Genomic DNA, 72089 nt, shown 5'->3' on the forward strand with positions numbered 1-72089 from the left:
GCATTTAACAAAACAAGATGCTCTTACATGGAGTTCACAGGATCTATAAGGAACAATCTCCTGACATGAGCAACTGCTGTGCAATCTGATTATATAAACTTCCCTTTTTGCATAAATCCAGTCTGTCCTAGCTCAAAATAAAATGAGCTGTACTCTGGGCATCTCTGTGGTTCTGATTAAACTACATGGTGGGGGGACAGCAGTGAGTAGCTTGCCACCTGCCTTTTGCAGTTGTAAAGGTCAGTCCCATGGGCAGCAGAAATAACCACTTACACATAACAGTGCTGGGCTGCCTGAACACCTCCCTGTCAAACAGCAGATTAAATACATTCATTTCATCAGCTGAACTTCAACAAGAAAAACATTAAACAACAAATAACTCCACGGGTTCCTTCTCTATCATGGCATACCCACCTTTTTAATGGTTACACCAAAATTCAGGTACAGAGATAGTATTTATAAACAGCATCTTGCCTCAAACATGAAGCTGTTGGCAACCACTGTACTTTGCCTCCAGCCTCCTGTGGAGTCAGGGAGGGAGCACACACTTCAGGGGACCCTACTGTGGTGTGTCATTTCGTGTCATCCATCCCCACTGAGCAACCACTGCTGCATGAGGAGGGGCAGGAATGGCATATTTGACAAGGTATTTTTCCACAAAGCCAGAGAAACTGGCACTGCCTCGTGTTTTGGTATGCTCTTTGCTCTCCCCCCAAAAGGGAACACTGGCAAGGTTTTGTATTCTGCACACCACCTCCTGTGATTCATGTAGCAGCAGAGGGAGACAGAAGGGGAATCAATATTGCTAGCTCGGAGCCAAAACTACTGAGGGCTTACTTTGTTCTCAACAAAACTCTGTAAAAGGCAGTATGCCAACATCTGAAGTTCTGGCCACCCTGCCTGTATTTAGAGAGATTAGTTTTATTTTAGGAACAGTTCTCACAAATCTGTGCATAATCACATAAACACAATGCCAATCAGACCTGCCAGAAGTACAGCTGGACATCAACATCCTTTCAAAAGGATCCTGCACTGCCCATCTGAAAGTGTCTTCTCTTCCCATCTGCCCTTCAGTTCAACCCACCCTTCTTCCAGTAAGGTTTTAGTGGTGAGCAAATTAATATTGCCCTCCATGTAGTTATTCAGAATATTAACCACACTTATTTTTTCAGTGGTATCTTCCTACAAACTCACGATAGCAATGATACCTATTTTTTTCTTTTTATGAAACTAGTTTCTTCTATTACTCCTTAGCAAAACATTAAGATGGTTGGCATTGAATTATTTAAGATCTCCCACAAGTATATTTAGCACTCTTGCAACTAGCGGGGAGAAAAAGGCCTCTATAAACCACTCCAAGGTCACCTTGGTTGGACTGCAGTATACAAAATACAAAGGTGGCTAAAAATCACCAGCAGCACCAGCAGACCTTCAGAAACAGCTAGAACTGCTCTGCCTTCCAAGGCATGACAAACAAAGCTTCCCTCTTTTCCCTAAGTTTTCTGTCTTTCCTTCGCTGACTTCTCACCTTTGAAAGTGCGTTTTCAAAACTGATGATGAGGGTTGAGCTGCATTCTGAACAAAAAGGGAATTTAACTGAGTGACTTTGTACTTTCCAAGTTTTCCTATAACACGAGACACTGGCAGCACATGGAACTCGGAGAGCTGATGGCAAGACCACAGCAGGGATGGGCTGATTCACCCCATGTGGACAGCTTTTAATCACACTGTGATGCTGCAATGCTTGTTTGAGGACCAGTTCCTCACAGGACAGACCTGACACTGGATCTTATTTGGGTGTTGGGTTTAGATCAGTGTGTCTGGTACAACAACTGCTGACTGTGTAGCCACAAAGACACCTCCACCAGCTCTGTCGAGGATCTCTGACTCCAGCACAATGAGCTGCAATAAAGTACACGTTGTGCAAATGAGTAATCTCTACCACACCAATGCTGTACACACTACTGAAGAGACAAGTTGCTGAATTTTCTGAGCTCTAACTACAATGCCAAGAAATACTTGTGGTGACAAAGCTTTCTTGTCACAGACATTCTTCTACGGTGGTTGTACGATTGCACCTTTTGTCCAAATGCTGAATTTCTTTAAGTGTGGGTGAGAGTATACATTTTTAAAAATACAGACAATTCTTAAAATAATACATCATCAGGTCACTATGTTACTGATCTTCATTTTTAGTGGAGTTTAAAATTCCCCCAATGAGAGGCAAAAGTCCATCCAGTATTTTCCTTTACTCTTGAATATTCACATTTGCACATACAACATGATACTCATTTGCAAGAGCCTGGATTCCCATTGTGTCCTCAGGTCCCATTCCACTTTTAAAATAGGCAACGGTACAAATACTGAAAGATGCAGTACCACATCCCTCCTGACAAAAATGCAAATGATTGTATGGCAACCAGCCACAGGTTACTGAGGGTCATCTCCCGAGAAATTGCTTTTGTCTGACCCTTGGGTGGTGGAAAAGCTCCTGCAAGAAAAGAGAAAACACATTTAACACTTGCACAGGAACGACAGCCTTAGTGCACAATTCTTCACCACCACTGCTTGTCCCAGCAATGGTGCCCACACACGATTAATTGGGTACTGCTCTATGCTCTAATGCTGTCAAATTTACAAAAGATTCCCCAGAAGCTTTCAAGAAAATAAAAAAAACCCAAATCAAAACACAACCCCTTATCTTAATTAATAAGAACAATTTAAATTTCCTTATAAACTTAAAGCATAACCCTGAAAGCATTCCTTAGAAGCTGCTATCACTATACTCAACCTTTGCAGAGAGATCCAACTGTCAACTAAGTTTTGTGTCATTTTGGAAGTTTTATTAGTATTTCCATGACCAAACTAAATGGATTCAATATTAAACTCTACAGCTGTTTGGTGGTGATACTGTGTACTGTGAAGAAGCAATACACATACATTCTTGAGGTTCCTCTTGAAAATGTAAATACACACTTCCTTTAAAGAACAGCTTCCACATATTGTTTGAACACTGAATCATACTGACTAAGGAAACGTCATAATTTGCCATGGAGTTTTCCAGAAATTCTTTACAGAAATCCTTGCTTAGATGGGAAAGACTAGAAGAGATTCATCTGACAATAAAATTTGATTTTTCCATGCTTTGACTTTGATGCCTGAACACATCAGAGCTTTATGATTATAGGCAAACTCTTTACATATATTTATATCAGCATATTAAATCATCTGTGTTACACTGTACTGAGACGCACAATGACTTGAAGACATGAAGCATTTTTGTTGCTGTTAATCCTGAACAGGGAACATAAAACCCTGAATATACCAGAGAAGACTATGTACTTGCTGCAGCATTATGGAATCTCAGCTTCTCTCAGAAGAACATGAAATTAATGATTCAAAGACTAAAGATGCAGCATGTCAATTTTTAATCTTAGTAACCACACAATTTGGGCAATTAGATACCATCAACAACTTATCTCTGTGCAATCACTGGAGGAACTGCAATCAAGAATTTGAGACAAAGCTTTTCTTCCTGCATGAATGCTCTTAATTAAAAAAAAAAAAAAAAACAAACAAAAAAACAAACCACCCTTGATGAGCCCCATCCACCTATCCCTGATAGGTATATTTTACATTTGGGCAGATCTGCCACATCATTATTCCCCAGTAACTCACAGCTAAGCTTCTATCTGTCCACTCTATGCTGGATTTGCTCTTCCATGGCCCATTTGTTTTTCTGTACCAACAGTGACCTCTGGTTTAAATACCTCTCCTTTTTCCCTGGTAGGTACAGAGAGCTGTCTCTTCCCCCCTCTCCCAAGCCATCTTTGACCCTTCCCTCTCCCAGCTGAGACAAGCCAAGTACTTTTAGCTCTCCTTCACAGAAGCAACTCCACCTTCCCCTTAATCTTAGCTCTGATTATCTGTCCCTCTTCCCAGTTCAATTCATATTCCTTGACAGGGATGATGGACCTGTACACAAGACTTCCAGATGATGACAACAACAAAGAGTGCTTCCAAAGCATTCGGGATGTCATTCCTTACTTTTTTTTGTCACCTCACACCATTTGGCTTCTGAGCACAGGGAATGAGGAGCATGATGACTTCAGTACACCATCACTCATTTCCAACTGCTCCTACATTATGGTTGGGGTTTTTTCCTTAATTGGTCCCCGAGTGTTTTTGTCCTGCTAAACGTAATCTCACTTGTGTTACTGTGGGCTTCAAGGTTATCTTGTTGAAGAGCTCAGAGAAACCAGCAACTTGCCAATACAAGTTTTCCACTACCTGCCTAAAACAGGAGCCTGTTACCTACAGCTATTAACTTGAAATAGTTTGAATTTTATAAATGAAGTGTATAAAACACACATGGTAAAAAAATAGTTTCATGTCAAATTTTAGGCATACTTTTCTTTTGGTTTGATTTTCATAGGTCTAATATTACAGGTTTTCCCCAAGTGATTTAAGTTCTTGACACTTAAGAATTACATCAAAATGGACAAAGATGCTCTGGACTTTGTTTCTTTCTCTTCCCAAATAAAAATAAGCCAAGAAAATGTATTCTTACCACCTACACTGTCAAACTTTTGAAGTTTCATGAAGCATTAAATGTTACTCTAGCTTTATGAAGTAAGCTTTATTGAGCTTACTTATTAAGAGAGAGAGGTTCCTAAGCAGTGTGTATTGTAAAATAAGATAATGATGATGATAACAATAGTGATGATTAATAATAACAGAAACAGCCCTAAGTCTTATAACCACACCCACTTGTGACAATGTACCCGGTGAGTAAAAAGCTGGCTCTTGAGCAGCCTCAGGGATTCCCCTCACAGTCAACCTCAGAACCTTTCCAAGGGGTTTCCAAAAACTGTAGCAGCACTTTTTCAGTACGCTAACAAAAGCAATGCAAACAAGTTCTCAAAAAGTGTAAATGGCAGTAACTTTAAATTATGTTAATTTATGCCTAATAAGGTCCTATGTCAAAGCATTTACATTTAAAATATGTCTTTATTAATTCATACTGATTGCACTGGCAAATTATAACCAATTATCCTATTTTGGAAGTGCATTTTAATGAATAAATCTGATTATATTAATTATACTCTCAGAAATTCCGGACTAGTTAGATTTTCTGGGTATGCCTTATTTCAATAGCATAAAATAAGGGCACCAAATCAGGAATTCTTTATAATCTATTTGCTACACTTGTATTTTTAAATATGATCTCCAAGTTATTTGTCTAATAGAAGTCCAATATATGCATTCGGATGTGATTTATATAGCAGAATCTGAACTTTGCCATCAGTGATGGCTGAATGACAGTAACATTTCATAAAACAAAATACAATTCTGGGTTGTTGAAGAATTCTATAAATCTCTTTAAGCACTTGGATTGATAAATTAAGCACTCAAAACTAGATTGCAGCAGCCTTTGCAATAAATCATCTCTCAGAAGAAGCACCTTCATTTAACACAGTCACCCAGGAACACTGAAGTCAGCTGATTTGAGACACTGAAAACTTCCCACCAACAGCTGTGGTGCACAGGGCTGCAGATCAGGGCTCCAGAGACTGTGTGCCATGTAATCCTCACAGGTCCTTCCAATAACGGATCTTTCATGAAATCCCCTAGCAGCATGTTGCACAGCTGAACTGAGTGTTACTGTTTTCACAGCTTCCAAACACTGCCCTAATACTAATGTCACCCAGGTAATTTACCTTTCCTAGATAATTCTTTAATCATACCTTTTGCCACATAATTGTATCTCCTGTACCTGTGTGAAGAATGCTTACACATTCTTAAACCATTCTGAGATCCTTGTAAGGAAAGGATCCTTAGCAAAGCACAGTTCTCTTTGCCAGGTATCATCCTACCTGTTTCATAGAAATGTGTCAAGAGGTCCTCCTTTTCAATGAACCGTTGATACAGCCAGTTTGTGAGAGCTTCAGGCTCTGCAGGTACATCTTTCACTGGAAAAATCCTATCCAAGAAACAAACACAAATTGAGCCTAGTGAATGAATTCTGCATGTGGAGAACAAAACTCTTCTGTCACAGCCCACCACAAAACAGAGAGAACAAGACTTCTGTATAAATCTAACTGCATGATTTGCACTCTCTCCAACTCACAGATCACAGAGGCATTAAGCATACAAGACTGGGAAACTCTAGGCTGCCATCCAGAACCACACAGAAGACACTGGCATCAGTCTCCATCAAATGCTGTACTACAGCTTTTGGTAAAAGCTACTGAGGTGCTGGCTTGGTTTTTTTTTTTAATAGAATAACACCACACTATATTACTATCCCTAAAAAGAATACAAACCAAGGAGGAATGAAAGAAATAAAAGGCAAAAAGAAAGTTCATTCACAGCTTTGAAGAAACAATTCAGCAGGCAGAAGCCACATAATGACATCACTAAGCACCAATAGCTCTTCCACATCCCAGAAAACAAGCCCTCTGTGCTTTTCAAAGGATGCTGGCAGCTTTGTCTGAAATTTCCAAGGCATGTTTTACACTGAAAACTGACCCGATACTCAAATATTGCTGCCCTATTTTAAAAACACCAGTGGAAAAATTGCTAGTGTTTTGGTACTTCTACGCTGAATATTGCTTAGAAAAATGCTTAGAAAAACAGACACCCCAGGCAGAATTCACTGTGGTACACACACTCTGAAACTCCCAAATAACCCACCATACCTCACTGGATTATTTTCAAAATAGAATTTCCAGCCTTAGAGTAACTGTGAAACCTCCTCAGCAGACCCTCAGTGCCTTTTGATACATACAAGAACTTACACATCCACTGTGTTGTACTGTGCAGAAGAGATTTGTGTATCAGGCTAACCTGAAAAATTCACACCCAGAAATGCAAGGCCTTTACTGCAGGTTTCTCCTTCCAGGTGAGCTCCCACTTAGCCCCTCATTTACCATGCTTCTAATTTCATGAGAGGATTTTCATTTCATTTTCAATACAGTCCTAATTGATCATACTGCAGAAAATTGGAACCAACACCAGAATCATCTGGGCAGTCTCTGGACAGACATGGGAATGTCAGAAGAAGAAAATAAGGCACTTCTGAAGAATGCTTTTGTTGCTGTTACAGTTTTCAACATCTTTGCAAAGCTTTGTTATTTGTCATTTGTTCTTCCTCCTTTCAGACTGATGCATGAAAAAATAAGCTGTAAGTGGCAGAGTCAAGCAGCAAAGCATTGCTCTAAGGAGTGAATTACACATCACAGTGCTTTGGCATACAGAGACAACTTCAATACAAGGAGATGAGCAACTTTATTTACAAGCTATGGTATCAACATGAACTCAGCTATCTCTGTAGCCTTTGGAGTAATTCCACCTACATCTTCTTGGCACTGTGGAGTTCTCCATGCTCCAGTAAAGCCAGTCTTGGTAACCAGATTAGCAACTGCTATCTCAGATAAAACAGAGTTTGAAGGAAAGTCTTTGGCCAAAGACAAATGTTATGAAATGGTGCTTCAGTAAGCAGCTTAAGTTTCCAGCCTGAATACTACGAATAAAGACAAACAATAAAGAACCCTTTTATCTTGAAGCTCAGATGCTGTACAGCAGGTTAAAATTAAACCATGTAGCAGCAAATAAAAAACACACCCACAGAGCAAGGACCATTTTGTTGAGGGTAGAACACTAAGACAGACTTACTCCGTGTCCCCAAATGCAACTGAGCTGCCAAGCACTATTTTTACTCTCTTCTACCTATCTGCTGTGAAGAGATAAAAGGCTCAGCAACTGAATATTGCATTTCACAGAGTATTTTTGAAGGACAGATGCTTGCTTACGCAGGTTTTAAGAGGGTTCACAACTAAGAGAACGTGTGTTGCCTCAGGACAGAAGCATAGGGTGACCTGGCTTCACATGCAGTCTCCATTGTAGACTGTAAGATATTCTTCACCTCTGCCTTCACTTCTCCCTGACCTAATGGGTAACATTAGCTCTGTTTTGTCAAGAACATTCCTCCTAGTCTGAAAATACCACAGGATCTCGCAAGATACCCGTCAGAAACAATTCTTGAGCTGGCACTTTAATGGAGCAGTGAAGTAGCACAGGTGATACTGGCACTGAGAGAGACTAATGGAACCACTGCACACCACTTCTCTGCTTGAGTCCATCCAGGCTCTTGTGTGGATCAATAATACTGCCAGTATGCTTGAATCTGCATATAAACTCTGCTGCTTACACGTCTGAGAAGCAGTCACTGCTATAACCAGTTTGAACAAATATTAACAGACTGAAAAACAACTAGTTTCCCAGTGACACAGCACTGGCTGCCGCAACATAGCAATGGTAAGTGCTAGTGTATTTAGAAGCATTTTCAAATGTATTTTTAGATTATCCAGAGTTATTTTTATCAGCAGAACATTCTTACTAATGACTGATCTAAATTAGAGATTAAATATTTTTAAAAAAAGCCTCAAACTCTGGAAAGAAGCCCTTTCTGTACTTGATAAGGCAAAGCTAAACCCCCCTATATTTAAACTAAACATACTGCTAATGCCATGGTTCTCTGCCCATCAGATGGCTCAGCTGGCATCTGTGTTTTAAAATAACACTCTCTTGAAGGAGACTGGGCTCAGGACGGTGAGTGAGCAAGTCTGCTGTTACAAAGCTCCCCACACAGGCGATCCAAAACAGCAGCAGAGAGCCATTGCTCCAATGGGAGCAGGATCATCTCCAACCACTGGATGGTGGCATCTGCCAGGCCCAGTGTTAAAAGATGCAGAAAACAATTCCTTATTTTCAGTGAGATATGTAAACAGGTGTCCATGTGGTCAGGCATGAGCATCACCTTGGCTCTACCCCACCTCTGGGTATGCAGGATCAGGAATGCCTTTAGAGGCAAACAGTTTGCTCATCTCCTCAGGAAAATAAAACACCCTCACACAGAACTGTTAAGGCAAGGAATAAGGTCAACATGTAATATCTGAAGTTCGCGGAGTCTCTGGGGCACTTGAATCTTTCTATCTTTTGGGCAAAACTAACCTCACATGGCATTCAAATAAGAGCATCTTTGTTCCTGGTGTGACAAACAAGGAATTTAATAGGACTGGATAAGAACTTGGCCAGAAAATTCAAGCAGCATGGAAATGTCTTTTTTTTGCCTCTCATCACAGGAACAGCTGATTTTCTGTTCCCGGGAAAAGTGGGGAAGGGGCTAAAAGCAGTGGCAGCAGAGGCTTCATCCTGGGAAGTGAACACAGTTCAGTGGGAATCTGGGAAGAATCCTTTTCCAGTAATGAAGCATTACCCTCTAGCTGGAGGTGCCTACTGGCAGCTGCGAGGTGACAACAGCTGCAGGACACTCCGGGTACCTGACTGAGGGACGGTGACTTCTTAAATCACTACACAGATTTGTGTCTATGTCCCAGTTCAGAGTATATTAAAATAAATGACAGTCTAGGAAAGAAGAAAGAATTTTAAAAAACAGGATATGTAACTGCCAAACACATGCTGGAATATGTGAGAATTGTGGAGAATAAGCCACAGGTACCGTTTCTCAGAAGACACCAAAGGATTTTCAGAAACACGGTGTATTTAGAAACATCTCTTTTAAGTGGTCCTCACTGGAGAAACAACATCTGATTAATTAAATTCTGAAGTTCACTTTAAGTACTAAATGCCTTTTATCACCTGTCCTACCCCGAACTGAAGTTCTGTATTAGTCGCTACTCCATATAAGTCATGATAATTATTTACTGCTTCAATGGCTCTAAGTAAATCCAGGCCAGTGGAGGCTGTTGGTAGATGTCAGGCATGACCAAAAATAAGTTACTTGCGTAAAAAAAATGCATTAAAATACACTGCCAAATGGGATGCCCTTCTGCAAAATTCATTCAGCAACCACAATGCATTTCATCTTATTTATAGCTCAGAGCCTGGCGTATTTCAATAAATCTGTATCAATGCAGACACAAAAATAGAACTTCCTCAGCAACTGAAAGCTTGTTTCAGCAGCAGCACAGCATGAAGCTGGTACTGGTACGGAGAAGAGAGGTGACAGAGCTGGAAGCAGCCTGTGTGGCACTTCATGCACGGCCACCCCTGCGTCAGCACTGACTCGGGCTGGCTCTGACGTCAGGGCTGCTGCACCACTGTCACTATCACACAGCCCAGCATTCAAGGGCATCACCCTGTGAGCAAACTAAGGCAAAAAAACAGCCTCACACCATTCCTGACCGAGGGGATGCTAAGCACCAAGCCAGTTTCATAGTCAGGGTGTTTTGTGTTTACATGTCTCAGGTCTTGCCAGCAGAACTGCAGCACCCAAGAAATAACTGCTGAAGAAACTTGGTGATCAGCTAAGAAATACCAAGCCAACCAGACTAAATAAGTGCCTGGTCTAAAAGAAAAAGAAATAAACCCCAAACTCGACTCATGGCACAGAAACGGTAGGAGCTGAGAACAGCAGCCAGTCCATGGCCTTGCGACATGGACACAAAACCACCCAGCTTATTTCTGCTGAGTGGAATTGTAGTGAGTTTGGATTTACAGTCAACACATACCACGCAATGACCCAAGCATAAACCCAAACCATTTGAGAAGAGCAAACCAACCTTTCCAACAGACTCATCACAAGGCAGGTCTTACAGTGACGCGTCTCATCTGACATGCCTTGCACCAGATGGATTGACGTCTCCCACAAAAATCCCAGTGCCATTTGGCCTGGAGGAAGTTCAGTACTTCCATATTTTCTTTGAGTGTTATATTTCAGAGAGCCAACTGAGTTTTGCAGCACTTTCCAGTAAGTTCTGAGACAAGCCAGTCAGGGCCAAAACGTATGCAACAGATGGGTAAAATTCCCACACCTTGTGGTTTTAGATTCAAACTTGGTAATTATTCTTTTTTCTAGGGAAGTTTCTTTTGACATTCTGAGAAAAAATAGGCCATAGGTTAGCCTAATTATGAACTTCTGAAAATTGTGTCATTTGTACTAAAAATTGAAGTTTGAAAAGCAAGGTTCAACTCAATATCAAAACTGAGCTTTCAAAATTTCTGTATCAAATCAAGCTTTCTCTACCATTTCCACCAGCTAGAAAAGCACCTAAAATGATAACATAAGGCTACTTGCTGTGGTCTCTTCCATTGCTCCCTGAGCAGGATGAAAAAGAAATAATCCTGCAGTGAAGGCCTAGCCTATGAGAAAAGGAAATCACCAGATTTGGAAGTTGTAATGCAGAAAGAGACAGGTGGTGATCAAGGGGCACAGCAGAAGGGACTGACTGAGCCACCAGAACAAAAGCAGCTCTGCAGTCTCTTCTGCTCCAGTTTGAGTGGCACAGAAAATGTTCCTTTTCCCCCACTACTGTCATACATCAATACCTCACTCTGGACTACTCTAAAAGGGAATAAGCATGTTTAAATACCAGTTCTTCTTTCATACAGCACAGATGGCACCTGGACAAAACCATTCTTTGCTTTCTCCAAAGGGGTACTTTTCCCTCCCTATTAACTCACTTAAAAGAAACGGCTCTCTTCACAGTTATTTAAAAATTACTCTTAAAATTTATTTCAACTGTTATCTACCAAGACATTCCAAATTACAAAAAAATGAGCAAGATTTTTTTGCACTAAATGCAGGAAAAGTGTATACCAATGCAAACCAACGCAGACAGACTTGCTGTACATTTCAAGAGAATTTCAGAGGACATCCATGTGCCAACCTGCACACACCTCACAGTGTAGGTGCCATGTGCCTCAAGAACCACCAGGACTGGAAGTCAGGCTGAGCTCCAGCCAAACCCAACTCACTCTGGTCTCATTTCAGAGCCATCACACCCTGTGCTCAGCCAGGGAGAGTTGCTGCGTGACTTTCCATTTGGAACACACTTCAACTGCTTTTATAGGGTCAGCCATGACAAATAGAGGCTATTAACATCCATAAAGTAGTCAAATAGAGAAGCTTGCCCCTGTCTAAACCAGTGACTTAGACCCTCTGGAAGAAAATAACAAACTTACACCCAAAATAAATTATTTTAATTATTTTTCTTAGAATTTTAGCACTATGAGAACTTAAAACATTGAAGTTCAATGTAAAAAAGGTTACATCGTATTTATGCTTGTGATCAAAAATAGCTCTGAATATACATTTAGAAACGGGAAATTAACTCAACTTACATTACCTTACTGTTGTGTTTAACGAAAGAAATTTTGGAAATACTTTTCAGAAGAATTCTAAATACATTCAACTTGCAATTACTCCAGCTATCTGAGAGAATACTAAGGTGACCTGAATAAAGCACAATAGATATAATGCTATCTTATATAAGTCAGGGTGCAAGTATGTTCACCTTCAGGGAAACTTGGAAGGAAGCTTTCTATAAAAAGTAAGGACAGATTTAAACACGGCTGTGGAAAGGAGCTCCAGCGAGCAGCCTGTACTCTGCATCACACAACACTGACACAGCAGTGATGATGGAGAAGGTCATTCCCACTTAAACTGCCACCCAGGGGATCCACAAAAGCTTTCTGTACAAGTCTAAAAGCTGTCCAAATTATCAAGAGGGAGTAAGACAAAATAATGTGATTTGGGGATAAAATGCAACAACTTATTTAGTATAGGGAAAGTGTTAAAATACTTCTGGAGATTTCAGACTTGCAAATCACTGGAAACTAAAAGCAAAATGCAACTTCTCTCTCCATCAGTTTAGGTCTTGAGACAAAGAACTGCTGAGGAGAAAAGTTGTAATGGTCTCCCATCCTAGCTGTCAATGAGAGCTGCAACTTTTTCCAGCTGCTTGTTCCAGTTGCTTTGCTCATCTACTTATTCATTGAGTGAAAAAGCTGGCATTTCTTTGTCAGAAAGTTAAATATAGTATTTTATTAGGAAATCGGCTTATTTAACAACAGTGATTTTAAATTAGTTGTCATTACCAAAAAACAAAATTTTAAAAAATTCAAGTTGGGTTTACCTTAACATTAAAGTGAAAAAGATGACCTAGCCTTCAGATATGTTCCCCATAGCTCTATTCAACCACAGGACATTAGTCCAAAACTTAAATGTCTGCCCTAAGATACACAACAGCCACTGAACTTTTTAAAAAGAGATGTATTGTGTTTAAACAGTATGACTTGCCCACCTGTGTGAGACACAAAAAAACCCCACTCCCACTGCTACTGATTTCCCCTATCCTGAAATGACATAACTGATTTGTGAATACTTGAGGTCAGTAAGAGGAGCAGGTTCATTTCCTACCTGTAATGTACATGTGTCACTGTTGGTTGTCGGTAGCCAAGAATCCAGGTTTGGATGTCTATAGGTTCAGCTTTGGGATATGCAATGGTTGTATCTATCACCCACTGGAGGCCTTTGGATTTGCTCTCTAGGAACAAAAAGAAAATTCCATGTCACTTAGATGAGGGTTGTTCAATTTTTATATTACTTCATGAGGGTATGAGGCACAAATAAGACCATCAAAACTCAAATCCAGATTTCATTACAGAGCACAGAAATACTCCTACAAACTTCAGCTAGACCTAGACTTTATTTCATGGTAATTTCTGTTGTTCTTAGGTACTGTGGTACACAGAATAGAAAAAGTTCACTCACCAGGTTTGAGTACAGTCACAGGGTACCTTGGCCCCAAGGTCAGGTGCTTCCCCCCATTCACCAAAAGGAAAAATCCCCAAATAAACATCCAAGCTCCTTGGTCTGCACTTCAAGCACATTTACACCTGAGCCTTTCTAAAAGATCACTGATGGAGCAATAGCCATGCAGATCTCTCAAACATTCTCAAAAATGTGAGTTGCAGGATGAAGAGAAAAAATTCCACTTTCAAGGTGTACCCAGAATAAGAAAGCAAGAAACAGAAGCTGGTCAGTTTTCACAGTGGGGAAGATACTGCACCCACAAGGTTCCAGGAGAGGCTGACACTAGTACATGTTCATATGCTGCTCAGCTCGCTTAGAAACTGAAAAAAAGGATCAGAGGAGGTGAAAATATTTGCTATTGAGTCAAGAGAGTCAAATCTGTGGGTCCCTTCCAACCCAGAATATTCCGTGACTCTGTATAAAATCTGAATATAGATTACAACCAACAGCAGTCCAGCTCATTAATCAACCTAGCCATGACCCCTCTCTGGCATGTCTTCAATTCACAGGTTTGCAGCAGATCTGTAGAGCAAACCAAGAAGGAAGGGCACATTGCCAAGATGGCACTTTGAGTTTAGCCTGTCAATTTTCTCTCTGTTCTGGAGCTGCCTTGTGTCTGAGGCTGTGTTATGCCCAGGCCAGCAGAGCAATGCTCACTCACTGCTTGAGACACCAGTACAACATGCTCATACCACATCAGGCAGTATCTTTAAGGATTTAAAAAGATGACTATCATAAACAGCCACCCCTGTGCAAGAGCATGTAAGAAGTGCTAGCTTCTAGTAGAAAGTACAACACTCTTCAAGCCTGCAGCTGAGAAAGCTACAAAAGAAATGTAACAGAGGTTCACAGGAACACTGTCAGCACCAAGAACATGTACAGGGATTGACTGTTCACCATCCTTCCCAATACAAGAGCAGACACTCAAAATTCAGCCAAGAGGAAAAATCTTCACAGCAAACAGAAAAATGGTTCTTTGTGTGGGGGGGTGAGGGGGGTGGGAACTATGGGGAATCTCTTGCTAAAGGATGTCAAGAGCTGGGATCAAGAGGAAACTGAGAAAGTACACGGAGGATTAATGAACCAGGCAGAAATCCCCACCTGGCTTGGGAGACCCACAGACAGGAAACTGTCAGAAGCTTGGAGAGTATGTGGGAGAAGTATGATGCTTGTTTGCTGTGTTTACACTCTTCCTCTGTAATCCACCTGGAGTCATGGACAAGATGTTGGGCTAAACAGATGTGTGGCCACTCTTAATTAATTCTACGAAAGATCTACCACACACCTGAAGAAATCTGCAGCCCTCAGTCTGAGCAGCACCCTGAAAGCCAGTTACTGACTCCAACTAGAATGTACATGCAAGGACTGGCCTGCGAGTTTCTACCTGCATTTAATCCCATTTAATTTCCATTTAATTTAATTTAGTGTGAAAAGAAAATTACAGCAATGCTATCACATGTAGCTATCAATTATTGTAACAAGTAGACAGTGTTTTCTTGGTGTCTGCTCATCAGTGGAGCTGTACTGCTTCATTACAAATCCACTTCTCAACTGGGCTAGAAAGCATTTTCTAAAATTCAGATTATGAGTTTTTAGCAGCATGAAACATGCTGTTCCAAAACTCAACCCAGGGCAAGCTGCATAGGTCAAGCTGAAACATTCAGTGTTACCTTCTGGAAATACAATATTTTAAACCCCTGACAGACATGTGAAATGAGAACTGGAGGCTGCAGGCTTGCCAGCATCATGACAGAGCGCTCGTCAAGTCTCTCTTAAGAAAAGCATCATGACAGAGTGCTTCATTTTAAAAGTAGCAATGAATCAGAGAAGAGCCAATATGAAATTAATATTAAATCAACAGAAATATTAATTTAGAAATAGATTTGGAAACAAAGTCATTCAAGTTATTATTTTCCCAGATGCAAAGCAAGAATGGAAAAAGACAAGTAAATTGCCAAAATTAAATTGCCTAAGTGAGTAAGCAACAAAGATCATTAATTGCAATTAAAAAGTGCCAGATGAATATGGGCACATTTTCTCATTATTTACAGTAAAGTGTTTCAAAATAATTTATTCAATATTTAGCTGTATTTAAAGCTGTTCTTTCAGCGGATAATGGTTTGCACTTCATTAAGGGAAGACTCCGGCAGTTCTCTGCTGTGCTGATTTCCTACCTTTTGCTTTTGTGGAGAGAGCTGCTGCAGCACTGGATTCCTCAATCCAGCTCCAAACTCACCTTCAACCCTTTTCAGGGCAGGGTGGGGAAAAAAACAAACAGCCCACCAGAAACCCCAGGCCAGGGAAAAAAATTCTGACAATAACATCACCCTCTACAGACCTCCTTTTAGAGCAAGCAGGTGTTAGTGCAGCTACCTCCACGTGCTTTCAAATCACAGTATTTGTACATGCTCTGGTTTAAAATAGGCCTTACATAATCATCCAAGATATCTGACTGCCAAAAAAACCTACACCACCAAGGATTTAGGAAAATTAATTTTGAAATACATCTTGCTTTTTTTTTTTTTTGGGGGGGGGGGGTGGTTTATACTGTGTTGCAACCTGCTCCGAAGCAAATTTATTTTAAAGCCAGGGAGCTCTGACAGATACTGAAACTGGAAAACAAACTGACAACTGCACAAAACACAAAGGAGTGGTACCTAAATATCTCCAAGGATGCTGCTTTCAGGTGCAAGCAGACCTTTGACAAACAATAAACCCTATTCTTTTTTAAATGGAGCACATTAACAGGAGCTCAAACCAAAGACTGCTGCATTAGTTACAACATGATGTGAACCTCAGGTCTGGAATTTGTACCCCAGAAATCAGGGAGCTGCATATACCTGTGCTCAAGAACTCCTCTCGCCCAGCTTGGCTTGGCCAGCCTTCTGACAGCCAAACTCTTCAACTTTCTACCTACCATTAAAAGACACTCTTATGTTTCATTTCTAGTACTTGCTGAAAGACTGAGCAGCCTGACTGTCAGAGACTTCAGCAGAAGAAGCTGCTGCAGAGGCTGATGTCTTCAAGCACTGTTTTTTTTTCTGCTTGCCACTTCCAGCACAGGTGGAAGATCAGGATTTCTCGAACTGCTTGAAAATGTCAACAAGTCTTTGATGATTCTTTTTAAACAGCACATAAACCTTCTGAATATGCCCACAGGCACCTGCCCTGCACAACAGCACCCAAACCACAGAGCAGTGATGTACCTTAGTGTGAATGGTACATATTTGCCTTTTGAGTGCTAAGACAAAACTGAACGAACACATGGAACAGCAGCTTTCTGGCCTAGAAAAAGAAAAAAAATAAAAAATAAAATTTCAACAGCTTCCAAACTGTTTGTTGTTTGGGGTTTTGGGCTTTTTTCCAAATCATCAGCAGAGGCAAATCTTCACAACTATTTTCTTCACTGTGAACTCAGTGATATTAAGTTGCTTCCTATTTACTTAAGAAACTCATCATCATCATTACTCATCATCAGAGTCTTCAAGGCACTCAAGCTGTTATTCTCTGAAGTCCTTTCCCACAAAATACTTGCCTGTCTAAAATCAGACTTATGGGGGGTTCAGAGCTTCTCTTCATTCCCTCTCTTTGCCATCTCTGGGGTTGCTGTTTCCTGGGATCAACTCATGCTAAACACCAGATCAGACCATGTACAGAACTCCTCAAACCCACCAGCAGACTGTCAGTGTTTGCCACTGAGAAAAAGAACAAATCAAACCACTGAGGGGGAAAAAAAAAACAAAACAACAAAACAAATAGATTTCAGCAGGAAAGCTTGCCTGCAGCTGAGCTCTGGATGGTGTCACACTGCCAGACTGGATTCAGAGTGGGAAAGAATGCACCAGCCAGGTGTGGAGCTGAGGGCTACAGCTTGCACTTGAAAAACAAAGTATTTGCTAGTGTTCACCAGTATTCAGGTGTGGTTTCCTGAACAGAATGCAGCCGAAGAGGCTGTTGGCTCTCCCTGCACAGCAATCTGTTCTTGTAACTTCTCCCTTGCTCTCTACTTTTCCTTGCATGATCAACTGGATCACTGATCCCAGAATTAACTTTTTTCTCCAAAGATTAACTCTGAGACTGAACATCTTACTCATCATTCCAAAATCTCAATGCAACAAACCACCTGGAACAAATCAAGAAGCCTTTTTTCCGAGGGGGAAAAAAAAAATAACCATCAAAAGCTTTCTCACATGTTATTCAAGTCTTCTTCCTCATGTAACAGTAAATCAAAAAGTTTGATTTAAGAAAAAAAAAAATCAATTATGAAGTTCAATGTACAACCCTGCAGAAGTGAAAATTTAATTTCCCTGAGAAACAACACCAGAACTGAATGCACTCTGCTGCATTTGAAAACAGTAAGGTAAGATTTCAGTATGGCTCTAAGCTCACAACAACCTCTTACCAGACAAAAACACTGCTGCATGGTAAAATAAAATAAAATTTAAAAAAACACACTAGAGTAAGTTTGAGCAAAAATAAGCTCTGGAATGTGCATCTTTGAAGAACAATAGCTCCAAACTCCTTTGAATTGTCATGTTTTGGCAAACACACACTTGGGTCACTACAGGGCAAGGGTGACAATGGCTATTCATCACATATTTTTATACTGCCCGTATTTCTATTCTGCATTAAAACCTTCTTCTGGAATGCAGGTGCTGGCAGCAGTGCTGGCCCATGTGTCCCATCTGGAGGCTTTCATCAGACACTAGAAGTACCTTACACGCTCTTCTCAGGGACAGACACCACTTAGCTACAATCTCTGCATTATTTAACTTCAACAGTGGTCTTGCTATCAAATGATTGTACTACCTTTCCTATGTTTTTCCATCCTTCTATTAATTTAGGAATACATTTACATTATTTGGTTAAATAAAACAAGAGTTTCAAAAGGCAGCCAAAGCAACAAGCATTTCATTAGCATTAATTTAGTATTTACTGGCAGTAAGTTAAACTTCACTTCGATGAAAGCTGGTACTTGGGTTTTTAAATACGACAGGAAACTGTTAAAGAGGAAAAAATTAAGACTATAGAGGCTGCTTATCCTGGAAAAGCCACCAATAAAGAACTGATCAGTTTAATACAAGAATGATCAAACAGTATTAATTGGCTACCTCAGGAACATTTGTTCTTCTCATCACTTTACAGAGGGAGAATCAGCTACTAAACTGTGGGAAGTTATTTACTACTATAAAAAAATAAATTGAAAAGGGGATTGGATATTAAGAATACTAACTAATATCGTAACTAAGACTAATGAATTTTTGGGTTGGTTGCTGAACCTTGCACTTTTCAACATAAACCCACCTCTACCAAAGGGATGCCATAAATCAGATTAGAGATCTATAGCAGGACAGATGATGCAGCATTGAGCTACAATCAGCCCAATTCTTGGAACTACCACTTGAAGGCTTCAGTGACATGTGACATACAAAAGCCAGCTGGGCCCAGGAGCTGGGGCATGACACAATCAAACAACTGTATCTGACTAGTTTTGTGTCTAACTGTGAGAACAGTATATTAAGGACAAATCATCTTTTATATAGCTGCCTTTGTCATCTTTTCTTCTTTCACCCAGTTTTACACATCACTCTGGCTAAGAAAGTAGAATGGTATCAAATTTACAATGGTATAAAAGCTACAAAGATAATTTAAAATGAATTAAGTACTAATAAAATTACAGCAGTCAAGAACAGAACGGTGTACCATGACTCAACATTAAAATAACTACCCAGGAAACTCAACAGGACATAATTTTTGATGAGAAGAACTCTTGATCTATAAACCAATTTAACTAAAATCATGTGGGAGAGGAAGGTGAATTCCCATGAGTATCAATAAAGTTTGGTGGAAACAAAAAGACAGGGAAAATAATAAATAAGGGAGCAGAAAGCTTATTATAGTAAGCTAAATAATTTGGCAAGCCAGGACTCCAGGAACATTGCTAAGGCAGTATAGAGCACAAGAAGTGCTGCAGATGAAAAATGTGTCCAGCAAACTGTGAAGTTCAAGTGTGATGTTTCTGATAAAGAAACCACTTCCCAAGCAAAGGAGAAGAGCTGTAATACAACTCTTTAGGTTTAAGGTTTATAGGCAGCCTCTATGCAAGCCACTGGCAAAACATTTACTTTATGTACTACACCTGGCTCTAGCACCCACCTGCTGAACAGGAGGGAAGCTTGATTTCCCTGACACGGGTTTTTCATGTGATTAAAAAAGGGAAAAGATAGAAGAGATTAAAAGTAAAGATATCCACTAACTTTGTAACATAACCACAGCAATTCATACAACTACATTTCATTCAACTGAACAAACATTTTCTGACATGGCAAGAGACCAGTAAAAGCATTTAGAAAGCAACAGATTAGATGAAGAATATTTTATACAAGGCACAAATCAAGAACTAATATTCATACATCTCTGAAAGGGAAGTTTTACAATGCTAGAAACAGTTTTATGGGCTTTAAAGAAGAGAGGACATAAAATACCTCAGTATCACTATGTATCAAATATTACTTTTTCCCAGCATGTAAAATTTGCTTTCACTTTTCCATCCTTTTTAGTACATTTTCAAGTCCATTACTATGAAAGAGTGACAGCTAAATTCACACATTTCATTCCTATTTTTGCCCAATTATCTTTCCTTGAGTAGGATGGACAACATAGTTTCATTTTATTTCTGACAGAATTCCTTTATTTTTAGTACCCAGCTAGGTCAACTACTACCAAATGTTCATTTCTCTAGAGTCTGAATGATGCCATTCAAAGAGGAAAAAAAAAAAAGGAAGCCAGGTTTGATGTTCAGCTAGGCTGATAGCAATCTAAGAATAGGAAAACACAAAATTGGTATTTGATGAGCATTTTTGGTCTCCCTCCAGAACCAGACAACTTAAAATAAATTTGGGGAACTTCTTACTTTCCATACCTTTTTAAGACAGCAAGAAATAGAACAGGAACAGGCCAAACTTTTCTCCTCAAAATACCCCAACTTCTTAACAAGGGTATTCAGTTTCTTTCTTTTAAACCTAAAATGTTTTATGACAAGAGCTTTCTTCAGCCTTTCTTTTCTGAATGTAGCCTGACAGAAAACACTCTTATGCATTCCACAGCTTATTCAGCTCATTTTAAATCCTACCTTCACTTCTGCAAGAAGTGAATAATTTCAATTTATTTCCTATGTTGACAAAAATAACTTCAAAACTAAAAATCTGGAAGCAATTTCTGTACAAGGGTTCTTGTTAACCCTGAGATTTTAACTTCAGACAGAAAATAATCCAAAGTCCTCTGCATATGTGGCTTCATTAGTAAGGACCTTTGTTTCAAATTGCTAAATGATTATCAAAATTTGGCTGTGGAAAGACCAGCACCACCCATCAATAAGAAATTACCACAACCTCCCAACCCATTGTTTCTATAATAAGTAACAGAAATCCACAAGGAAGAAAGATCTAACCCTGCTTTTGAACATGCCAAGAAGTTAATTTTAAAAGCTGAGACTAAAGCACCATGTCCCATAACTACAGACATTTATATCCCAGCTACACCTTCCCCTATAGCCCAGGCAGGAATATTCTTATTCTCTTGTAACTCTTCTGACACGACAGCCAAAATAATCCTTCAAATCTAGTGATCAGTGACAGTTAACTCCAGCAACAATGGGGACAGGCAACACAAAGATCTGTACAGAACAGAAGAACTTGAATGCAGTGCAAAATAGTCCAAGAAGAGGAATAAAGTGTACAGCAGTGGATTCAAAGAAACTTTCAAAGCCTGGAATAAAAATATGAATATAGCTAGAAATACTTTTACAGTAGTTCCATGCTGTCACAAACCAGTGCAAACCATCAATATTGCTGAAAGGAGTAGATCACCTTCCTGTTCACCCTCGGTGCCTATTCCAGTACCTGCTTCTCCTACCATGTGAGCCAAGCCAAGCACTCAGGCAGCCATACCACAGACTAAATAAAATTAAAACTAAGGTGGGTTTTTTCTCTCTCAACATCAAAAATAAAGTTAGCAGAACTAGAACTAATTATGAAAACATTTATATAAAATACATTGCAAATGTACTCGACATTTGAAGAGACCAATTCTACACAATGTTTCTCTTAACTCAAATCTTTGACGTTTCATTTGCTTTGTACCCATATAGTGAAGTGAGCTTTACCTTTTCTCACAGCATCTCCACCTGATGGAGTTCCATTCTCTTGTGGCGCTACAAGCGTTTTCAGAATTACTTGTGTTGCACCAATTCTTGGCAGGGTGACATGTTTAAGAAATGGCAAATTGTTTTTCTTGGCAAATGCCTGGCTTGTTTCTCTTCTTTTCCTAAGAAAGCCACCCTCTGGAAATAAAACAATCCATTTCCGATTGCGGCTCCTGTAATATTTTTCTAGATGATCTCTGAGTAACACGAGCTGCTGGTCACGGTGTGTTCTCCCCTGTAAGGATAAAACACTATCTAAATATAACAATTCCTTAAAAGAGGTAATATCAGACATCATTATTATCTTTCTAAGGTTTCTCTCTTTTCAGAGATAAAAATAAGCCCCTGAGACAATAAAAAGCAATGTTTTCCTTGGAGTGCCTACTGGAGGCTGACAGACCAGGCTTCAGCTGGTTAACCCAGACCTCACTCAGACCTGCACTGCTCCAATGGCTCACCCATTTCTCCTCTTTCATGTATTAGGACAACTTCTTCACTTAAAAACAATAAGATTTGCCCTTAATTACTGCAGAAATATCTTTGGGAACAATCTTTCCTCTTCCCATCTCTGCATGCACCAAGCTACCCAAATTTTCAGAGGAATCTCTTCACATTAATTAGCATTTTTGAGTGCTCCAGAAGTGACTTAGTCAAATCACTCAAAAGACACTGGAGGGTAAATTTAAAGCTCTCCTCAGCAGAGGTGATTTTAATTCTCTGAAATGTCTACAAAAATGCCACAGACATTGCACTGTTTGGTAGTTAGTTGGGTTTTTTTGGTCAGAAGAAGGAAAAGAGAAAGAATGGGGCTGAATGAAAGACTATTTTACTAAAGATGAGTTTTGTGAAAGTGCTCCTCCTACATCTAAGTCTCACCATTGCAATTACTCCTGACTTACCACATGAAAGGGAAAGCTCTACCTGCTCATATCAATGCAATTATAAAGCAAGATAAAAGTCCTCAGTTTTAAGCCAGTCCTTTCTTATCAGACCACAGGACTCCAGGATAGCATAGCAGTTAAGAAAAGAGCAGCGAACAATAACCATCCAAATATTACTAAAGCCTTTCTAGAGGTAGGCAAAGGACCATTACTCACTCACATGAAGTATTTTGCCACACTCAAAGGCTAACAGCCTTGATATATTTTATTTTCAACTGGCTTATCTTTAGACTCACAATGACATAGTTGTATCTGTGATGTCTATGTCAGCCGCTTGACAAAAATGAGGAAAAGTCTTAATTTTTGCAGCTCAGGGATGATTTGGTTTTGTTACTGGAATTGCAACCCCACATTCAGAAATCATAACAAACAAGGTGACAGCCCTTGCCTACCTCAAAATGTGCCTATTGCAAATTCTACCTATTGAAAGAGATTTATATTTTACAAAGCATTCCTTCCATCCATCCTTGCACAATACACAGCTGTGTGCCTCTAGAGACCTTTGTTTTATGTAATTTTGCCTGATGTTTTCTAACTGTGAGAAATCTCACTTCAGCTGTGTACTGCTGCGATTAGGCATTTCTTTATTTCATTCTGAGTGAATTAACTTCTTTTCTTCAGTGTGAAAAGTCATTGATTCCCTCTGTCTCTCCACACATTTTATGTGCAGACAAAGGAACAGGGAGGAATGTATGATGAATATTGCAGTTCATGTAACTGGCAACAGGTTGGTGCTTTTCACTGGCCTCCTGAGTTTCTACTTTGAGTGTGCAGTTTAATCAACAGCCACCAAACAACAAAAAACCCTACCCAAACTGTACGAAATAATCTGAGGGTCTCACTCATTAATATTTGAGATGCTGAGCTCAACAGACATTCTTTCCTGCTGCTTAAATAATAATTAACCTTCAAGAATCAATTAATTACTATTTATACAGGTCCATCACCACTTTGAATTGATCCACTACTATGGCACCATCAAAAGGGACGGTGCCGCCGTTCCTAATTCGAAATTTTGCCATGAGAACAGTGACCCAACCAGACAGACTCTCTGCATGGCTTCAAGGTCACTAAGGAAAGCTGAGAGGTGTGCTCAGAAACAGAGATAAAAAGGACTGGCCATGTATTTTGCTGGTATGTCTCTCTCATAACAGGCTCCCTTCACAACTGGATTCCGTAATCATTTGTGTCTATGCAAATAATAAAAGTAGCTTGGAAAATAAAGTAGCTTCAGAACAAAGACCTTCCCAAACATACACTTTACACCATAATTATTTCATTGTGCAAACCAAAGAGTAAATCCCGTAACACCACAATGTTCCAAATATAAGGATAAATCAAAGCACTGTTATGTGTTTCCATTTACCTGTCTTATAAAGAAGTCTCCATGGATTAGAGACACAATGCCAAAATTTGTATACTTAAAAATATGATCCATCAGCCACATCATCTGACGGACAACCTGAAAAGTAAAAAGAAATTTTTTAAATGAGTAAATTTTCAAGTGCAGAGAATTATGAATTATGTATATACTGGTCACAATCTTGTCACTCTTATGACAGCAATAAAACTAGCAAATAAATAGAATAAGGTCCTTTATGCCCAAAATATAAAGCAGCACAGGTGTTATGCTTCTCCCTTGACAGTAGGATTAAATAGCTGCCTTTTTGTTATGTAATATACAGTTCTACAATATTAGCCATGGCAGAGCAGCCACATGTATCCCTCAGAATTTAACCAAATCCTGCTGCCTGTCCCAGTCAAGCAGCACAGTGGGAAGGCAAAAACAGAGGTTGAGCCCATTGAGTCACTTGACCATCACTTCTTACAAGACAGTGAAGGCAGCTACTTTACCTGTTCAGTCCTTTGGGATTTAAAACAGGAGAATTACTCCCAACAAAGTAAACAACAGAAGGAAAAAGCTTCCTTTCTCCCAAGGTCTTTTTCCTCTATCTCTCCTATGTGTAGTTTTCAAGAGGGGTAGGAAGTGGTTCTCCAAAACTGGAAAATCCTGTGTCTCTTACATGCTCCCAAACCCTAATTCTAGGCTGCCTTTTCTCTTCCCTGTGTTATGAGGCCACATCAAGACTGATGCAAGTTCAGTGAACTTGAAGTCATGTTAGACAGTACTTTTCCCTATACCACTGTCAAAAAAGAATATGAAGGACTGTGACATTTCCCTGGTGCTCAGATGATCATTCAAGCACCTTCTGCTTTTCATCTTCCTCACGCACTTTGAGGCAAACAAAAGAGAGCAGCCTAAGAAATAAAGACAACATGCTAGTATCCCTTCCTATCTGCCAGTGGTACTCCTTATTAGATGCTACACATCCAAAGGACCAAAGGCACACTATGAATTTGTGAGTGACAAAAGAAAAATGAGTTCCTGGATACAATTCCTTATTTGAGACTAGTATTGGTGAAATCGTTGATCCTACAGATATCTCCAGGGCTGTGTTAAATAAAAGTGAGGATCTTAAAGCCAAATTCTTCTCTAAAGACATTAAAATTCTTTCCATTTCAGTAAACTAAAAAGTTTTATGTAAAAAAAAAAAAAAAAAAAAAAAAAAAAGAAAGAAAAGGCGTGCCCTAAGGACAAGAGCTGAAAAAAGCATCACTCTTCAAGGCACTACAATGAGCTCATGCCCACGCAACACCCAAAGGTGACAGTCTGGTGTAGGGAACCACATCCTTTGATAAAAGCACCACCAAAATTTCACTAATGATGACTTAGCCTGCAGCAGTACTCAGGCCTGCCTGCATTCACCTCCTACTTTGGCATTTTGACAACTATAGCTCTATTGTATCAAGCAGAAGTTAAACCAACATAATCTATTTTACTGGAGGAGATAAGCAAGCTTAATACTCTGCTTTTCTGGAAAGAAAATGTGTCTTTTGAGGAGTCAACTCTGGTCCCAGATATTCTATGGCAATCTTGGATGAGGAATTCTTGCCCAGCAGTGCTACAGCTTCTCCGTTACCATACCACTTGATACTGTCTTTTTCTTTAGTTGACCACTGCTCTTCAGAGTCTGAAGTCAATCTCACCTTGTTTCAGGTGACACAGGTCTCCTAACTAGCATCCCTGAGCTTCCTCGGGCTTCCTGAGGAGTGATGAGATTTCATCAAAGGTAAGTGTGACATGCAAATTACAACTAAGACATACACAGTCTGCTGTGTGTGGGCTGCAAAGAGAAACTTCAGAGCCCAGTGATCATAAACCTGCCTGTAAGCCTAGGCAACGGTAAGAAGTAGAAAGTATTTTTATGTATAAATTAATATATACACATACTAACATACCAAATCAAAACAGCAGTTCAAAGAATAGGACACAGTTATCTCGTCTGCAATCAAAAGTCAAACGAGATTAATGGATATTCATTTTAATTTGCTACCAAGGGCAGAATAGAGGACTGCAAAATGTTATTGGTAACTCTTCTGTGTTGTGACTCCTCTATTTAGTACCCTTAGGAATAAACAACACTTATGAGATGAGCCTCTTACCACTTGCATTTCAAGGAGGGTTAAACAAAGACATTGAGAAGTGTTTTGAACACAAATTCACAGTTGTTGATGGCTTCAAAGAACTTTTGGATGCCACTTCAGGTCCTTTTTCCTTCATGCTTCCTGGTTAAGTAAGTTCAGAAGCTAGAAAAAGCTTTTATCAGCTATATAAAAAAAACAACTGGGTGCCTCCTACTCAGACTCCCTTTCACTTCAGTCTACACTGATTTCGTAAAGCAACATGGATAGACTGATTTTCATGTTTCATGTAACTTAACAATGAAACCAAAGAAAGCATAACTTGAAATCTGCAGGCAAACCCCTGCAAGCTAACCTCTTGTCTCCACTGCACCCTTCCCGGCACTGCTTTCTGTTCCAAATCAGAAAAACAACCCTATATTTATCAGTCCTAATTCAGTCAGAAAGCAGCATTTTAACCTACTTTTTCTTAACCAGATAACCTTCAATATTTATGAGAGCACAACTTACTTACTGATTTTTTTTTTAACTCTTACTTTCACAAAGAAATTGGAACAATTTCTCAAATTTAATTAAAGTGTAATTAGGTCACTTCTGGTTCACCTGAAACTTTGCTGTTTAGCTTATATTATGGAATAAAGTACTAATCAATCAATGGAAATCCAGTCCTTCCACTAAAATTCTAATTTTTAGCTAAAGTTCCGCTTCTCTAGTAAGAGATCATTTTTTTCTTATTCATGTAAGTGAATCTAAAACACCAGAAATATCTCAGCACATGTATTTTATCTTACTGCTTTGTGAGATAAAATTTACTTAAAACAGAGAGGTTACACTCTCACTGGTCTTCAAGTATTTATAAAATGCTAGAAAAAAATACCATCATGGTTCCTGACACCACCCTTGGGAAGCAGTGTCAAGTTGCAAGACTGTCTCATGAGTTTGCCTCACTCCATAGAAAAATCCAGAACTTTAAACTGAATACTTCTGATATTTAAATGAACTTTTTTTTTTTTTAAAGCAGCATTAAACTCTAAGCACTTGCAGATTACATCTGGTTTTGGTCTGTACTGGCTGGCAGAAGCAAGCAAAAGAAATTCTGGACTGGCACAAGCTTAACCTCCCTACTCAAAAAAAAAAAAATAAAATTACAATCTTACTGACAGATGAGTATCAAGCTCATGAAGGACTCCATGTAAAGTTTAAACTGGATTTAAGGAAAGCTGACTAATTTAAACATCTGCATAGCGTATAATGATTATTCCTGGGCAGGTAGGCTTATTTTTTTTCCCTCCAGTACTTTCACAGTCTCATTAAATAAAGACTCTTTAGAAATAGAAAGCATGGTATTTAAAAGCACCTGATCCAGCATGTTCTAGCAAAGATAAACCATCCTGATCTTTCTCATTACTTTCAGCCCCTCATACTACTAATGCTGTATTTTAAGCATGTATCAAAGCTCATATTGTTTTATTTCTTTAATAGCTAAAAACATCAAAGCCATACTAAGCTCTGGACATGTACATTCCAAGAGCAATGACTGCAACTACTTAAGGGAAAAAATAATGATTTTAGAGATTTTCTGCTTTTCTGAAAACATGCAAACATAGTAATTTCCATGAAGATTACTTGTGATCTCAATGCCTTCCTCCATTTTTAGGATCTCCTACATTCAATGAAACTTACTCTGTCTTGACTGAAATGTTTAAACTATGGGGTCAAATGGGATAAACACGACTTAGATTTATATCTATAAACTAGTGGTCAAGTTCATATACCATACATATCCACAGGACTACACCCTCACAGTCATATCTTTACCACTAGATTGACCTATGTACAGATGATGAAGGGAATTAAAAGAGGTTATTCTGTCATTCTACTTATTTGGGTACAGCATAGAATATCATATACACCCAATGCCTCAATTCCAAAGAAACAAAAGCACTTTTAAAATAACCTGTTGTAGGGAAGGAAAAGGGGGAAAGGAGAAGGGGGAAAGGAGAAGGGGGAAAGGAGGAGGGGGAAAGGAGGAGGGGGAAAGGAGGAGGGGGAAAGGAGGAGGGGGAAAGGAGGAGGGGGAAAGGAGGAGGGGGAAAGGAGGAGGGGGAAAGGAGGAGGGGGAAAGGAGGAGGGGGAAAGGAGGAGGGGGAAAGGAGGAGGGGGAAAGGAGGAGGGGGAAAGGAGGAGGGGGAAAGGAGGAGGGGGAAAGGAGGAGGGGGAAAGGAGGAGGGGGAAAGGAAAAGGGGGAAAGGAAAAGGGGGAAAGTCTCTGCTCCATCTTGAATACCATTTTTTCATACTTTATGAGGTTGGGTTGTATGTTTTTTGAATCAGCTTTTCTGTCATAAGCAAGATCTGGAAAACTTTCTTAAGAAATGGCAAATCACTGATAAAGGTAAGTGTACCTGTAACTATATTAACTTGCACTATGATAAACTGTGCCAGTTACAAATTGTGCAGATGCAACATAAAGAAGTTCTTATTTCTTCAGGGTACAATGAAGAAAGCAACACTAAGACACTTCAAGAAAGAAGACAACATTAAGACAGATACAGACGATGCATTTTTTCAGCTTGACAGGTATGCCTCCCACCATTTGCAGCCTAATCATGTACACATGCCTTTCTTCCTGGTTTGTACATAAATTTGATCTCTTGTTTAGATCCTATGCTCCAGTTTCCACTCCTTCAATATGAATTTTCTGAACAGCAATGCATGAAACAATTAACATTAGTAACATTTCTCACCAACAAGTGCTTAAGGGCTTGTGAAATAAGAGCTCAAACAATTTTGACCTTAGCTATGGCTTAACTTTGGCATGCCCTCACTCCTACCAAAATCCTATACACAGTTTGCTCTAACTTCGAGAAGTATTCCATGCTGGAATAAAGTCATAACCAAGAGTTAGACCTGTGTGGGTCTGAGCAAATTTGGCTTGAGTTGCACAAGGGTATGAGGCGAGAGGAAAAAGTCGAGTCCATGATTCCTGTGAGGAGATCCGCTTCCCTCTGCGTTAACCTTGACTGGATGCACAGTGACTCAGCTCACACCTGACCTTCTCCAAGGACAACATTCAGGGTCTATACCTGCTCCAAGCTACTGCCTGTCACACCAGCCCAAATCCAAACGAAAGGCTCCCAGGTGAGATGACCTGGTGGGTTGACAGCCCAAAGCGAGCCACTGGGAACGAGCAGTCCCGAGGGAACACAGCACACACAGCAGCCACCCCCTGCCCCGGATGTAGCCTACCGTGCCTTTATCCTGAAGGCACATCATCAGAGTGCAGACGTCACCCGTCGCTTGGTGGTTCACCAGCACCATGGCTTCATCTTCTGACACTGCTTTAACATCATCACCCCATTCCACTACTATTAAAAATAGTAAAAAACAAAAAGGTACATTTAACAATGAGCACGTGGAAATTTTTCTATCAACAAAAGAAAACAAAACGACCCCACACCCAGACTATAATAATAAAGTAACCTAAATGCTACATGTCAATTTAAATTGGCACATAGCATAAGGCAGGAATATTAGCAGGACTGCTTTTCCAAGCAGAGGGTATCCAGCTTAGTTTAAAATTGCATGCGCAGAATGAAAACAAAACAAAAATATCCTATCAAAACATGTGCACAGAGATTGATCTTTTTATGTCATTATACCATTCTATATTTAGGGTCTGAAAATTACATAAGCTGTTTGACCCAGCTTTCATATTCATCTCTCTCACCTCATTAGATTAAGAAGAAAATTATATTGTCAACAGTGGGTTTTTCTGGCTGGGCTTGTTTGTTTTATTAAACTTAGCAAGTTTTTTTCATTTCTACACTCACTATTATTATTCTACTCTGGTAAAAGCAAAACAAAAAATCTGTACTTGGATCATTAGGTTTAAAATGCTACGTTAAACAAACTCATTCATTCACATCTAAATGAGTTAGCTATAGGCAAGGAAATGGGTTCAGAAAACGCTGCTCAGATGGCAGAATCTATTAGTTAATATTTTGTAGAAAAGAGACCAGATGCTCCAGTGGCAAGAATGATGTCAGAAGGAAGATACAGTTGTTTATCATCCAACACACTATCAAAACCATGCTGAGATAAGAAATGGGGTTTAAAATTGATAGTTCCATCATCATAAAGTAACTAAGTGGAGAAAGAGATTGCCTCCCAAAGACAGGATGGGAAACTAGGAAATATGTGCTGTAAACTAAAGACCAGAGTATGTCTAATGCTGCTACTGGGGCAAAGAGACAAGTGAGCAGAGTCTGTCTTTCTTCAGTGAGAGGGATGGACACTGCAGTGCAGGGTAAAGGGAAAGGATGGACAGGCAGAGGAGTCTCATGAAGTTCCAAAAGAAAAATAAGATGCATTGCCCGTGCATGTAGGATAAAACTTTTTCTGTGTTTGTCCCGTACTATAAGTGGCTCCTACTGGATATTGTTTTCAGTTCTGACAACAAAGGAAATATTTCACCTGCACTACTGATTCTTTTGTACTGTTAAAAGTTCTTCAGGCAGTGAAAAACTCTCAGCACAGGCCAATTACTTGACTGTCTGTCTTTTAATAGAAGGTTTAACTGATGCAAAGGTAATAGGCTATGCACTGCAGACAAGAAGCAGTAATCCATGCATAGCTTCCCTGTCCTTGAAGAAATCCATTAGCATCACACTTTTGAAAATTCCCACTTTTTTACTTCCTAACAGCTCCAAAATTAGTACTGAATTGAGACTTGAACACAAAATTAAAAATAAAATGCTGTATTTGGTCACAAGTAGATAAAATCAGACTAGAGATGAAGGTGAACAGGACTACTCATTCCATTAAGTTCAATGTCCTTTCCTTTCCTCAGGAAAGCTAAGCACAGATTTTTCCTTATTTTTCTCACCATGAATTTTGAAGATCTCCTTTATCCCTCCTCCTCACTATGTGAAAATTCCCTGTGATGCCCTCTCTAACTCCATGAAAGTTGAGAAATGCTTGGCCATGGCATCCTAGTTGACCGCACACCTTCCTTATCAAGTATTTCACGTATCTCAGAATGGCAGTATCCTACAGAGTAAGAGACTAAGATGAAATGAGAATTGTTTTAAATGCAAATGAACCAACCACATACCGACTTTGAAATTATTACTTCAGTATTTCTATTAAGTAGCCAATATACAATAGCCTTACTGAACTGTAGGTTTCTAAAAGTAAAAAAACCCTAAGTACTAAATATATCAAGTATCAACAAAATCACTTTTATCACATCAAAAGTAGCTAATTGTTTCCAAATAAAACTACTTTATTCCTAGATCACTCAGAAAATAAATGCATTCCTTTACTGTAGATATTTCTCTGGAACACAGCAATTCAATACTAATAATTTAAACTGTAGAACAGTTTAAAAATGAAGCTCTTCAAAAATTATTCAGAGATCTAACTTTACAATGGATTAAAATAAAGGTCATGACTAAAAAAATACAAGTCATGAGAAGCAGCATACAATTGAAAACAACTAAAGAGCACTTATGAAGCTTAATTTTTTTAAAGTATACTTTTAACATACTAGGGGAAGAGGGATGTCTGACTTTGAAACTTTGAGATAGGCCCAGTCAAAGAAATACATTCTTACTGATTTTACCTACTGTTGTTAAATACAAGAGGATATAAAACAAGCAGCTCACAATGCACTAAGAGGTTTCAGCTGAGAAGTAAGAAAAAGGTGGGCTCTGTGATCCCACTCCAAATGCAAGGTGAAGAAAAATGAAGTTGGGATTTAATTCTTCAACTGATTTACTCCACTCATTTTACCTATCAACCAGCCAGGCTAACAGCTCAACTGCAACTCAGCTGACAGGTAGTGGGTTATTAAATCCCAAGGTATTAGCTGGCCTTCCTCTATTCTTCCCCCTGTGTCACTGCTGCTCAGGCAATCAGGCTGTCTCTTGTGCTTAAGAACGCTTTATGGTCAATTGATTGACCTGATTATAAAAGGAGAAAAGAATCACTTTGTGCAAGTCCTTCACAGAGCATTTCTGGATTGAAAAGAGAACAGTAAACCACAAAAGTATGCAGAAAAACCACTGCCCTTACTGCAGTTTTTTAAAGAAAAAAAGCCAAACTCTCAAGTCTCTCGAATTTTAAGTTCATGGTGTCCCTCGAAATTCAGCAGGGGGAAATAAATGCTTGTCTTCAATTTTGTCCCCACACAAAGGAGAACCTTTTGCTTTAAAAAATACTTGCACTATTAAATTACTCCACTGCAGTTGGAAACATTGAAATTAAAACCTCAGCTACATGGCAGCAGAACCAACCACACTGATTTGCTCCAATGTAAGAAGACAAAAAACAGCTCAAAGACAAATATTTGTCACTCGAGGGCCTGAAATCCAGCAAACCTTCCTCCACAGCTTCTATTGCCAGAACACATTTTCTAAAGACAGCAGTTCTGTCTACAGCCTGGCAATAGTCAGATTTCTGCAACTGCAGTTTCACATAGTAAAATAACATAAAGGGAGGAAAGAGCAGGAAATCATTTTAATGTGGCAAGACAGAAGTGACTTAGCTGAAAGAGACTTCACTTGTGACTTCAAGTTATGAGCAAAAGGCTTCACCAGAAAAGGATGAAGACAAGTTTACCTGCAATTACATGAGCCCCAAGACAGAAATATTTATCCTTCTCTCATGAAAAGAAGTCCAAGATGTAGAACATCAAGAAAATATTTTGCCTAATGAGCCACAGACTTAGCTTTTTATGAGCTAATCCTTATAGAGCTTAAAGAAAAGAACAAAAGTAATAAAAAAATTCCCATAATTTTACTGAACAATTACTTGCTGTTGAGAGTTCTCAGAACACTTGGCTACTTTGAAATCATGTCCTTAAGGTAACTGTCTGCATGCAAGTAATGCTATGAATAAATATTCAAGCACTTCAATTACAGTATGTCATTAGGCTGAGCAAAGGACTACTAACCTAACTAAAAATTCATTAGATTTATTTTATTTATTTCATGGTTTTGAATATACCTGGAAGAATGACAGTCTACTTGTCTGTGCAACTGCCCAGACATTAATATGAAAAACTACATTTTGCATATTGTATTTTAAAACATTAAAAATTCCCTGAAATTTTCAGCATCTCTTCTTTTTATAGTCGGTAGCTGCACTACAGTGTGTGCCCTAAGAATTGGCAGAGATCTCCTTGGCCTAATAACAACTTAAGTCCTAATTTATTTTTTGAAAAGGCACAGTTTTAAAAAACTGACCATTTATAGCAAGGTCAGGGAATTGACCTTAAGCATTCTAATCACAACTATTGAAACACAAATCACCTAAAGGTTACAGTATATGTAAACATGATTGATTTGGATATCCCCTTTATTTGCTATTTAGACTGGAGTCCACACAATATTCACAACTTTCTCTAGAAACTGGGAGAAGTTAAGAACTTCCACTTCAGAATTTCCCACACAATGGGTGAGGTTGGAAGGCGTAAGAGTGGCTCATTCAACCCAACCTCCCTGCTCTAGCAGGATCATCCCAGAGCACACGGCACAGGATTGCATTAACACAGTTCATGAGTATCTCCAGTGTGGGAAACTCCACAGCCTCTCTGGTCAATCTGTTCCAGTGCTTGGTCACTGCACAGTAATGAAATTCTTCCTCATATTCGGGTGCAAATTCTGGTGCATCATTTTCTGCCTGCTGCCCCTTGTCCTATTGCCAAGCAGCACTGAACAGAGCCTGGTCCATCCTCTGACATCTCCCTTCAGACACCTAAGTAGATTGATGAGGTCCCCTCTCAGTCACCTCTCTCATCTTTTCCTCCTCAGAGAGATGCTCCAGTCCCTGCATCATCTTTTAGACCTCCACTGGACCAGCTCCAGTAGCTCCATGTCTCTCTTGTCCTGAGGTGCCCAGAACTGTACACAGCACTCCAGATGTGATCAGAACTGAGGAGCAGGATCACCACCCTCATCCTGGTGGCAATACTTTCCCTAATGCTCCCCAGGACATCATTGGCCCTCTTGGCACAAGGCACTGCTGGCTCAAGGACAGCTTGTTGTCTACCAGGACCTCAAGGTCATTCTTGGCAGAGCTGCTTTCCAGCAGGTCAGCTCCCAGACTGTGCTGCTGGTGCACAGGGTTATTCCTCCCCAGGTACAGGGCCCTGCCTTTTCAGACCCATCCTTAGTTTATCTTCCCTTCTGATCACTTGCATCCATGTCACAAGACTTCATGAAAACTTACTACAAGAAGCTGCAGACTGGCAAGTCTTAGACTTGAACAGAATCACTTTTGGTCAACCGCTTGGAAACCTTTAGCAACAAATAAACAGCATTATTGAAGAACAGCCTTCCTCAAAAGCCACCCTGCTATCTAGCAGAAAGAATGTTATTGTTAGGTATTCAGCAGTGACTAATGCCTGACAACCACGTTTCTATGTTTTAAACATTTCCCCTCTTACTCAAGCATTTAGGTCTGGCAAGTTGCAGTCCTGCTTTACTGTTATTCACAAATGACTCGTCAAAGCATGTTTCAACTGGAGCAACCACATACAGTTGTTCAACTCATTTGTCTCTCCTTAATAGATGGGATTCTTTGATAGCTGATATTACGAAATGCCAGAAGTAATGCCAGAGATTAAATACTGCTTAGACGTTTTTAACCTTTCACAAAAAGCTTAAGGCATTTATCTCTGGGAATTGGTTGTCTACAGTGAAAAAAGGGAAAACAAACAATGGACTAAGCTAATTATCATACAGTAAGTCTTTTACACTTATTAAGCATGTATTTTAGGGTCAGAAGGTACTTAAAAACACCTACATAAAAATCAGACATGTACTACTGGAAAGAGAAAAATAGCTCTTCCTATCCCACCCATTCCTTCCAAAATTCCTACTGCCAAGGAAGATTTCATATCTTGTTTTTAACAGCACACAAGAGGCACAGATGATGAGTAAAAATACAGCACAGAAAAAGAGGGAAAGAACATACATACAAGATCATATCTCACTAAACATGGCTTCACTTAACATACTGTCCTGCTTCCATTAAAGAATGTACCCTTCCTAACAGAAGTATTGTTGATTTCAAGGCTATTACAATATCTGTATCTTTAGGTTGTGAACACGCAATTTCAAATCAGATTTTGCTAACAAAAAGAGCATCCGTTACAGATAACTTGATTCAGAATTTCATGATGATAAAGGGAAAAATTGCCAGTGCAGTCAGTTTATTTTCATGAAGGAATAGACTTGAAACAGAAAATTCAGAGTAGGAGCAGCATCCGGAGAAGAGAAGGCTGCAAATAAAGGGAGGTTGTTCCTCCAATATATGTTAATAAACCAAGGCTGGGTTTAAGATATCCCAGTTACCATCTTTGGTTTTTTGTGACCGTTTTGCACACCTCTACGCTTTATTGTACGAAACAACATTAATTCTTTTTTTTTTTTTCTCTCAGTTCTTCTTAGCTTCCATTCCTTCCTTCTCCAGTTTAAAGTCAGATCTGCTTCCTAGACAAGAGCACTTTAGTAGTATTTATCCCCTAATTCAACCCACCCTCTTACTTCAATTAACCAACAGTCAGAAGTATTAAAAACAGGAGACGATTATAACAGAAATGCCCTGGCTCTCTCACCTTTCTAACCAACTCAAGAACCATGCTTTTCCTAAAGCACGGCAGTTCCTTGTGGAAACAGGCTCTAGCAATGACTACTTTTGAAGACTGACTTAATTTTCCTGGAGTGCACGTTGAAGACCTCATGGGTACAGTTTACTTGAGTTCTATAATTCATTGGCACAAGAGATGACGCTCGTGGCTGAAGAGAGGGCTCCTTTTACCCACACATGAATGAGAATCAATAATCAGCAAAACCTTAGCTCACCTTCAAGGAAGCAAACGTCTTCCACTGACTTAAGTACTGGCAATACGATTACATTTTGCAGTTGTATTAGGCAAGCACTTCATATGATGAGAAAGCTTTTAAAATTAACAGATACTGTCAGAATACACAAGCTATAATCACAGCAGATATTTAAGGAAGAGTTCCAGTATATCTCAAGTACTGCAGGAACATATCTTGCACAGGACATACCCTCCAATTTTTTTGGACGTCTCAGTTATTTTATGCTGCTCCCACAACACTGCTTGAAATGCAGAGGCACCCAAGCCCCACAGCTCATTGTTTTGATCATCCAAATTGGAAGCCCAGCTGCAGATGGTGGTTCCTGCTCCCAAGGAGTAGTACAAACCACAGTGTTTGCAGCCACACAGGTAAATGGGAACTGTGAGATGTGAAGATTGCCACTGATGTCAGCTTTCATGACTATAGTGGTGATGAACTGTAGCAGCTGAGAAGGAACTCCACTCTCTGCTTTGCTGCTTCTATTCTTAGAAAAGCAACTGCAAGACTGAAAGAAGGAGATGGGAGTGCTGAAATCCTTTTGAAGTACCTCACACTCATGAGTCAGAGCACTCACAGAAGGAGCAGGCTGAACAGCACATTCCTCCCCAGTGACAGATAAAATACATTAACCACTAGAAGAACATCAATGCATTCATGAACTAATATCCTGATGCTCTAAAACCTTACATACTGCAGATGTTATAATAGGCAAGGGAGGGGGGGAAAGCTTGTTTGAAGTCTAGAAGGAGAAGCAAAACAGTGGGGTAGACTGGCAAGTTTTCCTCATGATTAAAGAGTATTTAAAAATAAAAAATCAGCACAAGTAAAGGTTATTAAGGGACACTGCAATCAAATGATCAGGCCTAAAAGTTGAAAATTAACATGACAAGTTTTAAAGCATGCACACAAAAAATTATCTAGTTAGAAGCACACTATCACCAAGGTCCTAAAAAGGCAGGTGAACCTGAGCCAAGAGTAAATACACTTCAGATTATCTGCCACCACTTCAGCTTATGTGCAAAGCTGACATCCTGTACCATTCTGGTCATTCCCAGTTACAGTGTGGAAAGAAATTATGTCAACCTATGTTCAAAAATGTCTATTTCCAACATGAAATAAAGACAAAATCTGCAAGACAGTCTCTAAGATTACCATAAACCAAAAAAATGGACGTAAGCTAAAGATGAAGTTTTGCCTTTTCCCCATCAAAAGCCTCTAAACATTGGGGATGACCAAAAAATTTTAACACCATTAAGTGACAGAAGCAAAGAATCATATTTTCATAAAACAAATATCTAAGAGATTCTGAATAGAAGGACCTCATTTGACAATCACTGACCACAAGATCTATCATATGAAAAAATGTCCCATGGAATTCTGGTCCAGAGATGTTTTACTCCTCCTTAAAGAGAGTATGAATTTGAAAATTTTAAGCGACAACCAAGCATACATTTTTTTTTACCCCTCTGCACTCCGTGATTCAAGTTCAAAGTCAGAGACAATGACTGAAACACCCAGACAATCTCTCATCACAGAGGTCAGCACTTTCTTAACTAGGCCTGTTGTCAGACAAGGCTGTGGGGTCCTGTATTTCTGTCTCTTGTATCCACAAGAATAATTTTAACAAGTGGAAAAGGATTCTCACTAATTAAGCACGTGACTTTAAATACTGAAGCCACATAATACTTTTCCATTGTTTTAAAATGCAAGTGTCAAAATTTCAGGGTTTCACCTCTAACACTGATGTCTGCTTTTAACAAGGGGAATATTTAACGTCAGACTACCCTAGGTTGGTAGAAGTCCTTTTCAGTGTACTGTATATTGAAACTACAGTAATTTAACTATGGTTGCAATGCAAAACACATCCTAATCTAAAAGAAAACTGTATCTGTAAGACTGCTTTATGAAAACCAGCCTGGCTTTTTTAGAATTAAAAAGAAAAGCTACTTTAAAAGCAGCAATTCTGGAATACAACACCACTACAACATTTCCAGGATGCTTTTTTGCAAAAGGTTAAGTACTACAGAGGAACAGGAGAGGAGGAAAGAGTGTTGGTTTTCTCTAGTAAAAAACATGCCAGTACTTCTAGGTAAGGAAAATATGTTACAAATACACATCTTCCTATTATTGTTACCCTTATCACCCTTTCAAGAAAATAACAGTTAGCTAAGGCTCTGTATTTTTAATAACAACTTCAACCCAGCAGGGTGCTACAGTACTTTACCCATGCTCATCTGCCCCATCACTACTGCTGTGCCACTAAGCAAGCAGGAACAGAGCTGGCAAACAGGGTCTGACTCAGCAAACACCAACAGGCAGGAAAAAAAGTGATACAGTGCTTTTGTCTTTATTTTCACTTTAAAAACTACTGTTACTTATAAAAAAAAACCCCATCTGCTACATGAGGTGGAGAGCTTGTTCCCTCCTGGATTACAGTCAGAAATTACCACATGATTTCATGCTCAGTATACAAAGTGGTGGGAAGAGGGAAGAAAAGCAGGATGTTTGGGGTGATGGTGCCCATCTTCCCAAGCAAACACTTGTGTGATGGAGCCCTGCTTTCTCAGGGATGGCTGAACACCTCCCTGCCATGGGGAAGGGGAGAAAGCCTTCCTTGTTTTTCTCTGCTTGTGTGCCCAGCTTTTGCTTTCCCTATTAAACTGCATTTGCTTCAACCCATGGGTTTTCTCACTTTTACTTTCAATTCTCTGACAGATCCTGCTTGGGGGGGAGCAACCCAGCAGCTGTGTGGGGCTTGGGGGGTGGCTGGGGTTAAACCACAACAAAGAACCACTGAGATGATTAAGGGACCAGAGCATCTTTCATAGGAAAAGAAGTTGAGGGAACTGGGACTGTTCAGCCTGAAGAACAAAAGGCTTCAGACCCAAGTACCCCTGTGTCAGCACCTGGCAGGAGCACAGAGAGAGGTGTAAAGATGACTTAACCAGACTCTTCCCTGCAATGTCCAGTGACAGCTTGAGAGGTAATAGGAACAAATAAAAAAATAAAGGATATCCCACTTCAACACAAGACAAAAAAACCCCAACAACCAAAGCATTTTTACTATAGTCTGTTTCCAGGTTGCACAATGAGCTTGTGAAATGCCCATCCTTGGAGCTGATCAAACCCTGAGAGGACATGAACCCATGCAACTTGTTCTAACTGACCTTGCTTTGAGCTATATGATCCTCAGAAGTACTTTCCAACCTGAACAATTCCGACAGCCTGATACCAGGAGAAAAAACAGTGATAACAGAACTCTCTTAGTGGATATGTACAGCTACAACAAAACCTACAACTTCATCCTGCAGCATGAGAAGGAACAGCTTTTACAATCACAAAGCACATGTTCAAATAAAAACTGGCAATGTTTTTCTGTCTTACTGCTGCAGAGCTGCAGTAAAGACATAAATCTGAAAGACAGTCCAATTCTTAATATGAAAGAAGCAAAGTATGATTCATTTAGAATCACCAAACTCAGGCAAAAAAGTAGGACCAACTCCAGAAGCTTGAGGAAACAATGCATTTTAGCCAGAATAAGCCACTGTGTAAACTGCTAGGAAGTCTTGATATCTTCACCTGAAGATCTTAATTTACATATTTTTGTCTTTAGCTATATTATGGAAAAGTGAACTCCTCTGTTGAGGTTTCTGTTTCTGCATGATAAACATAACAATATAAGCAGTGAGACTGAAACTGAGCTACTTTAAGTTACTCAAATACCAAGATATTCAAATTACTGCCTAATACTCAGATATAGCTAGTGACACCTACTCAAACACAAAACTTAAGAGCAGTAACAAGTAAACAAAAAACCCCAGCAGGTAAAGTAGGAAGGTCCCAATTATTTCCCTTATTATCTTTACCCAATATATTTATCTAAAATAGTTACCTAAGTTGCTCTTACACTCGAGAAGCAGAAGAGTCACTGCAACATCATGGGACAATCTATGCTGGTGGAAAAAAAAAATAGAAGGGGCAAGCCAGCACAATCAGGGTTATCAGAAGATGGTATGATGGGGCAGCAAGTACCAGCTGAACCAGGATGAATCTTTACAGAACTGTGGTTTGCTACAATGGAAGACCTGCTGAGCAAGTCTGGTTGGCCCAACAAGAAAAGCATAACCAGTACAAGTCACCCAGGTTACCTTCAAAATTGCTGTGAATTTCTTTTTGAAACAAACTTCTTAGGTATGTTGTGCTCTCTACAGCACAGCAAAGTGTAGAGTTGTTTTTTTTTTTAAATAACATGTTTAGAACATGCTAAAAACCTGCAACCTCTCCACTCTTTTTTTGTAAGCTTATGCACAACAGAACGTTAAACATCCTTGGTACAAAAATATTTGTTGTCATGTGTCACAGAGACTACAGAGCCACTATTTAGGCAGGGATAGGGTGACAGCTGCTTAAATTTTAGTGGGCTTTGGATTTGTTTGGGGAAAGCAAATCAAAGAAACTGTTTTCTCCCTAAGAGAGCAGTCTGCAAACACACCCTCTGTCACAGTTAAAGCACTGCATCCTAGCAATAACCTGAGCTGTCTTTGCAGAATCAACTGACTAGACAGCAGAAATTACCCAGAGGCAGTACCAAAAACTACAGTACCATTACTACAGTTTCCTTCTGAGTCACTAGCAATGGTATGCATTACTAATTTGATCCTGCTGCTTGTCTTTCCAGATGTGAAACTCTCCATGATGCCAAAAAACCTCATTCATAAAGTACTTCTCGTGCCTCTTGTTAAGGTGGCACAAAAAATACAGCTAACACATCATACAGACTTAAAAAGCTAACAGATACTCAAAAGCTAATATTAAATGTAGATAAATACATAGATATTAAAAAGCTAATAGGACTAATGCAGTCAGACAAAACCCAGTCAGGTCCCAGGGGAGACAATGCCCAGAAAAGAGAGCCAAGGTTTTCTGCCCTAAAGTAAAGGGATACATTTCAGATTGTGTCATCAACACCAAAAAACAGTATATCCAAACCAAATGTGTGAAAAATCCCACTAGGATAATGGTCTAAGCAGAACAAATTACTTGTGAAATTGCAGGCCTGTTTCCTCCAGAGAGAGAACTCTCTTTCAAAGTGGGGGAAAGGCTGAAACTTGCTTTGCAGCCTCAGCTGTTCACTCTGAGAATCCTGATGTAAACTGGTCAGCCTAGAACAAGCTGGTCAAAACTAATAACCAATAAGTCACTGTACAGGAACACAGCACTCCCACAACTCCTATCCAACTCTTCAGCTGCTTCTGCAGAGGTGCATACTGCAGGACTCTGTTAGGGATCAAATTTTTTTCTTTGTATAACAGAAATGGGGCCTGCACTGTGTAGTCCAGAATAATATAAGTAATAGGGAAACTGTACAAAGACTCACTGTACTTGCATTTGCAAGGCAAAAGCCAGGCTTTAAACAAATAATTTGGAAAAATCTATAATGCTTTTTCAAAAAGAAAATAAAACATAAGCAGAGTGTAATGGCTACAAAGAAATAAAGATAAGAATCATCTATTACCATTGATAGATAAATAGGTGGATGCAATCCACACTACATTTTTCTGCTTTTGAAGTAGACAGATTCTGGTTGCTTCTGGGAGCAATACATAAGACTTGAAGGAATTTATTACAGAAATTTTAAGTATATTCACTGACAACTGATGAAATGCTGAAAATCAAATCCGGATAAAGACTATATAAAATTTTCATTGTTACTTAAGAGGGAACAACCTCTACCACTACAAAGTTCTGCAAAAATTGCTGGTTTACTCTTGGGGGGGAGGGAAGAGTTGAAGTGCTTTGAAAGCCACAGTTCCAGCCATACAGAAAATTCTGCTCCCACTTAATCTAGATCCTCCAGTCAGCCCAGCTGAAAATAGGGCTTTAAAGAGTAAGTAACTGGTGGCAGATAGCAATGAACCTGCCCAGGAAGAGATGGCCATTTCCTCTCCTTTTAATATTTGCAGATTGCAAGTTCCCAATATAATAACAAGGAAATCAGGGCATCTTGAAGTTTTTCAGATGTTTTTCCCAAAAAAACACAGCTGTAGAAATTATGACATATGCAGCAATGTTGCAACAAATATCCCAAGCCACTATACCAAGTCTTTCTGGGGACAGCAGAACTCAGCCAAATTTAGTTGTTATGTATTCCACGAGGGTCTGGAGAGGGTGGCCAGCGATGAAAAAAACACTCGCTCTAAGTCTCACATTTTTAACAGAAAGTTTTAAGTTACTGTATGATTTGGGACCACAAACTTTTCAGAGCACTACACAAGAGGTACTTTGAAGTAAAAGACAAAATGCAGAAAACCGTCACTGGGTTGCAAGAAGAGAGAAAGCAATTTCTCATAGGAAACTGATAAAACACAGCTATATTACTGCACTTACATAATAGTTAAGAGAGGTAACTCATCAAGGGTTTTCTGGTACCCATGAAAATTTCTCAAGGGCCTTAAGGTTTATGAAATACAGGAATCAGGAAACTGCAATCAGACTGGAAGTGAGCAAACATTGCTTTTTCTTTATGCAAGATGTGGAACTTGCCTGAAACTCCAGGTGAGAGTTTGCATTCATCTCTCCCCACATATAAACCCTAATTAATAGCATGGTGAAAAGGCCTGATCAGCCCCCAAGCATTCAATTGCTTAGCTCTGAACTGCACCACTGGGATCAGGTGCAGGCAAGGGTTACAGCAAGAGGGTACAAGGAAAGCTGCCAGAATGACAACAGTTAAGGACTAAGACCATGCTTTTCAAAATCCAAGCTACATTAAAATAAAACTCTCATTACTAAGCAAGGAAACCATTTTCTCAGTGTTCAAATCAGCTGGGCTCTGAAGAACATGGTATTTCATATATCCTTTAAATAAGTCATACTGATTAAATGCAAACAAACAAAACCAGATCTTAATCTGCTTTTCCTCCTCATTGAAGCAAACTGCATGACTTTAATCACTGGCTGAAGGTTCAAATCAAGAACACGATACTATTACTGGAAGTCAAGATTCTAACTATGGTAAGACCACCCCTATACCCCAGCTCTGATCATCACCTTCTGTTTACCTAAACCAAGTTGACACCTTGCAGTTACGTCTCCATATTCTTCAGTTCTCTCCTAAGTTACCACAAGACATGATGATGTCTTGTTACACAGCTGATGTTTTTCAGCCCAGCTCATTGTCCAGTATTAATAATCACCACACAGAAGTAGTGCCAGAACTATTTGGAAAACCCTTCACTTTTAGATTATCTTGGTTAAACAGCCTACATGGGAAAGGCAAAAGGCCTTTCTGTGCATTTATTCATTGTCTCCTTACAGTGACTTCAGAACTGAGTAGCTTGTCTCCACTTGAAGGACACTGACCATCTAAACCTTTTCAACTTAGTCAAGTCTGGACAGAACAAACAGCTACTGAGCACCTGAATGCTCACACCTGCACTGAGAATGCAGATGCAGCATAATCTGAAAATCAATATCCTCAAGCCATAAAGCTGGCTACTAATCAACAGCTGCAGCAATATTCACTTCACCCACACAGCTCTGTGCCACCCTCCAGTTCCAGAGGGATAGTGTGGCCATATAGTACAGAACACACCCAGGCACTGGACATACTCAAGCGGCAGCCTGGAAGGGGACACTTAAAAAAACCGAAAGGCCTACAAAGAATCAAAAAATAACTGGATACAGATGCAAGAAAGAAGGATAAACCTTTTAAGAGAAACTTTAAATGTTTCCACCATTATGTTTCAAGGACTTTAAAAAACTTCACATCCATGCTAAAATAACAGTCTTTACAACAAGCTGTAACATGAACAAGAACTGTGAAAACACTGTCCCTCAGACTTGTTAGATACCAGGTTAATTTTTTCCAAATAATGGATTTTATAAAGGCTGGGAGAAATGATGTTCAGTTACCACTAATGTAATTAAATAATTTAATCATAAACCAATTAGAAGCTAATGATGCAAATAAATATAACAGCAAATTCCTATATTTAGTTTTATGTTTCTGTTTATGCAAATTCCATTACTAAAACAAGAGGCCACAGTAAGACTAAAAAGCATGCTGGAATGTGTATGACACCAATTCTAACTGGGAACTTAAGTATTACTTTTGTTGGTATGACACAACAAATGATTCAAGAGAACAAAACCTCTTATTAAATTTGCCCCAGGTTATCCTATACCAGTTCAGCAACTTTTAAGAATTAAGTGTGTGGCCAGGTCTCAGGTTGACAGTAAGCAGAAGCCCATCACAACTTCAGAAGTAACACCTTTAATGGCATAGTCAGGCTATCACAAATTAAGTAATTAGCAGGAAAAAGCAGCCTCTCTTTATATTATTCTAGCTGATGTGCCTCAAAGCAGCAGCAGAAAGTTTACCGTTCCTAATTTTACAAGAAGTTTAGCTCTCTGGCATCTGTTTCTATTACAAAATAAACAATCCTCTTACACCTGCTGACAACTGCAAGAAGTACCTTGGATTTGTGGCAGACGCTATTTGGAACTTCAGTAGTACTTCCTACTAACATAAAATGGTCACTCTCCAGAAACAAATTTATTCAAACATTCTGACTGGATGATTCCAATACCTATCCTTCATCTTTGGTGCACAGACCAGCATTAAATGCACCTTTCAATTAAATACTCGGGCTCAAATTGTGAAATATGTTGCTGCACTGACAGTAATTGAGGCTTCTCTTTTTCCCTCTCTTTTCACTCCTCACATTAAAAAACAATTCTACAGCTCAAATAAAAAAACCAAGTTTCTGCAGACTTGGAACAAACTGTGAAAATGACAGCAGAAAAATGTTGGGGAATAAAAAAAGAAAAAGAACAGACTTCAGAGTACTTCAATTAAAAACTACTTCAGTGCAGAGCAGTTTCTCTGCAGAGCACCCATAAAGGGGTTGAACAACAGAATTGTGAAAGAGACTGTGGAAATGGGCTTCTCCATTTCAAATATAGAAAGGTGCAACAAATGAAAGAAGACATGATGACTCTCAAACTTCTACTTTACAATTAAATGATTAATGTGAATACTTGTAAGTCTGTTGGTAGCAATGGGCACTGTAAGCACTTTAAATGCAACTCGTTATGATCTGTGGCTACCAGTGGCTCACTCTGCTCCTGAAACTCTTGCCACAAGTCTTATAAATGACTTTTTCTTCAAACAAAAAGAAAACTAGGCAAAAAGATAAAATAAATATTAGCCAGACTACAGAAGTCTAGCACTCCCACAGAGTAAGAGCTTTGGTCAATACCATTTAAACATCAAATTCCACCTTTCCAACCAAATCCTCCATACTTTGCTCAAAGAAACTTCCTCAGATCAAATCCAGTGAATGACCAGACAGCCAGATTTACCACACAGTTCTTGCAAAGTATCAGGAAAGGGTGGTAATGGGACTGGAAAAAAAGGGAGGAGGCCACCTGCTAGGGTTCCTTCCCACAGCAGCCACCCAAAATAACCCTTTGCCTTCCTACACTGACGCACAGTGAACACCACCCGTGGTTATGTGAACTCAACTCTGCATTTTAGCTTTTATAGCTCAGTAGGATATTAAAACAAATCAGAGAATGTAAGCAATCAAGGGGAAAAAAAGTTATGTTTCAGTATTTTCTCCCTTCTAAAGAGAAGATGAACAGAAGTGCTCCTCCAGCCCAGAGAAATCTCGTCAAACTCCAGAAGCCCAAGATAGGCATCAAATGATCTTGAGTGTTTTGAGACGTGTTAACCAAGACAACAGAATTACCTGGGCAGACCTTGCTGTTGTCCCATTCCCTTCCTCTGTTACCACATTAGAAGACAAAAGCATTAGGTTTGATAATACAGACGGAAGAGTTTCAAATACAAAAAATATTCATTTGTTCATTTTTATGTCATGCATTCCATGCAAGAGGTTAAACAGACCTTTATATTAACCACGCCTGCATCTGGGAACATTTTTACAAATGTAAACTGAGCCTCAGTGGTCCTTCACTCTCTATTAATGTATACACAGGCTATGGTTCTATTTATTTTCAAGTAACGCTGTTGACAGGAGCAACAACAACTGAATTTCGTGCCAGAGACAACCACAGGAAATAAAAATGCGTAAGAAAGAAGAATGCATTTGGAAAGGAAACTGGCAGCTATCGGAGTTGGAGATGTGCCAGGCCATCCATATATATTTATGCATATCAAAATAGGACAGGTTCAGATACAAAACTCAAGAGGCCACACTTCTAATGTGATGCCTTCAAGAGTGGTGCAATAGTGGTACAGAACCCTTCTGGACAGACTCTCATGCTGCTTACAACCCACACCACTGGTCCCTCCCAGGTTGTTCCATATATAATCAAATACACTTTGACCTCGTCATGTTTCTACACGTCCCTGGGTCAGATTCACAACTGAATTTTTTCTTTGACTCTGACCTGCCTACAGTAATTTGAGCATCACTGCTCTGTCTTGAGAGTTTGATGTGGTTTTAAGGGAAAAATTAACACTACTCTGGTCAAAATCAGGATGGAGATTCAGTCAGGTTGATGTCCTTCCAGTTCTCTTTTTCAGCAGGCTACATGAGCTTCTGTTTAATACAGAGTAGAAGGTATTGAAAGCTCAATATATAAAGTCTTTTTACCAGTTAGCCTTTACCCTAATATTAAGAGTAAAGAGGTTTCTGCATATGCCTTTTGGATCTAAAAGACTATGATAAGCAAGGTGTACTACACCCCACAGGAAAGGATGCTGCTTCCAGCACCATCTGCCACTGCCAGGTTAATGCGTTGCTACCAAAGTACAAGTAACAAATGCTGATTTCCCAAAAACCCACTGTCTAACCTCCTTCTCCCCAAAAGGATGGACAAGATATGCTGGCACTGTGACAAACCCTGAATCATTGATGCACTGTTTGAACAAGCAGCAGATGTGAAATAAGACATACAATGGCTGAGTCTGCCTGCACTACTCTCAGCTGAGGCACAAACTTGAGTCTCTCTCCTCCACTCAGCTGTCAATTTTTACACAACTCATAAGGACACAATTATGCCTGAAACCAGAACCATCTGGTCAATCACAGACAGATTTGCAAAGAAGCAAATCAGAAGTGTGGGAGAGGTGACAGAAAGAATAGCTGTTAAACAAGTAGCTTAATCTCATCAGGAAACTATACTTAAACATGGTCACGTTCATCTACATGGGTAATAAATACCCAAATCATAAAATTACATCAAAATAGTGTTCGATGGCCCACCTTAAATGCTCAAACATAACTGATGCTTAAATTAACCAAAAGTATGTGTTCTTAATACTGATGGAGTTTTCTCCCCCCCAGTTCTGGCAAGCAAACACAGACACTACAGACTCTCACAGAAACTCCACATGCTTGTAACTACAGGATGTTAGAAAACTAATTAAACTAAATTTTAAGAGAAGTCAGGCAAACTCCACCCTTTTGCCACCAAAAAACTCCCAGACCCACAAGCACTTAAGTCACTGTCCTAAAAAGTCCATTTCCCTGAACCCATGTCCTCCCCAACAGCAGCAGCTCAGTCCCTTACTCTTAGAACACCACTTCTATTTTCAGTTCCATATAAGTGAGAAGCAGTAATAAAGCTATTAATCTTTCCTCTCCTCCTTTACTTAAATTACAAAACTGAGGTGAGTCTCTAAGCTATGAACTATTAAACTCCTTAAAAAGGGACAATTTCTTACCTTTTAGAACTGTAACATTTAAACAAGTTTTATGGTTATGTTGTATGAATCAAAAGAAGCAACACCATTGGTATTACCTGGTAAAATATTTGTGAAAAGGTATAATGGAAGTATTTAAGAAAAAAATAAAGAGTAAGGTACTGCTGCCTTATTAAATCTCATAGACTTGCAATGTTCTACCTTTTAATGGAGACACTAAAAATTCCCTTCTCCCTTACAGAGTCAAGGAGATTGAATCTTTTCTATTCTGCCCAGGAAACAGAGTCACTGAGTTGTGCAATTTGGTTCTACTTTGAGTTCAGATGTGAGTGAAATGGTTCAGGTTTGATTTCAGCCTGGACTAATGAGGCTGATGACCCTCTTAGAGACAGGTCTTAATTCTTCAATAGCTTTAGAATAACTGTGACAAAACTACTGAACTGTGAAGGTGAACCACTGATATTTTTTTTAGTATTATCTCCATTCTGTTATTTATGTATTTTATAACAGAAGGTATGTTCATTGGCACAAAACTTACCCTAAGCTCTCCACCATGACACTCATCTATTTCCTAAACTGCTACTTTACTTTAATGTTTATTACTTTATATTGTTCAACACCAAACAAATTCTGCATTGTGTAGGCTATTCATGCAGCTTAAGTGGTTTTGAAGTTTTCTACAACTGTCTCTGTAGCTGACAAATTCAAATAGTACATACAAAAAACTTTAGGAAAACCCCGTTGCTGAGCCTGCAACAGAACCACTGGTCTCCTTATTTCTTTATGAACTAGTTTTCGGTTTATCCTAGTCCTTCGTTCTCACCCTAAGCCCAGTTTTCTAAGAGAATTTGGCAGAAGGCACTTTTCCAGTCTAAACTACATCAACCAGTTAAGAAAACAGTAAGAAAAGATGAAGAAGTCTACTTCAGTAACATTCACATACTAAGTCTCTATCCTGCATAGGACTGCTCTCTTGAATTGAGGCCATAAGCAGTAGTTTTAAAATACACCAAAGCTGGTGCTGCAAGCAAAAGCTGCATTTCCTGCCTCTTTGTCTTTGCTTTTTGTACCTTTCTCTCACCACACCCACAAATGGAACTGGGTTAGGGACTTCTACATCACCCAGCAAAAAAAGGGCTGGATGAGTGGTTTTAGCATTGGCCAGAGCTGGCTGTGATCCAAATCACCACACATCATTAAATATTCAGCCAATAAAACTGAAGCAGTGATAGGACGAGTCTGAAAGGCTGGGACTGGCTTTCTTCTGTGGCACTCCATGCTCAAAATGCTTTGTGGGGGGAGAGGAAAAACACAGAACAGCCTCATACACAGAATCCCTCACTGGTGTCATGGAACATTTTTGGGAATGCAAACACATTAGCCTTATTTATTTCAGTGACTGCACAACAAGTGGCTGGACTATTATCTGAGCCATGCTGGCTGCAAGAGCAGTGCAATTCCATGCCTGTGCAATCACGCATTTGACATGTCATCCTCAGCATCAGAGTTTACATCCCACTCCAATAAACAAGAACGGATTACATATCTTGGAGCTGTACTTTGGCTTAGTTCACACTGGAGAGTTACACCACTAAGATTATATTCCATAAAGGATTTACTAACTACCCTCTCTAATTAAAGTTGCACAACTCTTCAATTTTTCAGCTCCGTAAAACCTTGCTGAAGTAACCTTTGGCAAGACTTTTCTGTCCCTCTCACACACAACAGAAAAAGTGAAAGTGATGTATTCTGTTAATCTGTTTGAGCCTCATTCTAAAAAAGTAATTTTCCCAGAACAAAACTTCAGAGAAAATAAGTTTTCTTCTCCACATTAAACATTCAGTTTTTTTCTCCAGCTTTCTTGAAAATCTCTAAAACTCCCATGCTTTAGAACAGTTACATTAAATAAGAGTTAAAAAAAACCCTGCATCTTTGACATAAAGACATCATCTCTGACATGCTCCAATACCCATGATGACACTGTTCAAGTGCAAACAAATTTCACTGCAAAGAATCTGTGGACAAAGTATTTAACTCTCTAAGATTTTGCTTGTCCAAATCAGAGCTGGACAACAGCTTTCCTGTAATTATTACACAGGGTTCCTAAAAGCCTACCATGGGGGAAAAGAACAGGAAAAGGTAAAGAGAGCAGAGACACATCTCTCAGGTATTCTCAGTTATATCCCTTCAGTAATAAAGGAAGAAGTTAGAAGACTAATGTGAATAGATATGCTAAAAACAAAGGCCCAGATAACTAAGGGGGGGGGGGGGGGGGGGGGACAAAAATACATGCTAAAAATAGCAAACTCAGCCATAAGGAGGAACGGAACCCAGAACTCCTAAAAGTTTGTTTTCCTTCAGCTGTGAGCATATGAGCTAATTTAGAAGCATTCCACAGCCACTGCTGGACTTAAAATTATAGAATCACACCCTTCTGTATATGTATTCATCAATAATTTCACTTTTACTATGCTTTGGTAGGCTTGCAGTAGTTCTGTTATCCAAAGTAGGTGAAACCAAGACTAACCTGCTTTAAAAAAAAGGAGAAGAAAAAAAACCCAAACAAGCAAAAATTAAAAAGGACTTTAAAAGCAACAAACAACAAAAACAACAGTGTATGCTTTTATTCAAAGCTTTGTGCCAGGAGGCAGCAGCTTTCTGGAAAAAAAAACAACAACAAAAAAAAAAACCTCAGAGAATATTTCATTATCTAATCTTTTGGAATGACCCTTTACAGTGAAATGATACAATAAAAATTAATTATAAGCTTTACTGCTTTTGACACATTGGATTACATTTGCTGGCCTTAGATGAACTACTAAGAAGTATGGTAGTTGTAACCCATGCCCCCAAAAGGAGATATGGGGATTTCCTGATGTGATTTCTCATGCCATTAGAAAAGGACAAGGGTCTTTGGACAGCACTCTACAGACACATCACATGTACAAAGAATTTGACACCAAGTTCACTGCACACCTTCGCTCCTCTTACGCAAAACTGCACTGGCCTTTTGCTCTGAGGCCATGGTGGAAACAGCTCCAGTGTCCCCACCTCACTCAACTCTCTGACTTCTTACCGAGACAGCTCAAAAGGTAAGCACAAACTTCCTCTTACAAGCAACAAAATGAATGCAAAAAGTCCTGCTTGATCTCAGCATAACCTACACTCCCTATCAGGGAAAGCTTCATTTAAGTCAGAGATTGCCTAGAAACTCAATGCATGCCCACAGCATAAACCAGAAGTTTGTGTGTGGTACCCAAATCTACTGAGTCACATTAGGTATTTCTGCACATTCTAAGAAAACGTTAACAAGAACGATTTTCCTTCTCCATTTCACACACTGCTTGACCTCAAAATGAGAAGTTGCTTCCCCGCGCCTCTCCCTGCCCAATCCTCAGAGTAGCGACCAGACCCAAAAGCAAAATACTGCCAGTGAAAAATCATGTTGTAGGAACCGAGCAGAGTAGAACCAATGGCAGAGTAAGAGGCATAGATAGGTCTCCTGAAATAACACTGCCTGCCTTATATGGGACAAAGAATTTACTTTATCTCATCTGCTGTCCTTCAGCTTCTGCTGCACTTCCTGCTTGAGAAGAGGGGCCAACCTGTCACCAGAAGCAGCACAGACAGCAAATGTTGTCTGCACCGAGGAAGTGTTGTCACAGCAACTCCACCTGTATCTTTTGCAGCTCTGGAAGATAAAAATATTTGCATTCTTAGAAGATTAGAGGAATTAAGGCTGTTGACTGATAAAATGGAAAAAAGATTTTGCATTCAAAGGAATAAAAAAGTATGACTGCTGAAAAGACTATAAAGTGGTCACATCCTAATGAGATATATAAATCAGCCAACAAAAGCTAAATCATTTGGGAGGAGAGGAGATGGGGACAATTAAAAATCAAAATCTCAATCTCCGCTTTCCTTTACTTGGCTGAATGGAGAAGGAAGAAATTCTCCTCACTTGACAAAACCTGACAATTCTTACAGACACTCTTTAAAATTAGTCACCATCCTGGCTGACACAGAACAGTAACGCCATAGGACTGGTTCACTTTTAATTAAGCACTGCATCATTATACCAGCAAGCATAGTCACAGCACTAAGAGTTGTTAGTGTGTGGTAACAGGAGCATAACTCTCTTCCACCTGCTCACAGCCCACTGACCTACCCAACATTACAAGACTCTGTGTGTCACTGACTGAGTGGTTGAAATACAAGGTTTTGTCAAGGTGTCCTCTTTGCTGCTGCAGTATGAAATACTCCAGGCACAGTTCAGGAAGAAAACCCCCTCCCCAGGTGCACACAAGCCTGCAGAGCCCAGGTCCTCTCTGCCCTGGTGCTGAGAACAGAGCTGATGATTGCTGCAGACAGAAGACATTCACCCTCCACTGTGCCCTACTGGTGGGACTGAGCTGCCTGGAGCACAACATGAGCATCCTAAGTGGCAGCACTGCACTGCCAGCTGATTACTCTGCTGGCCTAGAGACTCCTCATTGCAATACTGCAACAACCTCATCACACACTCCCACCAACTCCCGCATTCAGACAGCATGAAAGGCAACAGAACACTCAGTTTAAGTGTAATTAACTAAGCAAGCTTCTCTCTAGCAGTCCTGTTTCTGGTGATTTGATTAGGTATATGGATATTACACTTAGTCTGCAATACTTGACTAAAGAAGATGAAATCTGTAAGATGATTGCTTTAAAACCAGTTTTGTAGGTGAGCAAAAGGTCATCAGAAATTCACCACCACAGATATGCTCCATCTCCCATCTACTGCAATATTTAGTGCTATCTGGTGTACTCATATGTTAAATGACAAATTATAGTACGGGGGAAAAGGTACTTGCCAACAAAGGATCAAGCACTCTTGTGTTTGCTTTTTTTAGAATGCATCTTCCAACAAATGCAGGAAAATATTTAGAACTATTATTCAAAGGTGCCTTTCAAATCACCCTAATATGCACATTCCAAGTGCCCTGGCTGAACAGCTCCTGCAAGAGCAATGCATTTATTAAAAAAGCTTTTTAAAAGAAGAAAATTTGGAAGAGTTGTAAGAAAACCTTTCTGAAATCACATACAAATAAAATAACATTACTAGACTGTCTGTATGCTCTTCATAAGAAGATACTCAGTTTTCATTTTTGTGAGAACCCCTATGGAACGCAAGAGAACAACAGAGATACTTATCATACTCTGCCCTTTAAAAATCAAAGTAAACCAATTACGCACAAGTTCTCTCTCATACCTTTGTCTTAAGAAGAAAAAGATTAGGGAGAGGAGAGTGACCTTTACAATTTCTCTTCCCAGTCCTTTCTTTATTTTGCTTGTCCAGTCATATGCTATCTCTTTACATAATATCAAGTGCATCTGCAAACAGAAACACCTACATTTATCAAAAAGCACAGATCAGAGCTACTGATAAAGACACAGATCAGGTAATTTCTGTCGAAAATCCTCTATGATGCTAACAAAAACTTCCAGGTTTAGACAAGGGAGAGGAAGAGAAGGGCAGACACAGTTCAGGAGTTCTTCCTCAGCTCTTCCAGCTACATTCAATAAAATATACCAGCAATTATGCAACAGCAGCAAAGCCCAGAAGGATAAGCTAGCACTCACCATATTCTCTTCATCTGGTGTCAAGCTTTCTCCTACACATTACACACAAATTACAGGAGCAAAAAAAGTCCGCCCTGAATCTATTTTGCAGGCTGAGTTTAAGTCCCTAATTACAAATGTTGCTTCTTACCCAAGAAACAATCCAAGCTTGGAAAGGGAAAAAATAAATAAACTAAAGAACTAAAACATACTTGCAACGCAAGTGAAGCAGACCACTCCCTCCAATTAAAAGGCAAGTAAATTTATTTATCTGCTTACCCTCTTAGAGACGAACAAACCAACAACAAAACCCTTCACCTGCTACTCAAAAGAAAAAACCTTACTCTTTTCAATGAACCCAAGTATACCTGCTATCTTGTATTTAGTTTTGCAAAGACAGAACATACTGAAGCCTACCTTTGACTTAGTTTTTTGGAATTTAAAACAGAAGAATTCCAGAGCAGTGTCTCTTTCAGGCACACCACAGCAAGTCTTGGACACCAACTCTAATAAAGCAGTATTTCAGTTCTGAGTTACTTATGTAATACTGTATAAAAAACAGGGGACCTAGTGGCAGCTTTTTTTTATGAATCTATTAATCTGAAAAAAGACACAAGGATTATGCTGTCTGCTTATGTTGAAGTCAGAATGAGAGACTTTCCACGTTTGTTCTGCAAGTGGTAGTGAGTGGTGATGAGGTTAAAGAAAGGACAAAGAAATAAGCTGTTCTTGCTAATTAATATAATTTCAGTATAAAACATGTTAACACCTTCATGTACAATAAAATGCATTTAAACTAAACTTTCACACAAGCATTTGCTCAAAATCCTCCCCAAAAGCCATGCTTCATAGTGAAAAGCAAAAAGAAGGGCCTCCTTACCCATACACCATCCCACAAAACACTTCGGAATAGCAGTTTGTAAATACTTCAAACAAATATACTAAGACATTTCAAGACTGTAAAACAAATTATTTCAATTTGTCACGATACATCAGCAACACTAACAAAGAGATGCTTCAGGAAGACTCTAGGAAATGCAGATCATGCTAAGACCACCTTCCAAGCAAGAGGCAAAAGAAACCACACAGTTCTGCAGTCAGCAGTAAAACTACCCTGAGGAAATAGCTTTCAAAAATTGTCATGGGACAATGAATTTTAACCAGCACATTCAGTACACACAGTGAATCCTCGGGGTCGTGAGCTATATGACTTTAACATCACCGTTACGTCCATAAACTTTCCCATTTCCAATTAATAATACACAAGACACCTTGAAAGTCAATCCTTCCTTCTGGAAGGCCTTTGCAATTTGCGACATAAAGCAGACTTTTACAAGTGTACCTGCCACTGCAAACACTATGTGGACTTCTTTTAATGAGCAAACATATAAAAAGGTTTTTAAACAGCATATCTGGATAAGCTTGAGCTGTACCAGGCAAGGCAGTTTTGAAGCAGTGCAACGTTGCGACAGCTCTAGCCCAACAGATCAGAGTCTAGCTTGCTGCTGCTGCTGCCACCATCTCCTTAAGAAGAACGGGAAGCTCACCTAGAGTATCCACAGAAACTTTTGTGCATCCTGGAAAGGCACACGACAGGGTACCAAAAAGCCGCACTGGCACAGAGGCGTCAGCTCTCGTTGCCTAACAAGAATCCACCTGGGTCAACACTGACTTTCTGACTAATCAGGAGTCTGACCAGACTCCAGAGCTGTGTGCTGCCATTCCTTGTTTTTCTTGTTTACACAAGACCTGCAGGTGCAGCCTGGGCAGAAGAGAAGGAAAGAACTTTAGGAGAGCTGCCCATACTTTTCACTCAGTAGATTCATTTCTTCCCTTACCAAAGCACACACAAAGAACTGATGGCTGTTTTTTGCACAAAATGCAGTAGCTAGGATGAAAGCCAGTGCATTCGAGGACAAGACCAGAGCCTTCCTTAATATTTCAGTTCAGTCCATCGCCTTGATGAGCCTATGAATACTAAACGAGCAAAAACAAGTTCAGTAATAACCACAAAGCAAGCATGCAGAGGGAAAAAACCTACAGATACTGTAATTAGCTCTGCTAACAGTAAATGAGGAGTCATACGGTTGAGAAATATTCTGTATCACTGCTTGAATGAAAGAGGTTCCCTCTGTCTCCCTCCCTTCTGAGACGGCAGAAAAGACAGTCGCTGTTGCAAGGAATAGAAGACCTACTCTTCTGACAAAAGCTTCGTGTCAAACTTCTTAATCTTGTCTCCTGGTATTTCTAAGGGGATATGATTTAAAGATGCACACACTTAATATAAGAAAAGTTTAGTTCTACCAGCTACATGCGCAATACGAATCAACTCTCTTTAGAAGAGATGTACCTTCTTCATGAAACACTAAAATAACGTGATCAAGATACTAAGGAGAAGTCATATTTCCCATTTTCCTAGGACAAATACTGACTGCAAACCACTTAAAACATATAAAGTTTCTAGCAATTATTTAAAAAATGTTTCAGTACATAGCATCTCAACCCAGAAACACATCTGTGTGTGACACCTCAAAGAAGAACATCCTGCATATCTATGTATTCAGATACTCCCCTATACATCCCCTTATGAAAACAGTCTCTTAACGTATTAGTATGTTGTAAATTAGTAAGACATTCTTACCTGTGTATCCTGCCCACCAGCCCCAGGAAGCCACCATAGCTAAAAGCCATTTAAACAACACTCCTTCGATATACCAGAAGCTTTTACTGTCCAATATTCGGAGAGGCTGCAGCACAATTAAATACAAGACGTAGGACGGAATAGCAACCAGGTTATTGGCGACCATAAAAGCGAACCTGAGGAGTGCTTTCAGGCAGGTATAGCCCACCCTCTGGGCCTGCTCTAGAGTCACGGCCATGCTCTTCGCAGCGGAGGGCTCGGGACCGTCCTGCGGGCAGAGGGAGAACAAGGTGGCACAGGTAGCGCTCGCCGAGCGGGGACAGCCAAAACAAGGCGGCACAGGTAGCGCTCGCCCAGCGGGGCGAGGCGCCGGCACGGCCCCGGCCCCGGCCCGCTCCCGCCTCGGCCGTGAGTCACCGGGCAGGCAGCGACCCCCGCCCCGGGGGCACGGGGGCTCCGGCCGGCGCCGCCTCCGTCCCCGGGCTCCGGGAGCCGCCAGCCCGCGCTCCTGGCGGGGCACACACGCGTGCTCCCGGCCGCTCTCCATCTCCCCCTCCCCGAAAAGGCGGCGGGCGTTACGGCGGCTGCCGGCGGCCTCGCCCCCGCCCCGGCGCGGCTGACAGGAGCCCGGGCCCGCGGGGCGGGCAGGCAGCGGGCGGCAGCGGCCCGGCCGCGGGACTCACCTCCTGCGGGGCGGCGGAGCGGCGGCGGAAGCGGCGGGGCTGGGGGAGCTGGGCCCGGCGGCGGCGGTCTCGGCTGGCGGCGGCGGCGGCTGGCGGCGGCTCATGGACCCGGAGGTGGCTGGCCCGGCCGCGGCAGCGCTGCTCGCCCTGCGGCTCCCTGCGGAGGGAGAGAGAGGGGGGCGGGCGGCGTGAGCGCGGGGGAGGCGGGAGCGCCGGGCCGGGCGGGCAGGCGCAGACCGCGGGTTCACCTCGGATCTCCCGCGCCGGCGGCCGGGCCTGGCACGCTTTGCTTTCCCTTCCCCTCCCTGCCGGCTCGGCGCTCCCGCGGGCGGGACCGCGCCGCGCCGAGCCCGGGCCCCGCTAGGGCAGGCGGTGCCGCGGGCGGGGGGAGGACCCTGCACCTGCCGGGGGCGGGGGTTCGTACCTCGGCACCGGCGCCGCCTCCTCCGAGCCCCCGACGCGGGTTCATGCCGGGCGCCGGGGCCGCGCTCCCCGCCCCCGCCGCGTCCGCCGTGACCGCCCGGGAGCGGGGCTGGCGCTGCAGCGAGCGCCGCCCCTCCGGGCAGCGCGCGGCCCTCCGCACCCTGCCGCTCTGTCAGGCACACAGACACACGCAGACACACGGACACGCAGAGACACCGGGACGGATGCTGGAGCGCAGCCGCCCCCGCCGCAGCGCATCCCGGGCCGGCCCGCGGCCCCCCGCGCCCAGCTGAGGGAGGGAGGCAGGCAGGGAACACGGGCACGGGCACCCTCTGGACTTGTGCGCCCGTCCCGGAGCCGGGCGGGCCGACACTGGCTTCAAGTTGTGTCAAGGGAGGTTTTTTTCTAATGGATATTAGGGAAAGGTTCTTCGCCCAAAGGGTGTTTGGACGCTGGTAGAGTTCCCCAGGGCAGTGGTCACAGCACCAGCCTGGCAGCGCTCCAGAAGGGTTCGGACAAGGCTCGGGCACAGGGCGTGACTCTTGGGGGTGTCTGTGCAGGGCCGGGAGTTGGATTCGATGGCTCCTGTGTATCCCGTAGGACTGTGGTTCTGTGACCAGGGAGCAGCACGGCTCAGCCCCACGATTCCCCCTCGCCCTTGTTTATTTTGGTTAAAGCTGGGTTGTCGGGGAAGGTAGAAGAGCATGCTGCCACAGGTTCCCTCAGCACCACCAGAAAGACCCTTTGGGCCCAGACAGCAACAGTGCATCTTGTCTTGTCCTTGTAGTCATAAGTCCCTTGTGTGTGCTTTTTATAGATCAACTTCTCCAGTTTTCTTCCTTCTCTCTCATCCCACCTCAGCAGCCACAAACATCATCTACCTCCAAACCAACTCTGTGATGGTCTCCAACCTACAGAGACACCTGACCCCAGCACAGAAGCAGCTCAGAGCAGAGACTTCACAGCACCATCCAGAGAACATGCGCCTTTACAAAAACCACTCCAGGGTGAGGATTCTTTGCCTTATATGTAACTGCATTGTCCCTTGTGGCAATACAGGACTGTTGCCTCTTGTCTGTTCACTGTGCCTATCGAACACAGGTCTGCTCCTTTCTTAAAAAGAAGACATGCTAGAAGGTCTTTTGTGCTGAAAAAAAGAAAAAAAAGTTCAAATTGTAATATGTGGACTGAAAAACACATCTCTTTCACATACTAACCATGCCATGGGTAAAGCTAGTCTACCGTTTCCTAGACAATGAAGCTTCAGAGATGACTGTACCATCAATAAAATTAAATCCCAACCTCTATTCCAGGAAGCAAACAAAGTTGTTATTGCAGATAAATTTAATTTGAGAACTTAAAAATGCAAACAACCAAATAATACCATCATGTTCTATTTGAGCAAAACAAAACAACACTAAACTTCTGACCTTTTTGACAAAAAGGACACATCTTGCATAAGTGTTCCCAAGTCCGGGTGGTTTTTTGCCTGTGTTATTTTCATTCCTAGGTTAAACCTGACAGTTGTGCTCCATAATCATTATGCAGTTAGCTTGAGCCATTCTGAGCTACCAGCATCAGTAGAATTTGAGTTTTATGTTGGTTTTGGGTTTTTTTCTATATATCTCATATAAACATCTCTGGTTATACACTTGAAGTTATTCACAGCAAAATTTTGCTCCAAAATCCTCAGGTAGAAGGACAATTTTTAGGCCATAATTAAGGATACATTTTAATTTTTTACATCCAACAGCAAAATGAAACTTAATTTATGTATCATTTCAAGATTAAAAATATTAATTATAATGAATTTTTAGAAAAATTTATGTCTTTAATTTTATTCACAATGCACAGTTCGGAACACTATTCTGAAATCTGATGCATCCAGTGAGGGATTGCAGAAATGATGTTAGACAAGTAATGAATTAGGCAATTTATCCTGCAGAAAGGAATTGCACATGGGGAAGCAGCCATACAAAGCATTCATTCTTTGTCAGTGACTGCCTTAGAGCTTAGGAAGCTGTGGTTTAGCTTTCTGCTGAATGAGCTAGTAGCAAAGACCCACCCCTATTCCTCATTTCCTGGCTTTCCCATGGACAACCCAGGTTCTAGGAAGTGTGCACAATTAAGTAATCCTACTGCTCTTGAGAAGCCAGCTGTGCCACCCAGTCTGAGCCTCTGAAGAATCCTTTCTAGTACCAAGTTGCATGTGTGCCATTACTGCCAACAAAAAGGAGACAACTAAAAGCAGCAATTTTTAATTAGGTCAATAACTCTGAAGCCCAAAAGTATCACAGGTGATTTTTGGTTTCAATTTTAAGAAAATTAATTCTGATTTCTGGAAGCCATTCCTCAATCTCTGAGCTTCATTAGATATAGTTTGTCTTTTTACTACTGCAAATGGAAAAAAGAGGAAAAGTATTAATACAAGAAGCTCTCATTTTATGCCCTTTTTAATAATTTCTCTAAAGTTTACATGTTTTTTGACTGTATAGCTCCTCTATAACTTCCTCTTTTCAGCCTCACAGAAATACTGGCAGGGTTGTCACTATTGATCATCGTAAAAATACATTTTAATGTGCTTATTAACTGATAGCTACAGATATGAACAGTGGTAGAATTCAGTGATTAACCAATGTCAGTGATTGCTGGAGCAGATAAATAAGTACTGAAGTTGTCCTTCACTTACCTTCATAAAAACCTACAAACCAAAAACACAGAAGAAGGTTAGGCTTATTCCTGCAGGTATGAAGAGAAAATATTACAGAGGTGTGAATGTGACATAGTAATAAACAAACATCTGTTTTATTTGGCTACTTTAGCAAGTTATCCTAAAGAGTACACAGGTTACTGCATAGGCTGGGTCTGAACACTGCATCTGGCTGCATGATTCCAGTCAGGAGTCAGTCCTTAACTCCTCAAAAGCCTTTTGAAGAAAGTAACATTTCTTTTGCCTGGGTACACTTCCAGAAGTGATTAAGCCACTGTCATTGTCATATTCTGCCCTTCAGTGGCAGATCTTTGCATCCCAGCTTTGCTGTAGTGTTAGAGCTGCATGCTAGCGTAGCTGCAAGGAGGAAATGCAGTGCAGACATCCAAGCAGTCCACAAATCACAGCCACAGTGGAATCCAGGCTTGGAGCTGTAAACACCAGCTAGCTGAAGGATTGGTTTCTGGAGTTAGGAAACAGCAAGTTTTGGAATGTTTTTGAACCTCAGTCTGGGTCAAAGATTGGCAAATCAATAGCTGCTCATTTGTCACAACCAGATTCAATCAGCTCTCCCTGCTTGCTTTTGTTGTAGCAAACTGAAGCTGCCAATGCCATATGGTTGGAGAAAAAAGGGTTAGGAGGATGCACTCATGTGCATACTGATGGCAGTAAAAAATGGCCTTTGCAAACCATAAGCTCTGTAATACCAAGGACAAGAAGATATTTTTTTTAGAAACTCAAACATTCTACAGAGCAGAAAACAACTTCTGCTTCCAGCCTCTCAGAAAAAAAACAATTGGCTACTTTGGGAATTATATAAATTTTTATTTAAAAAAAAAGAGCATGATAGAAAACATGAAGTAGACTAAACTGCCATGAGGAACCACAGAGATGGGAACATGAAGAGCACAGGCTGTTGGAAGATGCATCATGTCAAATAAGGAATATATTCAGGGAGCATAAATACAGAAAGCATCTCAAGTGAATTAAGTAGTTAGCATTAGATTTGGAAAAGTCACAGTGTAAAGAAACATCAAGAACCTATGTTTTCTATAATCTGCAATAAAGAAAGGGGGGAAAAACAGATAAGCCCATACCAAAATACAAAAGGAAGTTTTAGGATCTGGGAAAAAAATTACATTTAACCTTCAATTCTGAGCTGCTTTACGGTATCAAATACCACAGTGTGAAGGATTTTTGCATTACTGTCTTCAGAACACTTAACACTTTCATCACAACAATTAAGCCTTCCAAAATACTCTCTAACAATAGGTTCTGCTCTGTAGAAACCTCTGTAAGAAAAGCAAAATCACTTCCATTCTCCAAGTAAATTCTTAAATTTAAAGGACGGTATCAGTTACTCCATCTCAACCAGCTGCACCTCAGGGGGAACCATGCTTGTCAAAATCCCTTCAACTTCAGTGGCAAGTTGATCTCATGTTCCTTCTCATGGTCATCCAACACCAGACATGCTTTTACAAAAATCTATTTTCAGTAATCTTTCAGTTCCTTTTGAAGGCTCGCCTTCATTTATCACACACAAAACATAAAGCCTGGGCCACTTGCCTTTTCTTTTGTCATTTCGCTCCAGGAAGTAAATGTTATCAGCCTATTTGACCTTTTGGTCAAAGATGCTTTTGTTTGCAACTTTAATTCTTTTAAGGACACTTCAGGGTAACATGAAGCAGAAGCTAAAAAGGAAGTCAGTTGTGGCATTGACTTTAACACTTACCACACTCCTGAATTTATGTAAAAAGGCTTTAATTAACTGAGCTGCTGAATCTCAGCCCCCTGACAAGTTCCCTTCCCTTGCTTGCATCTCCAGATCCCTTCACCAAGATCAGCCAGCTGCAGCCTTGCCAGTTCCCTTGGCTCTAGCATACAGGGTTGTCATTTTTGCTTGTTTTCTCTAATATTTAAACCCTTGGATGAAAGGCTAAGTTTTTTCACTTTAAAAAGATTATAGGCCTCAGAGAAAACGTCACAAGCATGACCAAAAATTTCAGGCTCATGATAAATGCACACTTTTCTTCTCCCTTCTACTAGCTTGAGTTGACATCAGATCAACTGATTGTTTAACAAGACTTCAGGATGCCAAGTTAAGGTCTTGAGTTGTTTTAAGGCCATTGTTTTATCACTAGCATAAGAGAGACTAAACAAAATGTATTTCTTCCTGAGTGAATAAAAAGTAGGATTCAAAGAGCAGCATTTGACCTAAAATGGGCTTGGGTTGTTGTTGCTGTTTTTTTTGTTTTGTTTTTTTCTTTTTGTTTGGTTGGTTTTGGGGTTTTTTTTTGTTTTCTTTTTTGTTTTTTTAACCAGGAATCATTAATTATTATGCAAGTTGGATTGTTACATAGCTCTTTAGGTTAATACTTCATTCCAAAAATTTTGTAAGCCTAAATGAGACCAAGTAAACATTTTATAACCAGGCATTATTGCATTTGTAATTTTGCCCAAGGGACTTTTATACAGTTAGACACAGACAGAAGAAGAAACTCTGTCTCCAGTGAGGCAACTTGAGTACAATGCTTGAAGTTCCGTCCAACATAAATTAAAAAAGAAAGTTTGACACACAGCTTCTGGGGTGTTCACAGAGCAAACCAAGGCATAGCCAAAGAGGCCGTGCGACTGGAAAGACACAGCTACGCAAAATCAGTGTACACAAATATCAGTGTACAGAAGTATTGGGAAGGGAGAAGACAGCTCATGTCTAATGCTGGGGCTGGCTATGGTCCCATCACTCCATCTACTAAGTACTGCATCAAATTGGGAGTTTATGCAGCAAGATTGTCAAGAACGTGTACTGCATCCTCCCTGTTCTGCATTTCAGATGGAGCCCAGCTGGTGGATTGCTGCCGTTCAATTTAATTGGCCAGCACACTTGGGCTTTCTCTATGGGAAGGTATTTTTGTCCCATTTAATACCTAATTTTTATTTATCGTGTGCTTTCCCATTGTTTGCTGAGTCCAAGGCAGTGTCAAAACAGATTTACTGGGTATGGTCACATAAAAAGTGATAGTTCATAAACTTTTTCGGGTGGAGATTATGTTCTAATATTTAGAAGTACTCTGTTATTTAGGATTTGTCAGGGGTTTGTTTGTAACTATTTTTGGATGCCCATGCTTCCTTTGTGGCACCAGAGCAGGGTGATAACCAGCATCTGTACTACTGCCACCACAAAGAACCTAAAGAGACCCTTAAGTATAAGCTACAGAGGGGGACAAAGCCATATGATGCTTCAGTGAAGGCTGTACTGATCTCCCAAAAGAATTTGGGTGCATTAATATCTGAATGTACTTATTCTTTCTACAGCGTAACAGGAGCAAATCAAGGAATTTTGGAGCTGATTAAGAACGGTACAGTCATCTTTTTCATGACCTTCACCATTTGTAAGACAGGCAAAACCCATAATATATCACATTTGAACAACTTGCCAGCTAATCAACACTAGCAGAAGGTAAGGCAGCTGTAGCTATCACTTCCTTTCTACTACCAGCTGTATGCAAATTTCATAGTTTTCCACTTAGGTAGAGCTTGTTAACCTTCGCACAATGCCACTCTTGGATTTTACATTTCAACCTGTTTTACATAAGATGTGCGCATCATATTTATAATTTTTTGGGTTACTCTTGGTCCAGCATGTGAGGAATATAGGGTCTCTTATTGCAGCTACACGTTCTGTAACCTGGTAAGGTTACTCAAAATGTATTTCACAGTTGGCCAAATCAATATAATCTTAAAAGACCAGATAGGTTGTTCCTGCTATTACAATGCCTTTTCATACCGTAATAAAGTCTCCATACCAACCCCTGTAATTGTGAGCTGAATAATTCAGGTATTTTGAGGTGTCTGATTTCTCATTAAAGCTAAGCTGAGGACTTTCACAGAGGCCTCTTATTAAAGATGGGTAACAGATAGAGCACAATGCACCCAGGTGGTCAGTGAACGACCTTTGCTTCCATTTGCTGCTGTATGGAATGTGTTTCTGCCATACTCTGTGTCAGTCAGTGGGCAGCTTACATAGAGCACAACAAAGCTAGGTTCTCATCTGAGTTACGTGGGTGTTTTTTTTCACCCCAGTGACACTACGGTCACCAAGGTAAGTTTGAGCTGAGGGTTTGCTTTTGATTTTTGTGGCATCTTGTTTTGTGTTGGTTTGTTGGCTTTTTTGAAAGAAAGGAAGTCTAGAGTTACTCCAACTAATTAATCTTTAACCTCTTTGTTAGCTTGGTTATGAAATCTTCTTTCCATAACATTGATTTAATTCAATCCCATCTACAGAATCTTATTACTTCAGGCAATGATACCATGCTGATTATATAAAAGCTTGAACTTTGCAAGATTTTTTTGTAAGCCCATTAAGTTTGCATAAGGTAACATGGAATAAACTCAGAGATGAAGCCATCTTTAGGCAGGTGGGACTCCTAGCATTTTCTAGTTATCACACTGTTTCGTGATTAGCCATTTTAAAAGTACGTATATGGAAGAAACAGGAATTTGACTGCCCTGAATTAATCTCTGATATTTTTCTCCATTTGTACTGGCAAACTAAGCACTACACTGTATGGTCCTGATCATAAAGTTCATATGTTGCACAAAGATCAGCTGAAGCTTTTATTTTCATTCAAGTTCACTTCAAGTCAACATTTACCAGACTGACCTACTTGGGTTTTGGTAAACTCTTAACACCAAGCCAGTGTTTGTAGATCAAACCGTAAATACAAGACAACTAAATACTTATCACTGTTATTAAATGTGATTATCACACTTAAATCGCTAGTGAACAGCTTGTTACAAAATTAAAGGGTTATTCACACTACTTTATCCTTCTTATGTTTGTTGAATTCTATATCGTTACAATCTAAAATTAATATTGATGTTTCAGGAAAGTGGTGATTTTCAAGTTCAAAAAGAAAGTAAAGAGTCCAATGTAACAACGACAGCTGCCTTTGTGGGGGAGTCTGTTTGTCCATGTGCTGAATTCTAGTGATTTCAAACAGCACTGGTCAAAGTGCAAAGATCCATCCTATTTGAGCTGACTGAAGACCTGGGGGCAAACTAATCAGGTCTGATCCAAGGTCCACTGTGCATTTAGGAAGCAGGTATTGTAAAATAAATACCACCATTGAAATCTGTTCAGGACAGAGGTCTATTTAAAAACTCCTCATCTTCCCTCCCCCAGTTCAGTGCAGCGTGCAACCTCCTTGTCTTATGATGCCACATGCAGCTTTGCAACTGCTTTGCTGAGCTTCCTCGAGACTGTTTAACTTGGTTACCCAAAGAAGGTCATGAACACATCCATGGTGCAAGCTGCTTATACCATTTTTGCACAAGCTCAAGCTGACTGAAGAAATAATGCAACACTGGGAAATCCAAACAGAGAAGTCACACCATAATTTGCATTCAAGCTACCCACATCCTCTGCAGCCTCACTTCCTGGCTGAAAAACGCTGTTGCTGTCTCTCTGCTGAATGTAAAATACTGATGTCCACCATTAACAGCAATTAATCATTTCTTTGGGAAAACGTCAGTTAAAGATACTGTTGGCACTGGTTAATAAATAATCTTTAATTAAAGTAAACAACACTATGTGTGAGGCATTAAAAGGTATCCTGTTTTGGTTTTATTTCCTCCAGGGAAAGATCATAGAATGACAGAATGGCTTTGGTGGGAAGGGACCTTAAAGATCATTTAGTCCAACCCCTCTGCTCTGTGCGGGGACACCTTTGACTAGACCAGGTTGCTCAGAGCTCCATCCAACCTGGCCTTGAACACTTCCAGGGATGGGGCATCCACAGCTTCACTGGGCAACCTGTGCCAGTGCCTCACTAATTCTCACAGTAAAGAATTTCCTCCTAGTATCTAATCTAAACCTACTCTCAGTTTGAATCCATTCCTTCTTGTCCTGTCACTGTAAAAAGCCCTCTCCCTCGTTCTCATAGGCTCCATTCAGGTACTGCAAGGCCACAGTTAGGTCTTAACCGAAGCCTTCTTTTTTCCATAGATGGAAGAGAAGGTTGAATTCCAGAAAATCCTTATACATCTTATCTGTAGCTTCATATTATCATCCTAAGCCAGTGGCAGGCCAAAAGTGCTCGGAAGGAGGCACCACACCCTGTCTTATGATTGGTATTAAAAATAAAGCCTCTTCCTGTCCTCCCCACAGCCAATCCAAACCACTTTATCCTGATTTACACCAGCCAACAGCACAGACTTAAGCAACAGTCATCAGTCAAAGAGGAATTTTCATCTAGATGATAGTAATGCTGCTATATGTTTTTTACCACAGACATCCAAGACCAGTTTCCTTAAGTCTGTGCCACAGCACAAACATGTTTGTAAGGGACAATTACTCCCTATTTTCATGCCACAGGGTCAAGTGCTGCCCAAAAGCTCCATAGGTTGGCATGTGCAGTAAGAGCTGGAAATTGTTCTTCCTGAAATACCACAATTGTTTATCATTAGTGCTATTGATGCATTTCAACTTAATAAAATGTTGTAAAATCCATTATGCCATTGTTAACTGTGGCTAAGAAAAGCAATCCTAATGGCATGGATGAATCCAGCCAGACCACAAGGGATTGCATAGTTTGATTTGTTCAGCCTAAGTCTCATAACAAAAAGACAGAAGAAAACTAAAGGTTTCAAAATTATACAGTTTCCTAATGGCAACATATAACTGTAACACTATTTTTTGTAATACTATGTATTTAGAAAAAAAAAATTGAAGAAAGTAAAAACACAACAGAAACTCCCTTTGTCAAACAGAAGTGATGCAAGTGGAAGAAAAAAAACCCTTTCAATCATCTGCTCAACTCTTATCCCTTTTTCTCCATATGGAAATATCACTATTACCAGTTTTACTGAGCTCCTCTGGAGCCATATACCCCCTTGTCAATCCAATGTGGCCCAGGCTGAGGCTGATTGACCTACCAGTGTTTTATGCCTCATCTCACACTCTCAGATGCAAGTTTCTCTAAGGTCCCAGCTTTCAGCTCCCTGCTCTACAGCCCCAAAGTTTCCAATGGAAGCTGGAAGCTCTGAGCAGGACTCTTACCATATTGTTCAGGTGGGGATCCATCCCTAGCTTTGGGGGTTGAAAAATGGCATTAAATGCAGTTTTGAAATTGATAAATGAAGTCTCATTATTGATAGAACTGACTCCGATCTTTCAATTTGCTTCCACTTACAATTGTCAAGACTGACAGACATCAGTGGAAGCCACTATAATTAAACGGGGTGGGGGGGAGAGGGAGGAAGGAGAAGACAGAAGAGGCTGATGTGTTGAGGTTCTGAAAAATTATCAGACAAGATGTGCCTTGTGTTAATGCCCAATGATACATCACAGCAAATTCAGTATCATAGAACCATAACTGCTTATCACACTCAGCTGTGAGAATGATGTACTGACTTAATTGGGGTCAAGAATTAATTGCATGTCTTTCAGATAACACTTCTAAATGGCAGCATCTGTCTGAAGAGAAGACATTAATTCAAACCTTTTAGGCCAAACATTTACAGAGAAGCAGAAAGTCCCAGTCAGAGCAGGAATGGGGAAAAGTAAGTAAAATGTTATCTTGTCATAAAATGTGTCTTGATTGGCAAACTGTAAGTACTGATCAAAGCAGTAATATGCTGGAGAAAGAGCTAGATACAGCAGAGTGTAGGCTTGAGTATTTAACCTGCTATTTAATGTTCTCTTCTCTGCACTTGTGTATCCCAAGGAACTTGCCTCCCAGACCCAGCCTTGCATCCTCTTTACCATTGTTAATGATGACTGAGTTAAATTCTTACCAACAAGACAAAGCTACCAAAGATGAACACAAAAATAAGTAACAGTTAAAGAACAAATTATGTTGCATTTGTGACAGCTTGTCAGTAAGGGTTCTCAGGCTTGACTGGTGAAGAAACAGGACATAGCATGGGGTGGTACTTGAATTCCAGACTATCTTGGTGCCTGAGATTGCCAGCTGACAACCTAGCAGGGAGCAGCCCTGGCTAGGGCAATGTCTCAGACACGAGCACCTCCAGGAGTATCTACCATGCCCAGTGATAAACTCTTTCTTTTCCTGAAGGCAGGGAGGAATGGAAGCAGAGGCTTGACACCTTCTAGTTCCACATCAGCTATTGCTGTCTCAAGTTGGGGTGGAGGCCAGTAATTTGGAGTATGTAATTTATATTGCACATTCCACTCCCTACAACACACACTCTTATTGTGGTAACTTCTGTCTCCAAGTGGAGGTAGTATAGGAGTTGTTACATTCCTTAAATATTGATCATCTCCCCCCTAAGGAGGTGGTGCACATTAAAAAACAAACAAACAAAACCCCCAGCCAACCAACCCCAAACCTAAACCACCATCAGTTGTTAGATGAGTGCACAAAAACATTCCCTGGGCTCTGCTTTCATAGATGGCATCAGCAGCATCTAAGACTGCGAGCAAACATAAATTACATGTGTCCAAATCTACAGCAGAAAGGCTCACATTCCAGGTGAGGAATCTCTGCCATTCATTATGCTGCCAGACACCTTCACACTTGCTCCTGGCCACTAAGTTTTCCCTGTGAAAGGTGAGCAAGGAAGGGAGCAGCCCTGAGACACGGTCAGGCAGAGGCTGCCACTGACTGTAAAGCAGCCAGGGTGATCAGCACTGCTGCCCCACCACACACATGCATGCATTGCCCAGCTCATTCTGCTGCTCCTCCTCCTCTCTGACAGAAACTCACAAGCATCACAACTTTTGCAAATATAACTTCAGGGAGTTGCAGAAAGAATCACTAGGTACCTTTGGAAGGACTGGGTGCAAGCACTGCTGTGCAGGATGACCTGTTAGAGCTGTGGATTATGTCTTGAGGAGATGGATGGAAAATGAAGACACAACTGAGTAGAATCCAGTTGTATATTTGCAGAATCAAGGCAATAGATTGCAGGGAAAAAAGGTTGATCAACTATTACACTATGTAATACATTCTGTAGAAGCCTTAACCATTGCAGAAAGGAAGACTTGCAAATCACTACTGTAACCTACCCACCCAGGAGCAGTCCTTCTTCACCAGTATTTGCCAGAGGCCTTAGAAAACACCACTGCTTGACTGTAGAATCAAAACAAAAAAGATAAAAACACTGACTTGCAACTTTAATCTTGCAGTGCTGGAGCTCAGAGATCAGCAACTGCCAAAACCCTACAGCCTCTGGTCACCATCTTTAAAACCAGATGAAAAATGAGGCATCCCTACAAAATAAAAGGATTAACATTCTGTTCCAGTAGAAAAGCAATAAGTATCACAGAAAAACTCTCTGTACCCTTGTTCACAGAAGCTCTTCACCCTGTGAGCTGTGTTGCTGAGATCCTATCCAGCCTGTAACAGCTGATGGAGTTCACATTGAATTTCAGCTGGACTGTTACGAAATTTCTGCAGGGTTTCTACAAAAGGTCATCACAATGTATGCAAATGCATGATGAAAGGATATAAATGAACATACAAGATAAACAATATGAATTCCTGATTAAAAACAGTTCAGCTGAACCTAGGTATTATATAAACACCAAAGACCACTTTTTATAATCTGATAATTCTATTCAGCAACTTCATTATGCAGGGAAACATGAGCTGGAATACTCAGATTTTTCAGTGCATTCTACAGTTTCACACACAGAGCCATTTGCATGCATTCAGTTCCAGGCAAAGTCCACTGCTAAGTACATCTGTTGCCTGCAAACAGCTCAATAGGGCTGCCTATATAAACACAAAAAAACCTGAATTTTTAATCTGTAATATAGTGCATGTAAAACCTAGCTACTGCTACCAGCTAGGTTAAAAGGAATGCTCATGGATATGGTTCTTGTTTTAGCAATTCAGAAGCACTAATTCTGTTAAATTAGACCTAATCATCAAGAACATTTAAATTGGTCTTTAATCAGTAGAGCTTCAATGCTTAACATGTGCTATTTAAGTGCATTTATTAAATGCACTTTTAGTATTTCCCCCTCCTCAGAACTCAAATACCTCGAGATCTTGTTCAGATTCTCTTTTAGAATTCATCTTTAATCTTTGCTGTTACAGAAGTGTAAGTTTGTGCAGTTTCTCTTATCTTCCATCCTCCTTCAGAGTAACAGTTGCTTACACATGCACAAATACTTTAAAGGCTTGTATTCCTGAAGGTACAAAGCTTTCATGCATCTCCAAAATACTTCAGTAAGTAGAATGTCCATGCAACTGCAGCTCCTTCTACTCCTAGGTAGCCAAAATGATTAAAGAAACTAATTAAATAATTAATCACAAGTAGCATTCTTTGTAATGAGTGGATTCTTTTGCCATTGCCAGGATAACAGATAAATATTTTACTGTATCAGGTTGTGTATCTTGCCAGGATTGTAATTGAAGTGGCCTGGAATTTTAATATTTTAGAGAGGCACAAATGAGTCATGGTCTCAACTGCCTGTGCTGAGCATGAATTATGCACCTCATTTTAACAGCAGTCCAACACAGAACTACAGCAGAGATCCTGTGCCCTGTGTCAACCCTGCTCCAGCGTTACTGGGATTTGTCCTACATTAAAATAAACTTTTGTCTACATTCTGTTTGGAAAATCAGTTCCTGTGAATGGGTTGTGAATCCATGTTGACTGTTGAGTAATGAAATCACTGGTGTACAAATTATATCTCAGGCAGCACAGCTGTAGATTGCTGGTCTCTTGCTGGACAAAGTCCTTTCCACCTCTGCCTGTCAGCTTTTCATTATCAACACCACGGCTAGAACTAAGAATGGGTACAAATGAATCACTGCCCAAACAGGTGAACTGCTGTGACTAACCCAGGCTCCACAGCTTCTCTACAAGACCAATCAAAGTCTTCCTGAAGGAAAGCTAAAGGACAAAATGAGTTATGTTCTTATTCACGTCTTATCTCAATAGTTCTATACTCCAGTGTAATAAGCAAATAATGTTATTGTGATCATTTCTGTGAGCACAACTAGAAGATGCTGGGTTTTTTCTCTCTCTTTCTAAGGGCAGAGATGAGGAAATAAAACAGGTGATAATTACAGTGGTAAATGTTTTAGTTGCTAATTTGCCATCAACTTACAAGTGCAGCCCAAGTCCCACCCACAGGATGGAGTGACAGCCACTTGGCTTGCAAAACTACTGTTAAATTCCTCTGCTGATAATACTTTACTCCTTGAATGGCAAAATGTCAGGCACAGCCCAGCAAGACTGGGCATTTGAAGGTCAAAACAAATTGAATTGCCTAACAATACTGTTGGAAGGACGGATTTTTTTTTCCAAAGGACAGATTTAACTGAGCATTTTGCTCTTTTTAAACTTATTTTTGTAAGCCACACTTCCTGGTGTCATATACTAAAAATAAAAATGAGGAATGAGATTAGGCTAAACATGATTTATGGCTATCATGACTGTAGAGAGGCAGCTGAAAGTAAAAGCTCAAGAGATTAAAAGTGGCATTTTTCAAATTTATTCAGATTGCATAGCAGAGTATTTGAAGTGGTCAATGCCAGTTCTCCCTAGGCTGCCCTGGAGCTGCTGGAAGTGGTCAAAGATTTACAGCAGGAAGAGGATGTCAAGCTCCCAGCAGTTTTTCCTAGCAGAGAATATTTTCGTCTCTGCCAGGAGGAGATAAGTGGTCACACATGGGTGAGAACTCACATATCAGAAAAACCACATCACAGGTAAACAGGGGCTGACTTGGCAATGGATGTCCAAAACAAGCACAGCCTCCAAGTGCTGTTACTAGCCATGACTGGAAGGGCAGTGCCCAGAATGCACAAAGAGCAGCAGAAACGCACCTCTCAGGTGATTAGAGAGGCATCACAGAGGGCTCTCCCATCTGTCTTCTCGCAGCAAGAGCTCACTGTATTTGTACTACAGAGCAGGCTTCACTGAAAACAAATTTTAAGTTCCATATCCCCCTGGGAAGCTGTTTTCTGGTGAGGTAGTGTTGACACATAAATATATTCAGTGAATCATCAACATTCCCATCTGCCATTTAGTACACTCACATCACTAAAGGGCAGACCTGAACATGAGCACCTGATCTGCAACACCGGTTTTTGCTGAAAAAAGGTTCAATTAAAAGAAAAATCAAATTATCAGCACAGCACACGGCATTTAAAAATATTTTTTTTCTCAAAAGCATTAATTGTCTTTTAAGTTCTGCACTGGTTTTGTTATCTTGACAAATTGGACTACTGGAAGCATT

General features: G+C 40.3%; 1 protein-coding gene across 1 annotated transcript; it reads right to left on the reverse strand.

Annotated features, from left to right (window-relative positions):
• Positions 1–2089: 2089 nt before the first annotated feature.
• Positions 2090–56294, reverse strand: LPGAT1 (lysophosphatidylglycerol acyltransferase 1). The gene is made up of 7 exons (XM_062489278.1): positions 56057–56294; positions 29497–29615; positions 24132–24227; positions 21786–22059; positions 13226–13352; positions 5877–5983; positions 2090–2491 (listed from the first exon to the last, which is right to left on the reverse strand). The coding sequence occupies exons 1-7, from the start codon at positions 56292–56294 to the stop codon at positions 2340–2342; spliced, it is 1113 nt and encodes a 370-aa protein (XP_062345262.1). The 3' UTR covers positions 2090–2339.
• Between the last annotated feature and the right edge of the window lie 15795 nt (positions 56295–72089).

Source organism: Cinclus cinclus, chromosome 3 (assembly GCF_963662255.1).
Source record: "Cinclus cinclus chromosome 3, bCinCin1.1, whole genome shotgun sequence".
In the NCBI taxonomy this organism is placed as follows: Eukaryota; Metazoa; Chordata; class Aves; order Passeriformes; family Cinclidae; genus Cinclus; species Cinclus cinclus.

Excerpts from the sequence above, each read along its gene's own strand:
- LPGAT1 (XM_062489278.1), bottom strand. The coding sequence starts at position 56,294 with ATGGCCGTGACTCTAGAGCAGGCCCAGAGGGTGGGCTATACCTGCCTG. Across the intron at positions 24,228-29,496 it reads GCCTTCAGGATAAAGGCACG|GTTGTCCGTCAGATGATGTG; the intron begins GTAGGCTACATC and ends TTTACTTTTCAG. Across the intron at positions 22,060-24,131 it reads GAGACTTCTTTATAAGACAG|GGGAGAACACACCGTGACCA; the intron begins GTAAATGGAAAC and ends TTATCCTTACAG.